The sequence below is a fragment of the Sitophilus oryzae genome, unplaced genomic scaffold (genome assembly GCF_002938485.1).
Source record: "Sitophilus oryzae breed Bouriz unplaced genomic scaffold, Soryzae_2.0 scaffold_1393_pilon_pilon, whole genome shotgun sequence".
Lineage (NCBI taxonomy): Eukaryota > Metazoa > Arthropoda > Insecta > Coleoptera > Curculionidae > Sitophilus > Sitophilus oryzae.
This window is the reverse complement of record NW_022146052.1, coordinates 3,199,360-3,271,448: the sequence shown is the minus strand read 5'-3', so window position 1 is coordinate 3,271,448 and position 72,089 is coordinate 3,199,360. Positions and strand designations below refer to the sequence as shown.

Below are 72,089 nucleotides of genomic sequence, written 5' to 3'. Positions count from 1 at the left end.
AACCACCACGCCTTTATGGACTACCAAAAATTCATAAAGCTAGTGTCCCACTTAGACCGATAGTGAGTGCTCCAGGATCGCCTACTTACAACTTAGCTAAATACTTGACTACGATCCTACAACCGAAAGTCGGCAACACAAACTCTTATGTGAAGGACTCAACGCATTTCGTCCAAAAGCTAAAAGATATAAAACTGGAACCATCTGACATCATGGTAAGCTTCGATGTGGTATCTCTATTCACGAGAGTACCCCTAGGCGAGTCAATGGATCTAATCAAGGAATCATTCCCACCTGACATCGCGGAGCTCTTCCGAGTGTGTCTGACTGGTAGCTATTTCTTATGGAACGGCAATTACTACGAACAAACAGAAGGTGTCGCAATGGGTAGCCCAATCAGCCCAATAATTGCTAATTTCTTTATGGAGAGATTTGAAGAAAAAGCGCTAGAGTCATCCGTTCTGAAGCCCGCTGTATGGTTTCGTTATGTGGACGATACATTTGTGGTTTGGAAACATGGACGTGACAGCCTAGATGACTTCCTTCATCACCTTAATTCGCAGAGCCCGAGCATAAAATTTACCATGGAAACCGAAGTAAACAACCAACTGGCCTTCCTCGATGTGCTTGTCAAGAGAAATGGCGACCTTTTGGATCACACCGTGTATCGAAAACCCACTCATACAGACCGGTACTTACACAAACTATCAAATCACCATCCAAGCCAAAAACAGGGGATTATCGGAACATTAGCAAATAGGGCAAGACGTATCTGTGCTAATGAACACATCCAAGAGGAACTAAGTCATTAAATAAAGCCTTTCTTGCTAATGGGTATAATGAGAAAGAAATAAAGGCGGCGCTAGCACCTAGGCAGAGGAGACTTGACGTCAATGAACAGAATAACACCGTTAATAAGGCCTTCCTTCCATATGTCTCCCAGGTTACCGATAGGATTGGAAAAGTTCTCAGGAAACACAACATCAAAACAATATACAAACCTACCTGGAAAATAAAGGGCTGCTTGAGACCAGCCAAAGATAAAAGGGTACCATTATCCTCTGTAGGGATCTACCGTATACCTTGTTCCTGCGGTAGCGTATACATTGGAACTACCAAACGCTCAGTAGGAACGAGACTTACGGAACACAAGAGAAGCTGCAGGTTAGGGCAAACAGACAAGTCGGCCGTAGCAGAACATGCTCTAAGAGATGGTGACCACAAAATCCAGTTCGAAGTCACCCAAGTCATTGCCACAACATCTGGATATCATCCTCGTCTGGTCAGGGAAGCTGTTGAAATTCACAAACATCCAAATAATTTCAACAGGAAGGAAGAAACTCACTACCTAAACAGAATTTGGCATCCAGCTATATCTAGGACCAAGGTAGCAGTACAGAGAAGTAGACCAGTTCCGGAAGAACCACCACCGGAACAAGCCACGCCCCCTCCGCTTATTGAAGGCGGCATAAAATACGCGCTACGCCGAAACTGCGGAGGTGCGGCATCAGTCTAGTGTGAGCAATCGGAGCAAACACACCTCTGAAGATGCTAGCCACTCGTGCTAGCGAAACGTTAGGAAGCAATTCTAACCGACGACGGCCTAATAACCCGAAAAACCAAAATTCTTCAAACGATGGCCGCGAAAGCCTAAACTACTACTTTAATCTTAATTTTTTTAAACCAGTACCTTTTAACATTATTTTTCTGCAGTACTAAAATCCATTATTTACCTATCGTGTGATGTCGATATTTTACAGCTACTCCAGTTTTTAATATGTGTTTAGTATGGTTCTTCTACCATATTCATGATGCACTTATCTACGACGAGATGGTATACAAACTTTATTGATGGTAACTTTATTGGTGTATAAGACTTTCTGCCTGGGCAGCGAGCATTAACCATAAACTGTGCTCTGGGTCTACAGTTAATTTTCACTCGATTTTTCCTCCACTTGACTTCAAAAGACACAAAACACACGTAATAACACGAATCAAAATGCATCATCTTCCAAAACGCAGGGTATTTGACAAAACTGACAAAAGTTGACACAAAATTATAACCTCTAATTTGGCAAGTCTTTGACAAGCGTCAAAAATCTAAAGGCGAGTTCATACGCATCGGCGTCCGTTTGTCATTCATCGTTCCGTCAAACCAATAAAATTGAAATACGATCTGTCATTTTTTAAATAAACCAATAAAACTGGTTAAAAACAACAAGAGACGACGCATGACGGATTTATATTTAAACCCATCCATAGTTAACTTAAAAATTATTAGAAACTTTTTTTAGTAAAATAAATAAATTGGTATGGGACGTCATCTGCTTTTCTTCTGTCATCGTCTGTCGAAATCTTACCTGAGAAAAAAAAACAGAGTATATTTAAAATTTGAATGATAAGTTATTACTTCAAAATATTATGAAAAAAAACTCCATAAAACTGAAAAAATGTATTGGAGTTATTTTATTAAAAAAAAACGGTACCTACCTGTTAATACAAAACAAACCAGAAAAAAACACCACATACAAAAAAAAATATAGAAAAGAACCACTTCTTACTTTCAAGCTTCAATATTTATGAATATAACTTATATAGAAATACAAATTTGTAATATTCCACAGGAATAAATAAAACAAAATATATAAAACAAACTTTTTATTAATAATAACACTTACTGAATATTATACCTTAAAAGTTGATTAACTAACTTTAATATTATTTTTTTAACCAGTACATTTTGACATTATCTATCTTCAGTACTAAAATCCTATCAATCCTATCGCGCGATGTCGATATTTTACAGCTACTCCAGTAGTACATGTTTAGTACGATCCTTGTACCATATACGAGATCCAGTTATCTACGACGAGATGGTATACAAACTTTATTGATGGTAACTTTATTGGTGTATAAGACTTTCTGCCTGGGCAGCGGGTATTAACCTTAGGTATTAACTATAAACTGTGCTCTGGGTCTACAGTTCTACAGTTAATTTTCCCTAAATTTTTCTTCCACTTTACTTTAAAAGACACAAAACACACGTAATAACATGAATTAGAATGCATCATCTTCCAAAACGCAGATATTTGACATTAAGTTGACACAAAATTATAACCTATAATTTGGCAAGACTTTGACAAACCACAAAAATCTAAAGGCGAGTTCATACGCATCGGCGTCCGTTTGTCGTTCATCGTTCCGTCACACCAATAAAATTAAAATATGATCTGTCACTTTTGAAATAAACCAATAAAACTGGATAAAAACAACAAGAGACGACGCATGACGGATTTATATTTAAACCCATCCATAGTTAACTTAAAAAATATTAGAAACTTTTTTTAGTAAATAAATAGATTAGTATGGGACGTCATCTGCTTTTCTTTTGTCATCGTCTGTCGAAATCTTACCTGAGAAAAAAAACAGAGTATACGTACTTTAGGTTTGCACTTAAACAAAATTCTCAAGTTTTTTTTTTAATCTAGGAGCTACAGAGACCCTGTAGATTTAGTGGACTTACAGAAATGTTAGTAAAAATACAGTTAAAAAAACAATTGAATATTTGCAGAAGCAAATAAATATATCTCATTTTATTTAATCATCTAAGAAATAATTTGGTCCAAAAAATGTTAGTTATCTAAAAAGTACAGAAACGAATAAGTTCTATTTTAACTCCTTAAATTAAAAGTTCCTCGTTAAGCTCCGCGCGCACTGAATAGGTATCGGCTAGAGCGAGCGGTGCGAGCGGTGCGAGAGGCGCGAGAGGCGCGAGCGGCACGACCGGTCGGAAAGTCGATTATAGCCGCTCACTGGAGTCGCACGATCGACGGTCGAGAGTACGTCACCAGCATAAATTTGAGCATAGACGAGGAGAAGTTTATTCAAATTTAGTCAAATTCATTCGGCATTTCAAAAAATTATTATTACTATTTATAGTTTTATGCAACTTTTTTATATTTTATGCTTTATAATGGAAATTGATATTATTTAGATCTTAACCAAACACACATTAATATATTTAGATCTTAACACAACCACATAAAATTAGTGAAATAGAGTGGAAGATGCGGATAAAATATACTACATGACCCTGAGCTTGACCGATTTTACTCAAAAGGACCGGTATAACTCAAAAGGGTTTAATTTGTTCTTTGAAAACAAAGCTAGATATGAAAAATTGTCAAATAAAACTTCTATTTTTATTTTTTTAATCTAAATAAGTGTCATTACAAACATTTATATATAGCTTTTATTTTAAGTTTTTAAAATCTTTGTTTTAAGTCAGTAGTAGATGTCAAATGTTTTTAAAATCTTTGTTTTAAGTCAGTAATAGATAGTCAAACGAAACTTGTGTTTACATTTTGTTTAATGATTGACGTTTCAACCAATTTTAATTCGGTCTTCTTCAGAATCTATAATATACGTATAAATAATTTTCTACGTTTGTGGTAAGAAAAAATTATATATTAAACACATTGTTAGTGATAAAATTGTATTGTATATTATAGATTCTAAAGAAGACCGAATTAAAATTAGTCGTCAATCAGAAGTTTCATTTATTACTACTGACTTAAAACCAAGATTTTAAAAACTTAAAATATAATGAAAAAGTCAAAGAAAATTGAAAAAATAAAAAATATAAATAGTTTTTATAGTATACCGTATTATGGAAAAGGAACGGCATCAGCGATGACCATGAAATGAAGGTCGGTGCCATTTTATATGTAAATTTATATAGGAAATGTCATCAATCGTTATTTCCTATCCAACTGGACGCCGTTTTTTTCTATCATACATTAGATATACATATGTACAAATATTTTATTCAAACATAAATATTATTTTCTCTATTTGTACCTTTTACGGAGCGATCAACATAGTAACATAGGATGACTATTTATCAGCTGTTATTACTAACGTCAAAACAAACCAAAAATTAAATAAAATAAAATAATATAAATTAAAATAATATATGATAAGTTTTTTGACGATATTTAAATTCGATTTTCAAAATAATGTGAGATAATCAAAACGAGATGAGAAATAAATGGGTTTAATCGGAAGGTTTTCTAATTCAGTTATTGAATAAGTGTAGTAAACAATATAGGTTACGTGCTTGTAAGAAATTTTTATCAGAAACCGCATATTAGTATGATATGGTCTCGTACACTTTCGATTAATAATTCATCAGGATATGTTTAATGTAAAACCGCTCCACTAAAACGAAGTCGCTCGGCGTAGACTATTCGCCGCCCAAGATTAACAATAACAAAATAGATAGAGGCAAGTCATTCATAAATTCACAAAATCGAGGTGCCAACATCGTTTTATCGGTTAGTGCCCCCACTACCCTAGTTTATGGACAGCGGGGTAAAGAGGAAAGTGGTAGGGGAATTCGAAGATTCGAAGCAGAAGAGCATCAAAACAGAATTTATCCTTAAGATTTCATTGATGAGTAAAAGCTGGTAAAAGCCAGAGATATAGAAGTAGGTGGTTAGAGGCATAGATAAAATATTTTTTTAATAATAAATTTAAAAAATGTGTTCATGCAATAAAACTAATAAATTATTATAAATACATAATATATGCTATAAAATATTTGACAAACACTATAAAAAATGTGTTTATTAAATATTCAATAATTAAAAGTTAGATATAATTAAAAGATATTATAGGTACGTATTATCGTAATATTGATTGATAAACTAAAATGATAATGGATATATTATATAAGATGTTTTGTTATTTAGATAATATTAATTACAAAAGAAAAGTAGATACATGTGAACAACTAATTTTTATATTGAATATCAGTAGATATACATTAATAATATAATTAATATAATGTATAATGAAAAAGCACAAAATTCATCTTTTCTGTTAGCATGGAGCTTTAAGGCCAGTTATACCATAATAAACAACAATAGGTTTGGTTACCTATGCCGTAAAATATATATTCATTTAATTAGAAACATTAACAAAACAAAAAAAAACAATGTTCTGTAGTTTTAAAATTCATTTTATTTTATATGATTCTGGGCTAAAAACTCATGACCAAAATAAATTCTTGTTGTGACTAATATTTTGACCAAACGAATTCTCAATGTAGGATATGTTACATACCATATAATTTACATTAATTAGGTATTAATCATAACACGATATTAATAAAACAAGTGTTGTATTTTTAAATATATATTTAGGGACTAAGTAAAAAAACAACAATAATATAATATTCTTACTACATTTATAGGTTCATATTAAATAAAATATTGTAGCCTGAAAAAAATATATATTTTGTTAAATGCCATTGTAAGGATCCAAGCAGAAACCAATTTCTCATTGGCTTTTTGTGTTATTAACATATATATATAAGATAATATATAGATATAAACATATTTGCATAACAAATAACATAGTTATAGCAAATAATCTAAAAAAAAACAGCGTGAAAAGACGGCTGGGAATGACGATTGATAATTTTAGGCGAGGTCAATCTTAAACTACACCATTTAAAATCATTTTTTATTTAATATAAAATTAATTACGTACAACAGAGCGCCTTTTAAAAAATGAGTACGAGCCAAGAAAATCGTCTAGGGCTTGACCTCGCTGAAATTATCATATTTTCATTCCCCAGTCACAGCATTTGTTTTTTCGATCGTATGGTTTATTAACTTATTACTATTAATAACTACTAACTTATTACATAATTGTAAATATTACATTAATTAGTATGTATAATAATTAGTATACATCATAAATTTCTAGTTTTATAAAATATGAATAATAAAAGACATAAATACTGTATGATCAAAAAAAACGGCGTCCAGTTGGCTTGGAAATGATGATGATGACATTCCCCCATATAATTTTACATATAAAATAACAACGATCTTCATTTTATAGCCATAACTGACACCGATTTTTAATGTCAGGTATCGAAATATCTGTTGCAAAAGTACAATATTACCAAATATTTTACAAAGTGTAGAGCTTCGAAGCATAATTATCTTAACCAAAAAGTTAATGAAAACATGAAATGAAAGTGATTTTCTTTTTAAATTCTCTGATATATTATTAGATATTTATATTAAGTGTCATTTCTTTGTAGGTATCTGATATTATATCTACCCGATATTAAATATGACTTGAGTCCTGTACTATGCCATGATTAAATATGCAAAACTCAAAAATATATTGATTTTTATACACAAACAAGTAAAAGTCTAGAATATGCGATTCTAATCACTATCATTGTCACTTGTCTCTCAACAAAAGTATTTCTGTAGCTCTCCCTAGGGTTCACATCTCTCACTATTTTGCATAGTAGCATTACGTCGATTTTAAATGTGATGTAAAGGACCAATTTCATATGCACTATGTAATTAAAGTAACAACTTCCACACCATGAATATCTTCACTTCCTAAAACAAAATATAAACATGAAGTTGGTGAATATAAATATCTACATTGAGTATACATTGAGAGCAAAATAAAAATAAAATTGACAATCAATGACATTCACCATATAAATTTACATTTTATAAAATGACATAAATCTTGCTTTCAAAGCCAACCCTAACGCTTTTTTTTTCGATAGTGAGGTCTTATACAACTATTGTGTAATTTTAGTAAAATAATATTAATATAACATATACAAATCTATATATAGGGTGGCGCCTCTCATAGGACGCGAAGGCTTCAAAGGAAATGAAAGTGAATTTTATGACGAAAACAATTGGTGTTTATATATAAAAACCAGCTGATATGTTTTAACCGCATAACGACGTCGTTGCAGCCACGCTTAACTTGATTGACTTTTAAACCCTCCATATGTTCTCAAAATTTTATTTGAATACAAACTTCCAACAACAAAAATCCTTGAAACCTTCGTATCGTATGAAAGGCACCACCCTGTACACTTTGAATCTGTGTATACATATTAATATATAGTAATATTTTATATTAAAAAATTAAACTGTAAATATATATGTACTTACATATTATGACGGAATAGGTATGCTAACAAGATCATACTTCTTATCTAGTTATCTGCAGGATCCTAATATCTTAATGTTAATTTCCTAGGTGATGTTAAAACAGTTGCAACACCATAAATCGCGACATAAATGGCTGTGAAAATTCATCAGTTTTTAAATATTTTCTTCAATTCCTTATACAATAATCAGCTGTTTTTGAGCTCTCTTTTGCTCAACTTTTTAATATCATGCTATGAATAAATCCTAACAGAGAAAACCATTTAATTTTTCTCTCACTATCTTTTAGAAATCTGAAATAAAATATTTATCTTAGTAATACAAACGTAAATAGGCATTATTTTTTATAAATGTAAACATACCAATTATAATTTATGTAAACATACCAATTATTTGTATTCATAATTAAATACAACTATACGATTTTGATTCGGACAATATTGTAACAAAAATATAAACATTACTTCTTATAATATACATAATATATTATATTATAAAACAAATATTAACAAATAGGTAAATAAAAGGAAATGCTGCATTACCACAGAACAGTACTTACTTTTGAAATGACACTTCACGATGTTTAAATTCTTTAATTCTTACATATTTCCCAGTGTAGACCCATTTTAAATGCTAATTTTAGTCCTTTATATAAAATGAAACAATTATACACTAATAGTTTATTAATAGTTAAGAAATATGGAAAAATAAAAGCTGATCTTGCCAATCAGCTGTTTATTAACACTGTTGACCACGTCCAATTGGTCCAATTCCCCTACTATAGAAAATACTATAACAACAGAGCGGCATTGCCAGATTAAAAATTAATCATAACGGTTGATGTAAAAATGACGAAATTTACAAATATTTCTTGTAATCTTTGACTTGAATCTTATTAAGTACTAAATAAAATTATAAATATCGAAATTTTCAAATGTAGTAAGCTCTAATTAATTATTATTTTCTTAAAAAGTTTCCCCATAGTATACGTATACAAATTAAAATAAACAAAGGCTTTGACAAATCTCCGGTAAGACTTGGCAACGCAACAAACAATAACAATAGGATGTTGGCATTCGCATAAAATGTAAACAGTTCCCCTGTGATTCGCCGCCTCCCATGCATTCTCTGATTTCGCCTGATGGCGCGAGTACCGCCGATAGCTCGAAGCGCACCGATCTAATGCGGTGCGCGGGCTTACATTTATTTCAACGTAAACTGATGCATTGTCGCTCGCTCTCGCCGATACCTATTCAGTGCGCGCGGAGCTAAAGTGCACACGCACTGATGGTAATCGGTACCAGTCCGGCGAGAAACGGCGAAGGCGGTGACGTAGTCGACTATCAGCAGATAAGGTAAGAGGAAGGAATCTGGCCTCTGGGCCAAGAAATGTTTTAGTGGACATCGGCCCGTCTACCCTGTTCGATGGTGCAGTCGCTTTTGCTGGTCGGTCCGATCTGATGCAGTGCGCGCCCAGCACACTCCTCGTTTACAATTATTCATCCTGTTAAGCTGATGCTGATCGTCGGTAATTTGGTGCGCCAATGCGTCGATACCATGGGTTTGTACGGTGGATGGGCCAAAAGGCGGTTTTGGGCTAACCTTCAAGAAATACCTCAAACACACAAATTGTGATTTCTAAACGAACTAATCGACAGATCGATCAAGCCGCATCAGCGCATGAGACATAGTTAGTATGGTGCTTAAGTGTATGCTCTAGCTTTAGTATTTTATGTTTTATATTTATTTTTGCGTAAAAGTTCTCATCTTTTATGGCGTTAAGTTCGCCTTCGAATGCACCGTGGATAACGTCTAATTATAAGCGTGTACTAAATAAACTAGCACAGCGACCAAACAATCAAGCTTAAATCTCTTGGTTAACTTTGGCGTTACTACAGATAAAAAAATCGCAATAAAAAGGCCTGCCTTTACGCAAAATAAATACTCAAACACCATGCTAAAAGCTAGAGCATACACTTAAGCTTTCCTTAACTATGTCTCATGCTGATGCGTCGTTTGATTCGTCGATTAGTTCGTTTAGAAATTCATAATTTGTGTTTGAGGTATTTCTTTTGAAGGTTAGCCCAAAAACCGCCTTTTGGCCCATCCGTACAACCGCCAGTATCGACGCTGGCGCACCAAATTGACGTATTGACGATCAGCGTAAGGGCCAAGCCGATGAATAATTGTAAACGAGGTAAAAGCTGGGCGCACTGCATCAGATCGGACCGACCAGCAAAGCGACTGCGACCATCGAACATGGGCGGGGCCGATGTCCTTTATTTCGGCCTGTGAGGCCAGATTCGCCTCACTCTGCCTATCTGCGATAGTCGACTACGTCACCGCCTTCGTTCTCGCCGGACTGGTACCGATTCAGTGCGTGTGCACAGCTCCGCGCGCACTGAATGGAAGTATCGGCGAGGCGAGCGACGTAATTTCAGTTTACGTTGAAATAAATGTAAGCCCGCGCACCGCATTAGATCGGTGCGCTTCGATATCGGTACTCGCGCCATCAGGCATCAGAGAAGAATGCATGGGAGGCGGCGAATCACAGAGGAACTGTTTACATTTGTGCGAATGCCAACATCAGCCATTATTATTTGTTATGTTGCCAAATCTACCAGTTTATCATTTATTTTTAATTTGTATACAAATCTTAAGAAAATAATAATATAATTAGAGCTTACTACATTTGAAAATTTCGATATTTATAATTTTATTTAATTACTTAATAAGATTCCAAGTCAAAGATTACAAAAATATTTGAAATTTCGTCATTTATCCAACCGTTATGATTAATTTTTAATCTGGCAACGCCGCTCTGTTGTTATAGTATTTTCTATAGTAGAGAGTGGACCAATTGGATTTGTGGTCAACAGTGTCAATAAACAGCTGATTGGCAAGATCAGCTTTTATTTTCCTATTTCTTAACTATTAATAAACTATTAATTATAATTGTTTCATTTACATAACAGTTCCAAAATTAGCATTTTAAAATGGGTCTACACTGGGAAATGTGTAGAATTTAAAGAATTTAAACATCGTGAAGTGTCATTTCAAAGTAAGTACTGTTGTGGTAATGCAGCATTTCCTTTTATTTACCTATTTGTTAATATTTGTTTTGCAATACCGTATGATCGAAAAGAAAAAAAATGGCGTCAGTTGGCTGGAAGCCCGAGCGATCGATGACATTTCCCCATATAAATTTACATATAAAATGACAGCGATCTTCATTTCCCAGCCAACTGGACGCCGTTTTTCTCGATCATGCGGTATAATATTATGTATATTATAAGTAATGTTTATATTTTTTGTTACAATATTGTCGAATCAAAATCGTATAGTTGTATTTAATTATGAATACAAATAATTGGTATGTTTATAAATTATAATTGGTACATTTATAAAAAAATAATGCCTATTTACGTTTTGTATTACTAAGATAAATATTTTATTTCAGATTTCTAAAAGATAGTGAGAGAAAAATTAAATGGTTTTCTCTGTTAGGATTTATTCATAGCATGATATTAAAAAGTTGAGCAAAAGAGAGCTCAAAAACAGCTGATTATTGTATAAGGAATTGAAGAAAATATTTAAAAACTGATGAATTTTCACAGCCATTTATGTCGCGATTTATGGTGTTGCAACTGTTTTAACATCACCTAGGAAATTAACATTAAGATATTAGGATCCTGCAGATAACTAGATAAGAAGTATGATCTTGTTAGCATACCTATTCCGTCATAATATGTAAGTACATATATATTTACAGTTTAATTTTTTAATATAAAATATTACTATATATTAATATGTATACACAGATTCAAAGTGTACAGGGTGGTGCCTTTCATACGATACGAAGGTTTCAAGGATTTTTGTTGTTGGAAGTTTGTATTCAAATAAAATTTTGAGAACATATGGAGGGTTTAAAAGTCAATCAAGTTAAGCGTGGCTGCAACGACGTCGTTATGCGGTTAAAACATATCAGCTGGTTTTTATATATAAACACCAATTGTTTTCGTCATAAAATTCACTTTCATTTCCTTTGAAGCCTTCGCGTCCTATGAGAGGCGCCACCCTATATATAGATTTGTATATGTTATATTAATATTATTTTACTAAAATTACACAATAGTTGTATAAGACCTCACTATCGAAAAAAAAAGCGTTAGGGTTGGCTTTGAAAGCAAGATTTATGTCATTTTATAAAATGTAAATTTATATGGTGAATGTCATTGATTGTCAATTTTATTTTTATTTTGCTCTCAATGTATACTCAATGTAGATATTTATATTCACCAACTTCATGTTTATATTTTGTTTTAGGAAGTGAAGATATTCATGGTGTGAGTTACTTTACATAGTGCATGAAGTGGTCCTTTACATCACATTTAAAATCGACGTAATGCTACTATGCAAAATAGTGAGAGATGTGAACCCTAGGGAGAGCTACAGAAATACTTTTGTTGAGAGACAAGTTATGATAGTGATTAGAATCGCATATTCTAGACTTTTACTTGTTTGTGTATAAAAATCAATATATTTTTGAGTTTTGCATATTTAATCATGGCATAGTACAGGACTCAAGTCATATTTAATATCGGGTAGATATAATATCAGATACCTACAAAGAAATGACACTTAATATAAATATCTACTATAATATATCAGAGAATTTAAAAAGAAAATCACTTTCTATTTCATGTTTTCATTATTAACTTTTGGTTAAGATAATTATGCTTCAGCTCTACACTTTGTAAAATATTATAATATTGTACTTTTTGCAACAGATATTTCGATAATTCGACATTATCAAAAAAAATCGGCGTCAGCCATGGCTATAAAATGAAGATCGCTGTTATTTTATATGTAAAATTATATGGGGAATGTCATCGATCATCATTTCCAAGCCAACTGGACGCCGTTTTTTTTTTGATCATACAGTATTTATGTCTTATTATTCATATTTTATAAAACTAGAAATTTATGATGTATACTAATTATTATACATACTAATTAATGTAATATTTAATAATTATGTAATAAGTTAGTAGTTATTAGTAGTAATAAGTTAATAAACCATACGATCGAAAAAAAACGGCGTCAAAGGCGACTGGGGAATGAAAATATGATAATTTCAGCGAGGTCAAGCCCTAGACGACATTTTCTTGGCTCGTACTATTTTTTAAAGGCGCTCTAAGGTAATGTAATTAATTTTTATATTAAATAAAAATGATTTTTAAATGGTGTAGTTTAAGATTGACCTCGCTAAATTATCAATCGTCATTCCCAGCCGTCTTTCACGCCGTTTTTTTTTAGATTATTTGCTATAATTATGTTATTTGTTATGCAAATATGTTAACACAAAAAGCCAATGAGAAATTGGTTTCTGCTTGGATCCTTACAGTGGCATTTAACAAAATATATATTTTTTTCAGGCTACAATATTTTATTTAATATGAACCTGTAAATGTAGTAAGAATATTATACATATATTTTTTACTTAGTCCCTAAATATATATTTAAAATACAACACTTGTTTTTTTTATTAATATCGTGTTATGATTAATACCTAATTAATGTAAAATTATATGGTATGTAAATATCCTTACATTGAGAATTCGTTTGGTCAAATAGTCACAACAAAATTTATTTTGTCATAGGTTTTTAGCCCAGTCATATAAAATAAATGAATTTTAAAACTACAGAACATTGTTTTTTTTTGTTTTTGTGCTAATATTTCCAATTAAAATTACCGAATATATTTTACGGTATAGGTAACCAAACCTATCGTTGTTTATTATGGTCTGAAAGCTCCATGCTAACAGAAAAGATGAATTTTGTGCTTTTTCATTATACATTATATTAATTATATTATTAATGTATATCTACTGATATTCAATATAAAAATTAATTGTTCACATGTATCTACTTTTCTTTTGTAATTAATATTATCTAAATAACAAAACATCTTATATAATAGATCCATTAACATTTTAGTTTATCAATCAATATATATTATACGTACGTATTATGTACCTATAATATATTTTAATTATATCTAACTTTTAATTATTGAATATTTAATAAACACATTTTTTTATAGTGTTTGTCAAATATTTTATAGCATATATTATGTATTTATAATAATTTATTAGTTTTATTGCATGAACACATTTTTAAAATTTATTATTAAAATAATATTTTATCTATGCCTCTAACCACCTACTTCTATATCTCTGGCTTTTACCAGCTTTTACTCATCAATGAAATCTCAAGGATAAATTCTGTTTTGATGCTCTTCTGCTTCGAATCTTCGAATTCCCCTACCACTTTCCTCTTTACCCCGCTGTCCATAAACTAGGGTAGTGGGGGCACTAACCGATAAAACGATGTTGGCACCTCGATTTTGTGAATTTATGAATGACTTGCTCTATCTATTTTTATTGTTAATCTAAGCGGCGAATAGTCTACGCCGAGCGACTGTTTTTAGTGGAGCGGTTTTACATTAAACATATCCGATGAATTATTAATCGAAAGTGTACGAGACCATATCATACTTAATATGCGGTTTTTTATAAAAAAAAATTACAAGCACGTAACCTATATTGTTTACTACACTTATTCAATAACTGAATTAGAAAACCTGCCGATTAAACCTATTTATTTCTCATCTCGTTTTGATTATCTCACATTATTATGGAAATCTAATTTAAATATCGTCAAAAAACTTATCATATTATTTAATTTTTGGTTTGTTTTGACGTTAGTATTAACAGCTGCTAAATAATGTTACTATGTTGATCGCTCCGTTCAAGGTACAAATAGAAAAAATAATATTTATGTTTAAATAAAATATTTGTACATATATCTACCTAGTTGTATCTATCTTTCCTAGTTGGATGGGAAATGACGATTGATGACATTTCCCATATAAATTTACATATAAAATGACACCGATCTTCATTTCATGGCCATCGCTGATGCCGTTTCTTTTGATCATACGGTACTATAAAATAAAAACTATATATTTTTTCTTTTTTTAATTTTCTTTGACTTTTATATTATATTTTAAGGTTTTAAAATCTTGGTTTTAAGTCAGTAGTGAATAAAACGAAACTTTTGTTTACATTTTGTTTAATGATTGACGTTTCGACCAATTTTAATTCGGTCTTCTTCAGAATCTATAATATACAATACAATTTTATCACTAACAATGTGTTTAATATATACTTTTTTCTTACCACAAACGTAGAAAATTATTTATACGTATATTATAGATTCTGAAGAAGACCGAATTAAAATTGGTCGAAACGTCAATCATTAAACAAAATGTAAACACAAGTTTCGTTTTATTTACTACTGACTTAAAACAAAGATTTTAAAAACTTAAAATAAAAGCGATATATAAATGTTTGTAATGACACTTATTTAGATTAAAAAACTAGAAATAAAAGTTTTATTTGACTATTTTTCATATCTAGCTTTGTTTTTAAAGAACAAATTAAACCCTTTTGAGTTATACCAAATTTGTTAAAATCGGTTAAGCTAAGAGTCATGTAGTATATTTTATCCCCATCTTCCACTCTATTTCACTAATTTTATGTGGTTTGTTAAGATCTAAATTTATTAATGTGTGTTTGGTTAAGATCTAAATAATATCAATTTCCATCATAAAGCATAAAATATAAAAAGTTGCATAAAAATATAAATAGTAATAATACTTTATAATTTTTTGAAATGCCGAATGAATTTGACTAAATTTGAATAAACTTCTCCTCGTCTAGCTCAAATTTATGCTGGTGACGTACTCTCGACAATCGATCGTGCGACTCCAGTGAGCGGCTATAATCGACTTTCCGTGCCGCTCGCGCACTCTCGCGCCTCTCGCACCCGCTCGCACCGCTCGCTCTGGCGTACCTATTCAGTGCGCGCGGAGCTTAACGGGAACTTTTAATTTAAGGGTTAAATAGAACTATTCGTTTCTGTGCTTTTTTAGATAACTAACTTTTTGGTTAAGTATTTCTTAGATGATTAAATAAAATGAGATATACATTTAGCTTCTGCAAATATTCAATTGTTTTTTAACTGTGTTTTACTAACATTTCTGTAAGTCCACTAAATCTACAGAATTCTCTGTAGCTCTAGATTAAAAAAAACTTGAGAATTTTGTTTAAGGAGTGCAAACCTAAAGTACGTATACTCTGTTCTCAGGTAAGATTTCGACAGACGATGACAGAAGAAAAGCAGATGACGTCCCATACCAATCTATTTATTTTACTAAAAAAAGTTTCTAATAATTTTTAAGTTAACTATGGATGGGTTTAAATATAAATTCGTCATGCGTCGTCACTTGCTGTTTTTAACCAGTTTTATTGGTTTATTTCAAAAATGACAGATCGTATTTCAATCTTATTGGTTTGACGGAACGATGAACGTCAAACGGACGCCGATGCGTATGAACTCGCCTTTAGATTTTTGACGTTTGTCAAAGTCTTGCCAAATTATAGGTTATAACTTTGTGACAACTTTTGTCAAATACCCTGCGTTTTGCAGGCGTTTTGGAAGATGATGCATTTTGATTCGTGTTATTACGTGTGAAGTCAAGTGGAGGAAAAATCGAGTGGAAATTAACTGTAGAACCCAGAGCACAGTTTATGGTTAATACTCGCTGCCCAGGCAGAAAGTCTTATACAGATACACCAATAAAGTTACTATCAATTAAGTTTGTATACCATCTCGTCGTAGATAAGTGCATCTCGAATATGGTAGAAGGACCATACTAAACACATACTAAAAATTGGAGTAGCTGTAAAATATCGACATACACGATAAGTAAATAATGGATTTTAGTACTGCAGAAAAATAATGTCAAAAGGTGGCTGGTTTAAAAAAAATAAGTTTAAAGTAATTAATCAACCTTTAAGATTTTATTTAATTGTTTTATTTATGTTTTATTTATTCCTGTGGTATATAACAAATTTATATTTGTACATAAGTTATATTGATAAATATTGAAGCTTGAAAGTAAGAAGTGGTTCTTTTTCTATATTTTTTTTTTTGTATGTGGTGTTTTCTGGTTTGTTTTGTATTAACAGGTAGGTACCGTTTTTTTAATAAAATAACTCCAATACATTTTTAGTTTATGGAGTTTTTCATAATATTTTGAAGTAATAACTTTATCATTCAAATTTTAAATATACTCTGTTTTTTTCTCGGTAAGATTTCGACAGACGATGACAGAAGAAAAGCAGATGACGTCCCATACCAATTTATTTATTTTACTAAAGTTTCTAATAATTTTTTAGATTTAAACTATGGATGGGTTTAAATATAAATCCGTCGTAAATCATCTTGTTGTTTTAACCAGTTTTATTGGTTTCTTTCAAAAATGACAGATCGTATTTCAATTTTATTGGTTGAAACCGAGACGATGAACGACAAACGAACGCCGATGCGTATAAACTCGCCTTTAGATTTTGACCTTGTCAAGTCTTGCCGAATTATAGGTTATAATTTGTGTCGCTTTTGTCAAATACGTTTGGAAGATGATGCATTTTGATTCGTGTTATTACAGTGTTTTGTGTCTTTTTGAAGTCAAGTGGAGGAAAAATCAGTGAAAATTAACTGTAGACCCAGAGCACAGTTTATGGTTAATGCTCACTGCTGAGCAGCAAGTCTTACACCAATAAAGTTACCATCAATAAGTTTGGCATACCCATCTCTCAAATCCGAATAGTGCATCATGAATATGAGTAGAAGAACCATACTAAACACATATTAAAAAACTGGAGTAGCTGTAAAATAACCTCGACATCACACGATGGTAAATAATGGTACTGCAGAAGAAATAATGTTAAAAGGTACTGGTTTTAGAAATTAAGATTAAGTAATAGTTTTGGGCTTTTCGCGGCCAATAAGTTTGAAAATTTTTGGTTTTCGGGTTATTAGGCCGTCGTCGGTTAGAATTGCTTCCTAACGTTTCGCTAGAACGAGTGGCTAGCATCTTCAGAGGCATGTTGTTCCGACTGCTAACACTAGACTGATGCCTCCGCGTCGGCGTATTGGGCGTGGCTTGTTCGGGTGGTAGTTCTTCCGGAACTGGTCTACTTCTCTGTGCTGCTACTTTGGTCCTAGATATAGCTGGATGCCAAATTCTGTTAAGGTAGAACGTTTCTTCCTTCCTGTTGAAATTATTTGGATGTTTGTGAATTTCAACAGCTTCTCTGACCAGACGAGGATGATATCCAGATGTTGTGGCAATGACTTTGGGTGTCTTTGAATTGGATTTTGTGGTCACCATCTCTTAGAGCATGTTCTGCTACGGCTGACTTCTCTGTTTACCCTAATCTGCAGTTTCTCTTGTGTTCCGTAAGTCTCGTTTCTACTGAGCGTTTGGTAATTCCAATATATACGCTACCGCAGGAACAAGGTATACGGTAGATCGCTGCAGACGATAATGGTTCTCTTTTGTCTTTGGCTGGTCTTAAGCAGTCCCTTATTTTCCGGGTAGGTTTGTTATGGTTTTGATGTTATGCTTCTTGAGAACTTTACCAATCCTATCGGTGACCTGGGAAACATATGGAAGGAAGGCCTTATTAATGATGTTTTCCTGTTCATTGGCGTCAGGTCTCCTCTGCCTAGGTGCCAGCGCCGCCTTTATTTCTCTGTCATTATAGCCATTGGCAAGAAAGGCTTTATTTAAATGACTTAGTTCCTCTTGGATGTGTTCATTAGCACAGATACGTCTTGCCCTATTTGCTAATGTTCCGATAATCCCCTGTTTTTGGCTTGGATGGTGATTTGATAGTTTGTGTAAGTACCGGTCTGTATGAGTGGGTTTTCGATACACGGTGTGATCCAAAAGGTCGCCATTTCTCTTGACAAGCACATCGAGGAAGGCCAGTTGGTTGTTTACTTCGGTTTCCATGGTAAATTTTATGCTCGGGCTCTGCGAATTAAGGTGATGAAGGAAGTCATCTAGGCTGTCACGTCCATGTTTCCAAACCACAAATGTATCGTCCACATAACGAAACCATACAGCGGGCTTCAGAACGGATGACTCTAGCGCTTTTTCTTCAAATCTCTCCATAAAGAAATTAGCAATTATTGGGCTGATTGGGCTACCCATTGCGACACCTTCTGTTTGTTCGTAGTAATTGCCGTTCCATAAGAAATAGCTACCAGTCAGACACACTCGGAAGAGCTCCGCGATGTCAGGTGGGAATGATTCCTTGATTAGATCCATTGACTCGCCTAGGGGTACTCTCGTGAATAGAGATACCACATCGAAGCTTACCATGATGTCAGATGGTTCCAGTTTTATATCTTTTAGCTTTTGGACGAAATGCGTTGAGTCCTTCACATAAGAGTTTGTGTTGCCGACTTTCGGTTGTAGGATCGTAGTCAAGTATTTAGCTAAGTTGTAAGTAGGCGATCCTGGAGCACTCACTATCGGTCTAAGTGGGACACTAGCTTTATGAATTTTTGGTAGTCCATAAAGGCGTGGTGGTTGAGCTTCCGAGTTAATTAATTTTGATTTCAGATGTTCCGGGAGTGAGGAGGCCTTGATGAGTCTGTTGGTGTTTCTGACAATTAAGGCAGTAGGATCCTTCTTCAGTAACTTATAAGTCTGGGGCTCCAGTAGATCCTCGATTTTGGACCTATAATCCTCAGACTTCATTACTACCGTAGCATTCCCCTTGTCTGCCGGTAAGACCAGAATGTCCTTGTCAGCATTCAGCGATTTTAGAGCCTGATGTTCTTCCCTAGACAGATTACTTTTTGGAGCCTTAGCAGTTCTCAATATGTTGACCGTTTCAAATCGGATTTCGTCTGCGATACTGTTAGGAAGGTTACGTATGGCAGCTTCTGTTCCGGCAATAATGTCTTCCACTGGAACCACTTTCGGTGTTATGGCAAAGTTTCCTCCCTTCGCTAATAATGTTACTTCTGATGTCGTAAGGGTCTTATCTGTGAGATTCACCACGGTTCGAGCAGGTTCAAGAGATATCCTATATTCCGGCTTGGTTTTTGGTTGCAGTTTTTCATATTTGATCTTCTGGCGAGCTGATGTTCTTTCCAATTCATTTTGCATATTTTGGTATGTTATTCCGTCAATCTTGTCCCAGTCTACAGGTTGCATGTTGGCGGTAAGGATATAAAATAGGTCGATCAATTCCCTGTCTACCTTTGCTAAGTCTCGTCTAGATGTATGAATCCTCTCACGAAGAAAATTTTTCTCCATCCTGGTGTAAAGGCGATTTGCCTGAGTAGATGAGAATACCCTCTTCATTTTGAGAAATCCTGGTATTACGTTTTGGTCTCGGCAGCGGCACAGAAAAGCAAGCGATGATAGCAAGTGAGCTTTTCGCTTCCGTGTCTTGTCCAGGCGTTGGTACAATCTGAATAGCTCCTCCCCGTAGAGCCGTTTAATGTAGTAGTTTAGGCTTTCGCGGCCATCGTTTGAAGAATTTTGGTTTTTCGGGTTATTAGGCCGTCGTCGGTTAGAATTGCTTCCTAACGTTTCGCTAGCACGAGTGGCTAGCATCTTCAGAGGTGTGTTTGCTCCGATTGCTCACACTAGACTGATGCCTCCGCGTCGGCGTAGCGCGTATTTATGCGTCGGCGGAGGGGGCGTGGCTTGTTCGGGTGGTAGTTCTTCCGGAACTGGTCTACTTCTCTGTGCTGCACTTTGGTCCTAGATATAGCTGGATGCCAAATTCTGTTAGTGAAAGTTCTTCCTTCCTGTTGAAATTATTTGGATGTTTGTGAATTTCAACAGCTTCCCTGACTCCAGACAATGATATCCAGATGTTGCAATGACTTGGGTGTCTTCGAATTGGTTTGTGATCACCATCTCTTAGAGCATGTTCTGCTACGGCTGACTTTCTCTGTTTGCCCCTAATCTGCGGTTTCCTATTGTGTGTCAAGTCTCGTTCTGGTTTCCAATATATACCTTTACCGCAGAACAGGTATACAGTAGATCCCCTGCAGAGGATAATGGTTCTCTTTGTCTTTTGCTGATTCCAAAAGCAGTCCTTATTTTTCAAGGTAAGGTTTTGTATATGGTTTTGATGTTATGCTTCTTGAGAACTTTACCAATCTATCAGTGACCTGGGAAACTTATATGGAAGGAAGGCCTTATTAATGATGTTTTTCCTGTTCTAGGTGAAAATGGAGTCTCTACTGCCCACCAGGTGCCAGCCTTAGCACATTTCTCTGTTATGGCAAAGAAAGGCTTTATTTAAATGACTTAGTTCCTCTTGGATGTGTTCATTAGCACAGATGCGTCTTGCCCTATTTGCTAATGTTCCGATAATCCCCTGTTTTTGGCTTGGATGGTGATTTGATGGTTTGTGCAAGAGCTATCAAATCACCATCAAGCAAAACGATATCTGTGTCAGAAAAATTAAGTCATTAAACAAAGCTTATAATGGCTGATGAAGCAACAGGCTGAAGGAAGGCTGTTTCAATGTTCAAGGCATCGTGTGGGCCTTCCTTCCATATGTTCAGGTCTGACAGGATGACAAAAGCAAACTTTACCCAGCAGGGACCAGCACCGGCAAGAACAAAACCCATCTGCGAGATCTCTGTTCCTGCGACAGAACAAACGCTCGGCTACAGGCCTGACTAACTGCAGATTAGAGGCAGGCAGGGGATCGGCCGTAACTGCGCTGGCAAAAATGGTGATCGATCGAACACCAGAATCGTGCCGCAACATGCGGATATCATCGGTCGAAACTGTTGAGATGCATTCAACGGGAAGGAAAAACTGCTAACGAGGCGGCATCCAGCTCCTGTCTGGGACAAAGCAACGCAGCAGAAAGCAGACCGGACCGGAAGAACCACCCGAACAACCGCGCTGCGCCGACGCCGTCGTCTGGTGGCTAATCGGGCTGGCCGCTCGTTGAGGCTGTTAACCGACGACGACAACGAAAACAAGGTGCTCAGGCGGCCTGGCGTTAAACGGCGGGCGCAACGCCTGGACAACGCGGAAGCAGCGCTCATCGCTGCTTTACTGTGCCGCTATGACATGACTGAGATTTCTCAAGAGGGGTATTCGCTCTCGGCAAATACATTTCGTGGAAGATTCATACATCGCGAAGAACGCGTGAACGAAAGTCGACCTATTTTATATCATACCGCCAAAAGGCTGACCTGCTGAACAGACAGGTGACGGAACTTTGCTCATGCAAAATGAACATCAGCTGTAAAGCGATAAAATATGAAACTGCAATAAAAACAAGCCGAATAGGACGGTTATCGAACCGTCGGTGGTACACAGACCGTTACGGTATCAAGCGATGACCAGCGAAGGGGCTACCGAAGTTCAGTGGAAAACTACCGGGTTAGCGCCAACAGCCATCGCGGGCGATTGAAGCAGTCAGCGTGAGCAATGCAAATCGGGCGCGGATGTTAGTGATGCTTACCGGCCGGTAGCTGGCGGTCTGAAGGAATTATAGGTCAAATCAGTAGACATAGGGTGAAGAAGCTGATGTCAGAAGCACTGGCAGGCTCATCAGGCACCCTCACTCCCAAGCAGCTGGTAAAGTGTGCTCAGGCTCAGCCACCACGCCTTTATGAACTACCAAAACCGCAAAACTGGTCCCGCCAAACCGACCAGTGTCCAGATCGCCACCCAACAGCGAGCTACAGCCAGCAATGAAAGGAACTCAACGCATTTCGTCTCAAAAAAGTGCAGAAACTGGAACATATCTGTTCAGCATGAACAACTCGATAATGTTATTCACGGGTACTAGGCAGTCGTGGATCTGGCTGGAATCATCCCACCGGCGCGAGCTCTCCGGTATCGACTGGTAACTGTATGGACGGCTGACCTACGAACAAACGATTGTCAGCCCAATAACTGAACTGTGGAAGATTTGAAAAACCTCCGTTCTGTATTAACAATGAACGTGATTTCTTCAATGAACATGTTTAGCTTTCGCTCTCTGGTCCGCAGAACAGCTCGTACCATGAAAACCGAAATGCGCGCAGCTCGTGTGCTGTCAGAAAATGGCGACCTTTCACCGTGTATCGAAACACTCGCCAGGCCGTGCTGCAAACTATCCATCAATGTTTGATAGCAAATAAACAGACGTCAACATGTACATCCAGAAGGTTTAAGTCGACCCAAACAAAGCGCTTTCTTTACCAATAACTAACGGAAAACGGCGCTGGCTGCGCCTGTCTGGAAAGGCATCGTTAACGCTCGCTCGCGGTCACCAGCTAAGTTGACAAAGTACTCAGAAAACATCAAAAACCGCTCTGCTACCAGCAGGGACAACAAGATTTCAACAACGACAAAAGAAACCGTGCGCTCTGCGAGATCTCGCTTGTTGTTCACTGCATTGGAACTATAACGCTCGGCTGAACACAGGCCTGAAAACTTTTTAGTAAGCAACAGAAGTCAGCAATGGCAAGCTGCTAAGTGATCACAAAAATCAGTCGAGGCACAATCGACCTGGCATCTGGATCTGGTCGAGAGGCCCGAAATTCGCAAACAAATATTTCAACGGGAAAAGGCGGCGTCAGCTGGACAGTTCGAAACGCCACGCCTCCCGCCGACATCGCGCTGCGCCAGTATCGTCTGGTAATGGTAATCGAGCAAATACTAGCCACTCGTGTAGCAACTGTTTAATTCTAACCGACGATAACGAAAACCAAAAATTCTTCAGTAGATAAAGTTAATTAAACAACCTTTAGATATAAAATTTATTGTTAAAGTGTTATAATAAATAAAATAGTTTGTTTTATTTATGTTGTTTTATTTATTCCTGCGGAATATTATAATGCTATAAAATGTGCGGATAAATATAATCATAAATGCGGGAAGTTTCATAAAGCTTGAAAGTAAGAAATAGTTTTTTTTATATTTTTTTGGTATGTGGTGTCTTGTTCTTGTTTATTTTGTATTAACCTTTGAGTATTAACACATACCGTTTTTTATTAAATTAAATAACTCGATTACATTTTTTCAGTTTTATACAGTTTTTCTTACAATATTTTGAAGTAATCACATGTCAGTCAAATTTTAAATATAATAATTTCCTGCTATGCGTTCCAGTTGTACCAACTTATTTCTTTGTAAAATAAAATAAACTACTTTGAAATTAAAATGACAGACACATCTATCACTGTCAAGGATCTTCCGTTGAACAGACTATATATTAATTAGTATGTTATTTCATCCATTCAAGGAGAATATTTAACTTCTATGGTGGCTCAAAAAATTGGAAGTGGATCAGGATGATTTTTTATAAATAGAACACCCTTTATATTATTTCAATTTTGGCTTCATTTCTGATCTTTTACATAATCCTAAAATATGAATAAATATATTTGATAATTTTAGAGATATTAATAAATAAATAAAAAATACATTTCTCAACCTTTTTAAAAATTATTACAAATATCCTACAACTGTCCTGATATCAAACTATATTAGGTATTTACTATGGTCTAAAAATTAGTTCGTTATAAATGTCGTAATCTTGAATCATACAGGGTGTTCAAAATTCTACGCCAAACTTTCTAAAATATAAATGTTTTCTTTGTTTTTCTTGGAACACCTTGTATATTATTTTTATTAGATGAAAGTTAAAAATAAGCATTTTTGTAATGTATTTCAAAATTTTTTAATGGTTTACGTGCCTCTTTCAACGGTAAAATACGAGAAAAAATCATTGGGTGGCTTTGATAAAAATTTACTGTGAAAAATGCCATATAAATATAAAACAGCGAATATCTGCGAAACCGTTAATAATTTGAAACTATTCTGAATAAAAAATATGTTCATTTTTAATTCTCCATCTATAAGAAAAAATAATACACAATTTTAATATACATTTAAAAAAAGCGAAAAAAATTATTTGAGATAGTTTGGCGTACAATTTTGAACACCCTGTATGATTTACGATTACCATATTTATAGGAAAGTAAATAAAAACCAGCTAAAGTAAATATCTAATGAAGTTTTGAAGTGATTCATACGTATTTTAATATTTTTTTTTAAGAAAGGCAAAAATATATATTTTTTGATTTATTTATTAGGATCTTTGAAATATCGAAATATATTTACCCATATCATAGGATTAGCAAAAGTGATATGAAAGGAAGCCAAAATTAAAAATAAAAAATTATCCCTCCCACTCTCACTTTATTGAGTCACCCGTAGATATTCAAATATTTTCCTGAAATGCATCCTAATACATACTTTTAAGTTAACACTTAAACGCAATTCTAGGTTTTTTATTTTGCCCGATGCACTATTTTGCCGGACCTTGTAGATAGCACGCGCATTCACCATTTCGTCAAGATATAAGTTAAAAATCGAAAAAAATATTTGTATAGCAGGCGGCTACTAAATTTAATGTACGTCTACCTTTTCATGCTAAATAACATTTTTACGTGTCTTTTGTAATATTTTAAAAATAGATTTTTTTACATTATTATTATTATAAAGACATATTTCTTTCAAAATGTCCCACAGTTATCGCAGAGGATATTAGTATTATATTTATACGTTGATAGATACACAGTTTGTAATACTATGACGCTAGTAAAAGAACTCACCAAACAGGTTTTCGATCTGTTAAAGCGACAAACTATTTATTTAATCGATGAAAAATCACTAATCAGTATTCACGGAACGTCGTTTTGAGATATTACCAGTCTATTGTTTACTAAATTCTGTATGGTAAACACCGAGATAAAAATAATAATAGGTTATCAACATAATACGAAAAATGATAGTTAAAAGTCAGTAGAATTTAAAATGTTATCAAGTAGCTCGTCGATGGGTGCTGGATTTTGATAATTAGGTAAAAAGTGTTAAGATTATTTTTATCAATATTTACCTTGGTAATGGATTATTTTTTCTGCACGTAATGTTTTACATACACCTTGCCCAACGATTGTGTTTAAAAGTGTACAGCAAATTTTACGGTACTATTTTATTTACTAAAATTATTTTATTACTGTCTTAAATCGTGGATTTTATCTTTTATTATTTTATATTCAAATAGAATAATATGTAAATATTTTGATAAATTACTTGATTATGTTTATATATATATTAATTAAATAATAATGTTATATAAATTAAATAATATTTTAAAAAACTATTAAATTTCAAATGAATTTTATTTGCCTAAGCAATCAAAGATACTTAACTACTGAGACTATCAATTGTTGATATAATATTATTTTGAGTTTAAACTTATCTCTTTAAAAAGCAACTTTTCCAAAGCCAACAATGAATTCACTGAGGCGTCGTTTCTTAGTCACTCTCATTAATATCTTAATTATTAGATATTAATACACCTAGTATTATGGTATTCTGGTACATTGTCGATTTTTTGAATAAAATAACCTTTTTTATCGTATTTTTTATCAGAATGGTCATAATCAAGAGGGCTAGTGATATCGTGTTAGAAAAATAAGCTAATTAAGGTCTTATTTTTTTGTATTTATTATAAATTTGCTAATAACTTTTGTTTGAAAAAAGATATCCAAATGCGGTTTTCGCTGACTTTTTAGGCTTTTATTGCTCTTTAGTATCAGCTAAAATTATATATACTATCGTATTTAATATTTTTGAAAAAAACGCGTAATGTTTGTTAAATTGGAAGACAGCGCCCCTAGCGTCTACGTTCAAAAGCTTATTTTTATTGTTTATGTGGTATAATATAGAGTACGAAACGCTCTTTTAAACGAGCTTTCACTTATTGGATTTCGATCAGCCAGTCCGGAGTTATTAACATTTTTTTGGCAAAATAAAATACTAATTCACCACAATACACCCAAAACACTTTTTAAACAAAATAGAAACAGATCTAACCTTTCCCCACCACTTTATTTGGTCCGAATGGCGGAAAATGTGAACAAAAATATGAAAAATTTAGAAGATTATAAATCCATTATTTATAATATCCGTTATCTGGACAAATTGTCCCTTTTTCTTATTTTAATAGCAGTTGCCTCTAGCAGCCGCTCTAAACGAAAATATTTCAGCAATTTATCATGCTCTCTTAGTTATAGATATTTTTCAGCTCTACGACTAATACTTTCAGTTAAAGCAGGAGCTATTCTTAATTAAGACACCCTGTACAGAGTAAGCCAAAATTGGACGCTTTTAAAAGGGAAACACCCTTTTCTAAAAGATGTCTCAGAAATAAGAGCAAGTATTTTTAACTGGCAATTTCGACGCTGAAACATGCCTACGAGGTTTTTGCGAAAAAAAATTGTTGAAAATTTAAATTTTTGACTTCCGGAAAATTTTCAAAACTTTTTAGTGCCACTTGTTTATTTACCTAGAGATTTCTCTACGGTGTATCTAAACCTTGCAGTGTTGCAACCTCCTGTGTTATCCACATTCTACATAGTTTTACATTTATAAATTCATAGACAAATTTCTACTCAAAAAATTAGGAATGTTAAATTTAATCTTTTATCAATGCTCATTATTAATAATTATAGAAAAAAAACACTTTAATTATTACTTTAACCAAACCAAAACCACCGAAAATTAACTAAAACATTACGTTTATGACGTTTACGAAAATCTTTGTTATGCTGCAAAATAACTTTATTTTCGAATAAATTTAATAAAATGATTCTTCATATTATTCACAATCAGGTCACAAAAAAGAAATTCCTAAAATGTTTATCGTAATTTAGAATTCAATATTCAAAACAGGCTCAATCAATAATCGATTAAAATTTTGTTTTGTTTGTTTCCGCTTAGTATTGCTCTCATTTTTATTTTTAAATTTAATACGGATTTGATTGCTTCGAATATTTAATTTAAAATTGATTGAGCACGGTAATCTGGCTTAATATCGTCGCATAACGCAAGCTCAAAGGACCGAAACGAGTTGACACGCCGAACTTTTGGCTGACGGTTGGCTGTCGATGGCATGGTCGAAATATATATTTAAAATTGTTGTGTGAAACGCTTTGTTTTCTTATAATGCAAAGTAGTTGTTAAGTAGTGATAGAGACAGTATAATTCTCAACATTTATTCAGAAATATATTCAGAAATGTGTACGTGTGCGCTTTTCAGGAATGTTTTGTAAATCAGTGGTTCAAATTGTGATGAAGCCTATATGAAAATAATGTGTTAAGTTAAAAATGGGGACTGTTATTTTAGCAGTTTTTATAATAGCATGTACAAGTAAAGCAGCACAATGAAGTGTATTTAGTTAAGTGTGTATCGAAAAAGAGAACTGTCGCAGTTACATCGATCTGTCATAAGTATCTTTTTTAATGTTGGGTAAGATTTTTAATTTAACTTTTTTAACTTTTAAACATTTAACTTTTAATTCATTTTATGTAATAATATCACAATCTTAAAAATGTAATGCATCTCTGCAAACTCCTCAGGTGTTGTGATTTTATGACTTACTTTTAAACATATACTTTCTTGTCCATATGGCAACACAGTGCGTCGAATTAACTGAAATCCGGGCTTGATCCGGGTAATTGGACGTAGTTGGCGATATCTGCCGGCGGTTCTCAAAATGTTGCGATTATTTTTTTAAATTTTCAAAGTTAAATAATTCGGTTATTTTCAATTTATTTTAAAAATGGTAAAGAGAAAATATGTTTATTTTGACCAGATCTACCACCCCTTACTTGCGTTTATTTCTGGGACACCCTGTAGGAAGATAGACGAAAATTAATATCGATTCGGAGCTGAATTTTTCCCATCAAAAACATGATGGTGAAAACCGTCCATCGATATCTGTTAATATTTCAGGTGCAAGGATATTTTTAAAATGTATTTTTTAACAAATCGCTGTCACTTTTTTGCTATGGAAAATTTTGTATTTTTTAAACGAATTTCCAAAGCACACTTTTTACGTAAATTTAGTTTAGGTATATATATTTTTTTTAAGAAATTAAATTTCTATATTAGCAGTTAAGTGGCAAGAATCCTTATATAATTTTATTACATACTATTAATGTGATATAATATACAGGGTGAGCCAGGTGTATTCAGAAAACTTCGTTAGCATACATATACATACATACATACTGTCATTACTCGCTGACAGTATCTGATACGCATCAGAAAGATAGTCGCATAAGGCGTTTTCTTTCATGACTTTTATGTTAAGCAAATTCAGATAAAATTAAGTGAAAAAGTTACATTCATGTCTAAAATGATTTGTTTTGGAGGGTACGGGGTGTAGAACTTCCTGAACTATAGTCAATATTTAGATGAAAATTAGTGTCTGAGTATTTTTGGCATGAGACAGCGATTTTCGATGTCAATATGACTCCAGCGAAGAGCGCCACCTACATGTTTTTAAATGGTTTGAGGTGTAATAACTTTTCATCCGTCTCTGTATAAAATGCTAGGTCGTAAATCTTCGTTTCAGACTACAGCGTGTACCAGTTTCATTTTTATTTATTTTCGATAATTTCTGAACTAGCGTCCATATCTTGAAAAATTGGTGTCTGGGTGTTTTAGATATGAAATCCGACTGATACTCGTATGACTCCCTACTTATAGAGGCGTAGATAAGTTTTCCGTGCTTTTAACTTTTTTTGTCCGTACCTGTGTTACACTTCTTATAAGAAAAAGAATACATTTTTTGTAGGTCTAATAATATCAACAGGTTTAATTTTGGTAATAATGACGTATTAGACCATTTCGGTTACAAATATCTTGATTATACTCGTAGCGATTTTACTAAGAGAACCTTTTTACGTAAAATACCGCGGAAATGTATATTTTCACTTTCACTACGTGTCACCCCGTAGAGTTAATATTCTACATTTTATTATCCAGTTTTAACTTTATATCACTGGCATGGTTATGTCCAGCCAAGGATTCTGGGAATATTTCCTGTTCCTGGAAGAAGCCACTATATTTTAAAGCACCCTAATGAAAGCACTGGCTAACGCAGATGCGATGTCACAATAGTGTCGCCATTTTGGGGAAGTATCAGTCAGAGGGTTCCTGAAGAAATTGTTTTGCTGGATTTTTGAGCACATGCTGGTAAAATATAGTATCCAAAATTGAATTTACACGCCATTTTCTGCAATTACGACATAATACAAAATTTGATATACGAATGTTTTTAAGTAAGTACCGTTTTTGGAATTAAAAAAACGTGCAAAAGATATCACAATAATTTTATTTTACATGAAAGCCTGTACCTTAATCTACTTTTCTACATAATTTCCGTGAATATTGAGGCACTTGTCATAACGTGGCACCAGTTTTTCAATACCCTCCTCATAAAATTCTGCCGCCTGACTGGTTAACCACTGTATCACAACTTTTTTGACTTCGTTATCGTCTTGAAGACGCTGACCGCCCAGGTGTTTCTTCAAGTGCAGGAATAAATGGTAGTCACTGGGCGCCAGATCAGGGCTGTATGGAGGATGATCTAGAGTTTCCCATTTAAAAGATTTGATGAGATCTTTGGTCCAATTTGCCACATGTGGACGGGCATTGTCATGCAGCAAAACAATACCCTTACTCAACTTGCCACGTCTTTTGTTTTGGATTGCACGGCGCAGATTGTTCAATGTCTCACAATAAGATGCTGCATACATACTTGATTGTCTCATTACGAGGCAGAAACTCCACTAGCAATACTCCTTTTCTGTCCCAAAAAACTGTGCACATGATTTTCCGGGCAGAAATTGTTTGCTTAAACTTCACTGTTTTGGGTGATGATGAATGTCGCCATTCCATTCCATTGTCTAAAAAATCTTCACCTTCATTGTGGTACTGCTCAAGGAAAGTCAATGCACTGCCTAAACGTTGGGTTTTGTGCAAATCCGTCAACATTTTCGGAACCCAACGTGAACACAATTTCCGGTAATTCTCGGTCACAATGCGATACAAAACACTACGAGAACATTGAGGAAAGTACAATGATGAAATTGTAAAGCGTCTGTTTTCTTTCACCTTTTCGTCCACTTTCTGCACCAAATCTTCATTAACGACCGAAGGACGCCCACTCCGTTCTTCATCATGCACATTTGTGCTGCCATCTTTAAATGTTCTCACCCATTTCCTTACCATTCCATCACTCATAATGTTTTGTCCGTAAACTTCACAGATCTCACGATGAATATCGATCGGTTTTACGCCTTTAGCACTAAGAAATCGTATGACAGCCCTACTTCACAATCGGCGGGGCTCACGATTGTCGGAAGCATCTTAAACGCGCGTATACAATGAAGAATCAGACTGTACTGGCGTCTGTGCATAGACAAGAGATGTAGGTAACCAGCGCGCATGCGCGGAACGCCGACCGTAGCGCTGCGGCGGCGGAATCGCAAAACGGTACTTACTTAAAAAACATGCCTCGTATGTCCCATTGGACTGATTTTGAATTGTTACCTGTTCAGTTTTAATTTAAAAATAAACTAGTCAAAACGAATTATCGGGATCACTTCGATAAATTTTGTTTAAACACAGAAAATATAGTTATTTAAACCTATATAAACTTAGCAATATGTTCCTTAGGAATTAAGTTTAAATGTAGTGTATGCACACCTTGGCGTTCACGATAAAAAAAAAGCTGTCAAACTGCTGAAAATTGTATTTTTAACATTATGGATGATTACATCTGCCGTACGCTGACGAAGTATTTGATACCTCAGAAGATGGTCAAGCAAGGCGTTTTCTTTCATGAGCTTTTCTGTGACTGAAAAGCCGGATACGTGATGTTATCTGTCTACCGTACTCCAGACATTCAAAAATCTCATTACTCTGTTGCCTCCTCACTTTTTGGTTGTCGCTGTTAACTGAGTTTACAACTCTTCTCCATTCCGTTCTATTGTGAGCTGTTTCTTTCCACTCATTTTGTTTGTTAATCCCCTATAAGTTTTCGTGGAAAATATCCTTGTATCTTTTGAGTTGTCCACCCGGCCTCCACTTACCGTCCACAAGCTCACCGTAAAGCAGAGATTTTGGTATGCGGTTTTCTTGCATTCTGCATATGTGACCAGCCCATCTTAAGCGGCATTTTGTAATCATTACTTCAATACACTCGCAGTTAGCTTTTTCAAGGACCGATACGTTTGAGGCATGATGGAACCATTTGATTCTTAAGAGTTGTCTAAGATGTCTCTGTTGCAACTTGTTTAATGCGTTCATGTGTCGGCGGTTCGGCATCGGCACCCAGGATTCCCTTCCATATAACATGGTGAGAATTATTATAGCTCGGTACACTGCGAGTTTTGTTTTTGTGCTCAAGTTATGATTGTAGAAAATCCTGTCTTTTAATTTCCACAATGCTCTTGAGGCGCTGCTAATCCTGTGCTGAATTTCAGAGTCGATAGTAGCCCTTTCCGAAATCAAACTGCCGAGGTAATTGAATTCCGCAACATATTTCAATAGTTCTTCTCCGATCTTTATAGCATTGTTGTGATCCTCCGGGGGAGTGCACATGATTTTAGTTTTATTGATGTTCAGCTTAAGTCCCAAAGCCTCGTATGCCAGACATGTATATGTGTTCAACATTTCAATTCAAACGTTTGCAATTGCTGTAACGTATTTGCAACTAGAGCACAGTCGCCAGCGTATTGAAGTTCTGTGATGCATTTTGTACGCGTTTTTGCCCTGAGTCTTTTTATGTTGAACAGGCCGCCGCGCCGTTGTATCTGTATCTAATGCCCAAACCTCTCTGCAGTTTGCTGTCCACTATAATGAAGAGCGCTGCAATGAATATATTGAAAAGGAGAGGCGCTAAGACACATCCCTGCCTAACGCCTGTGTTTGTTAGGAAGGGATCACTCAGTGATCCATGATAATGACACTCTTGACTTGTTGTTATAGGGCTTTTACACACTGTAATAAATTTGTTGGGTACTCCGAACTTTTTCATAATTGCCCAAAGTGCATCTCTGCTCACAGAGTGGAAGGCTTTTTTTGTTAGATCGATGAATGCAACATAAAGTTTAGACTGCTGCTCTTTTACTTTTTCCTGTAATTGGCGGATGGGGAATATGGAATCGACGGTATGGATGACTACAATATGTATCGCAAACAATGTTAAACCATTTCTATCTTAATTATTGGCAACGGAAATATTTTTTTCCTAATAATGTGTGTGTCCTCCGCGGTTTCTACGCACTTCTGCACACCGATCTGGCAAAAACTAAATGAGACTCCGAATAATCTCTTGAGGAACAAATTTGTAATCTTCTCTTTAGTGGGATTGATTCAATAGGATTGAGATTAGGTGTATTATTTATATATTATATATATTAGCAGGTCAATCCATAATTGTGATATTGGACTTTTAGGTATCGAGTAACTACTCTTGCAGAATGAGGCCTGTAGAATGTAAGATTAATTTTTGACCATGCTTAGCAGCAAATGGAATAACATATGGTTCAAGAATCTCATCTCTGTATCGTGCAACATTAATTATGGCGTCTAGAAAACATGCAAGTCCGCACTCACTTTTAAAGTTATACCTCCCCATACCATGACGGAACCTTCACCAAAATGAATTGCTTCTCTGACTGTTGTATCCAGATACCCTTCATACGGTCTTCTGTATACTCTCCGAACATCATTATGGCTTCGACCGTAAAAAGAAAGCGCCTCCACTTATTCACACCCCAGTGAAGATGTTCTTGAGCAAATATCCTTCGTGCCCTACAATGATCAACAGCTGCTCGCCTTGATCGAATTTTAACTTCATGCATTCTATTTATTACAGTCTGGGTTGAAATTCGAGTTCTTGTGGCGGTTTTGTAGGTTCCTGTGGCGATTTTGTGTAAGATTTTGTAGGTTTCTTGCGGTAAGTATTCTTTCACGAAGAGCGGCTTGAAAAAGATACCGATCTTCTGGCCTCGTTGTCCGCCTTACTCGTTGAGGATATGGTCTGCGGACCACAAAACCATATTCTCTGCGTCGATTCCATAGTCTGGAAATGAGCGATTGTAACATGAAAAAGCTGTGAGACGTATCGTTGCGACCGACCCTCCTGCAATAAAGTTGTGGCTCTGATTTCTTCTTCAATATTTAAACGCCTTCTAACACACCTTGGTCTTCCCAAAACATCAAAATTTGTCATATTTAATACCAATTTTGACGATCAAGAAGGCAAAATCAAACTAAATAAGAAATAGATTTTATGGAATGTATGGGTCTTCGAGTGCGTTTTTATTGTTATTTTTTTATGACGGGTACATAGTAATACAGATACACATATATCTAATCCCTAATTCGTTTTGATTAGTTTATTTCTTCTTCTTTTATTGTTTCAAATATTTATTATAGTTTTTTCTCTGCATATTTTCCTTATCCCACGAATTGGTGTAACTGGCATTTTAGTGAAGTATTGTTTTACCTGGTACTACCTAGTATTCGTAGTATTTTTACCACTAAGAGTAGAATATAACATACTAGATCAGGTTTGTTTTACATTGCTGTTGATATAATTTGATGTGATCGAAAATTTTATAAATTTACAATTTACTATTTTAGAAAGGAGAAAAGCTGTAAATCTTTTTGAAAGACCATCTATTAATCCATTGTTGGCTATATACATAATGAACAAGATTGGTTTAAAACTAACGGAAAATACGTTTAAACATGAGAATATGCAAAAGTTGATGAATTCTGGGGAGAAATTCGATGCAGTCATCGTGGGACAATTCTTAAACGACGCTCTTAAAGCACTTGCCTATCATTTTGAGGGACACTTAATATTATTTAGTTCTGTTGGCACAAGTACTTGGGTAAGTTTTATATTCCAAAGCATTTCTCTCCAAAGACTATAATATTACTTATGATAGTAATGTTTGTTTTAAACTATTCTAAGAAATTAATCCCAAAGTTAACATGAGAATTTTCTTTCATCTGTAATCATCTAAATTTTTTAAAAAAGTCCTTCCTTATATTGACCATTAAACGTTAAAAATATACACCAAATCACTATACAACTCAATGACTAAAGAATACAGGGACATATAACGTCCATATACGGGCTGCAGCAGAATTTGTTACATTAGACGCCATCATATTGGATCATACGGATGAGTCACCACCTCGTCAACGGCGACAATTTTAGCGATTTTTAATAATTTGTTGTATGTAGTGAACTTTGTATATACTTTATTACAAGGGTGATGGTGTTCAGCTTTCAAGTATAAAAGACGCAATGATAAGAAAGAGCTAGGAGTTGGGTTAAGTAGAGTTAGTTAGCGTTTCTCTTAAGTAAATAAACAGTCCACTCCACATTTTTAGCGTTTTTTTATTGAATTTAATAATTATTTTTCTGATACTATATGTACTTGATATGTGCTAATCTGCACATATCAAGTACATATACCAATACACATTAGCACTGGTGGAAGGCAGCAGTTCCATCAAAATCGGGTTATGGCGTAAAAACGGTATAGCACCGAACACAAGAAGGCGACAAGCAACAGTTTGGCGGACTCGGCTTCTGCACTGCGGTACAGAAAAGGAACGGAACCCTTACTGTACAAATAACTTCCAAAACATCCTAATGGCAGACGAAAACAAAAACACGGCCCTCAGTCCGGGGCACCTCTTAAGTGAGGAGAGGGTGCGAAGAATCCCCCCGTCGTCGACTGTTAGAAACTATAGAAGTGACCAAAAAGTAAAAATAAAAGTATACAATTCTAAAATACGTATTGCGACCTGGAATGTGCGCAGTCTGTACATGGCCGGTAAACTGGCAAATGTCGAGACAGAGATGCGCAGAATGCAAATTGATATATTGGGGATGAGTGAAGTAAGATGGCCTGGATCAGGTAAACAAGCAACTAATAACGGCGTCATTTACTATTCAGGAGGGACAGACACGTTTCATCAATACGGAACTGCCATACTTGTAAGCAAGGACATAGATAGGTCGGTTATGGAGTTCATACCCTTTAATGATCGAGTTATGCTATTGAAGTTACAAACTACACATCGAACACTGAACATAATACAAGTATATGCCCCAACAAACGACAAAAGTGACGCAGAGGTTGAAGATTTCTACTCAACATTAGAGGAGGCGATGAAACTCACAAAGAAGGGTGAAATAAATATGGTCATGGGAGATTTCAACGCGAAAATCGGTTCCGGAAGAGAGAATGATGTCGTAGGAGAGTACGGCCTAGGCACACGAAATGCGAGAGGTGACAAACTTATCCAGTTCTGTATAGAATCGAATTTATTTATTGCTAACACATTCTTCAAACAACATCCTAGAAGACTATACACCTGGAAATCTCCTGCTGATAAAAAAGGCCGTACCATAAGGAATCTGATCGATTTTATACTTGTTGGACAAGAACTGAAGAAATACGTGCAATCAGTAAAAACATATCCTGGCGCAGACGTTAATAGCGACCACAATCCCGTCGTTATGGATTTCCGAATGAGAAGATTCAAAAAGATCGCTAAGACGCAACCAACTCCTAGAATCAACACTAGAAAACTGCGGATACCGGATGTACACACTCAAGTGAGTTCCAGAATCGAATATGAAATGACAAAAATCCAAAATGAAAAACAACTGGATATAATGGAAACCTGGAATAGGATAAAAACCTCCATAACTCTTATTCAGGAAAATGACATTGGCCACCTTGAAACTAATGTGAAAAAAGAATGGATGACTCCTGAAATCCTAGAACTCATGAATGAAAGGAGAACCCATAAGGCAAATCCAGCATTATATGCTGAACTAAACAAAAGGATTAGAAGAAAATGCAGAGATGCAAAGGAACAGTGGATGACCGAGAAGTGTAGTGAAATCGAAAATCTTCAAGAAAAATACGACACATTCAATTTACACAAGAAGGTGAAAGAAATGGTAAACTGTAACAAGAAACGTTCCACAGCTATCTTACGGTACCAAAATAATGACATCATCTTAGGAATAGAGAATAAACTACAACGATGGAAAGAATACGTAGAAGAACTATTTAATGATAGCAGACCGAACCCTCCACCGAAAGCGGATGAAAACATGAACGAAAAAGGACCTGAAATTACCAAAGACGAAGTAATTCACGCAATAAGATCCCAAAAAGACGGAAAAGCAACTGGCCCAGACCATATTCATGCCGAAGTTATAAAACTGATGGCTGAACAGGACGGAAGGGGGTTGCAACTGCTGGTATTCATATTCAATACAATCTACCGTACAGGCACTATCCCAACGGATTGGCTACGCTCGACATTTATTACCCTTCCAAAGAAAACCCACGCTTCGAACTGCGATGAATACCGCATGATAAATCTGATGTCCCATGTCCTCAAAATATTTCTCAGAATAATTCACACCAGAATTTGTAAAAGATGCGAATACCAACTAGACGAAACTCAATTTGGATTTCGCAGTGGCCTAGGTACTCGTGAGGCGTTATTCGGATTAAACGTTATCACTCAGCGTTGCAGAGACATGAATGTCAATGTAATCGCTTGTTTTATAGATTATAGAAAAGCCTTTGACTGCGTTAACCATCAAAAACTTATAGAAGTCCTCAAAACAACCGGAATAGATAGAGAAGAAATTCGATTGATTACAAATCTCTACTGGCAGCAAAACGCAGTGGTTAAAATTGAAGGAACATCGTCAGAAGAAATCACGATTAAACGAGGTGTAAGACCGGGCTGTGTGAGGCTATCTTCAAAGAAGCTCTAGAAGGAATCGAATGTGGAATTAAGATTAACGGGAAAGTGATCAATAATATCAGGTATGCCGACGATACAGTTGTGCTGGCCGAGAATGAACAAGATTTGCAGAGGCTAATGAAAGAATTAGTTCGGCATAGTGAAAACTGCGGTCTCCTCATAAATACCACAAAAACGAAGGTTTTTGCATTCACCAAAACACCTGTGCAGATTCACCTGGATATCAACGGTGACCCAGTAGAGCAAATGTCTTCATACAAGTATTTGGGGTGTATTGTAAATGATCAATGCGACCCGAAGAAAGAAATTAGAAGCCGCATAGAACAGGCTAGAAAAACATTTATAAATATGAGACAATTTTTCACAAGGTCAGATTTGAGTTTGGAGCTACGGGTACGCATGATCAGATGCTACATTTTTTCAGTTCTCCTGTACGGGTGTGAGAGTTGGACTTGACATATCGTTGGAAAAAAACTAGATGCCTTCGAAATGTATATTTACTGCCGTATGTTAAGAATATCATGGGTCCAAAGAGTTTCAAATGTGGAGGTTCTTAATCGAATGAGAAAACAGAAAGAACTCATGCTTACCATCAAAGAAAGAAAAACACGCTACATAGGCCACATAATGAGGGGTAAAAAGTATGAACTTCTCAGATTAATAATTGAAGGCAAAGTCCAGGGCAAAAGATCTATCGGCAGACGCCAGAATTCCTGGCTAAAGGACATTTGTAGATGGTTTGGTTGCTCATCAATCGACATATTTCGTATGGCTGTATCTAGAATGACGTTAGCTATTTGGATCGCCAACCTTCGAAAGGAGATGGCGTCGTAAGAAGAAGATGTGCTAATCGTCGATACTAGTTTTCTACCTTTTGTTAACATTTTAATACGTTTTTTTTTTCGTAATTAATTAGCATGATATCACTGACCGCCTACACCGTAGGCGTAGTCAAAGCATTTATCAAAAATATATATATCCCATTAAGCAGCTAAGTTAAGAAAAACATATGGCCACGGCACTATTTGGAGCCATGGTAACAATTTGGGCTCGGGTGTTATATTACGTCCATATATTCTTTAGTCATTGATAAAACTCTAAAGATAAAAGAAAATAACCACTATAGAACTGAAATTCAGGTAAAATAATAATGTGAAGAAGCGTGGCGACATCTGCCGCAGAATGAACGAAGCGAGTTCTGTATTACCGATGGTGATTCGAATTTCTAGAATCAAAAAGAACGTTACAGATATCCCCGGGACGAAAATTACTAGAACATCAGCTGGAGTATTTAAAGCACTTCCCGCTCTCGAAAAAGTTAGTTTTAAACACGGTTTTTGAAATAAACGAATTAGCGACTAATTGGTGAAGGAGCTAGAAAAAGATATCAGTGTGTTGTATTTAATTTGTATTGTGTTTATAGTTGGAAAATAGTGTTGTTCTGGACCCCCGGAGAGTCCGTAACAATAATATGGCACTGCACAATTTATTTAGTGGAAATATTCTCAACGATATAAAAGTAATATGGGGGGGGGGGTATATTGTGAATTTGATTTAATTTGTATAAGCAATTTTTGTGGAAGAATAGGACAAATCAAAAGCAATTTTATGAAAATACCAGTGTTTGCGATTAAATTAAGTGGACTGTATTATTTTCATAGGTGCGGCTCGTGAAAAAATGCGTTTTGCGATATGATATTTTGCGGTTCGAACACTTCTCTTCGACTCTCTCGTCGTACTACTGCATCCGCGTGAAGCGGGCGAACAAAAAATTACGCGACAAAAAATATATTAAATATAAAAATACCTTATTTTAATCCTAAACAACCAGTTTATTTAAATATTAACTCATTTTTTATGCCCTTTCTTAATAAAATTTACGCTCCTTATATTCCATTGCATGAGAGACCGTAAAAGAATAGAGTGGATACGACAAAAGACCCAGATGATAGATGTCATCCACAGAGTCAAATCCCTCAAATGGCGATGGGCAGAACAACAGATGGACCACAAAAATTACAGCATAGTACCTACTAGGAATTAAGGGACCTAGAGGAAGACCAAACCTGAGATGGGATCATAATATTAGGAAATTAGAAGGGATAACTTGAGCCCGCATAGCTAACAATAATCAACGATGGGCCCAAATACAACAAATACAAAGAGAGTATATAAGGGAGACTACACCATAATTGGAAATGGATGAATAAGCTGAAAATGATGATGTTGATGATATTCCCCTAATTCATCATATATAGACCATTTTACACTGATAATGTATATACATATACTGCCATTACTCGCTGACGAGTATTCGACACGCATCAAAAGATGGTCACGCAAGGTGTTTTCTTTCATGAGCTTTTCTGTGACTAAAAAGCCCGATACGTGATGTTATTTGCCTACCGCACTCCGGACATTCAAATATTTCATTGCTTTGTTGCCTCCTTGCTTTTTGGTTGTCGCTGTTAACTGAGTTTACAATTCTTCTCCATTGAGTTCTATTGTAAACTGCTTCTTCCCAATGATTCTGCATGTTAATCCCCTTTAAGTTTTCGTGGAAAATGTCCTTGTACCTTTTGAGTTGTCCACCCGGCCTTCTCTTACCGTCTACAAGCTCACCGTAAAGCAGAGATTTTGGTATGCGGTTTTCTTGCATTCTGCATACGTGACCAGCCCATCTTGAGCGGGATTTTGTAACAATGACTTCAATACTCTCGCAGTTAGCTTTTTCAAGGATCGATACGTTTGAGACATGGTGTAACCACCGGATCTTAAGAGTTGTCTAAGATGTCTCTGTTGCAACTTGTTCATGTTGCCTTCATGTGTCGGCGGTACGGCACCCAGGTTTCGCTCCCATATAACATGGTGGGGATTATAATTGCTCGGTACACTGCCAGTTTCGTTTTTGTACTCAAGTCATGATTGTAGAAACCCCTGTCTTTTAATTTCCAGAATGCTCTTGAGGTGCTGCTAATCCGGCGCTGAATTTCAGAGTCGATATTTGCCTTTTCCGAAATCAAACTGCCGAGGTAATTAAATTCCGCTACATATTCCAATAGTTCCTCTCCGATTTGTACAGCATTGTTATGATCTTCCGGGGGAGTGCACATGATTTTGGTTTTGTCGATGTTTAGCTTAAGGCCCAAAGCCTCGTACGCCCAGGTATATACGTTCAACATTTCTTGTAATTGTTGTAACGTGTTTGCAACTAGAGCGCAGTCATCAGCGTATTGAAGTTCTGTGATGAATTCTGTACGTGTTTTTGCCCTGAGTCTTTTTATGTTGAACAGACCGCCATCATATCTGTATCTAATGCCCAATTCTCTCTCCTGCAGTCTGCTGTCCACTATAATGGAGAGCGCTGCCATGAATATGTTGAATAGGAGAGGCGCTAAGACACATCCCTGCCTTACACTTCCACAACTACCACACAACATACCACAACTCCTGTATTAGTCAGGAAGGGATCGTTCAGTGATCCATGATGTGACACTCTTGACTGGTTGTTGTTATGGAGGCTTTTACACACTGTAAGAAATTTGTTGGGTACTCCGAACTTTTTCATAATTGCTCAAAGTGCATCTCTGTTCACAGAGTCAAAGGCTTTTGTTAGATCGACGAATGCAACATAAAGTCTAGACTGCTGCTTTTTTACTTTTTCCGGTAGTTGGCGGATGGAAAATATGGAATCGACGGTGCCACGGTTGGTGCGAAAACCCGTTTACGATTCTGGAAAGATTTTTTCTATATGTGGGTGAAGGCGATTTGACATAATTTTTGAAAGAATTTTTCCTCCGATAGCCAATAGTGAAATTCCCCGGTAATTTTCGCAGTCTGATGCACTTGCTGTGTTCTTAAATATATTCACTATATTCGCGTTGCAAAAGTCCTGAGGTACCTCTCCGCTTTCCCATATGACATCGAAGAGAGCCTCAAGATGACCAATAAGTTCTTTACTTGCACACTTATAGATTTCCGCCAGGATCGCGTCAGTGATAATGCAATAAAATAATAAAGGAATATTATTATTTTTTAATTATTAATCCTAATCCGATACTTAAATATTTTTTTGTAGAAGGAATGTCGTCTATGTTCTTTAGTGGGTATCTTGCTTATCTGTAAATCTGTCTTTTGCGAATAATTTTTACAGTTACAGAGAATGTACCTTCTTGTATTCTAGTTCTTTGCTCGAGTATACAATGGAGAACTCCATTCAAAAGATCCCCATTTTGCGACTTCTGCTTATCACGAATTCCCAAAAACAAAATTTACTCGTCATTCTAAATGGTTGAAATGAAGTGGAGAAAATAAAAGTTATCAATTAAATTTTAACACAACGTAATTGAAAACATGTTATTGTGTAGGAAATTATTGTATATATGTATACATTCCATAATTGATGTATAAACATCGATTACTTTCATTTTTTTATGATCTTTCTATTATTGTCCATTTAAGTAATTTTCCGTATTTTAGGTAGTTAATGTATAAGAAATGTATATGTCGCACTCACTTAGTGTAATTGTCCGTTTCATGAAATGGATATACCCACTTCGCGAACTGGTTAGGTTAGGTTAGGTTCGCGAACTGGCTAGGTTTCAGTTCGCGAAGTGGATATCCATTTCATGAAACGGACAATTACGCTAAGTGGGTGTGACATATATAAACACTGCGTATTTAATAAATAATATCGATTACTTTTATCCTTTTATACATAGTTTAATTATCATTTTTCTATAATTGTCAATTTTGAGTAGTTTTCCACATGTAGACTATTTATATATAGTATAAATTTTATTACAGGTAAACCATCTCGTTGGTAATCCATCTTTACCATCATATACGCCAGAAATGCTTATGAGTTTTCCAGCAAGAATGACCTATATTCAGCGATTGAAAAACGTCCTATTCAACACAATTTACAATATAAATCAATTGATTTTGTTTTATCCACAGCAAAATCAACTCTTAAAGAAGTACATTTCAGACGATATCGATTTACACGATGCTTTATTCAATGTTTCTTTGGTACTGTTAAATAGTCACGAAAGTGTTTCATTTCCATCATCTTCCGTACCATGCATGAAGCTTATAGGTAACTTACATAAAATATAATTCTTGTTATAATAATAACTTTTTGGCGTTTGCGTTTCAGGAGGTTTTCACGTTAAACCGCCTAAAAAGCTTCCTACAGATTTACAAGAATTTTTAGATAATTCTACGCAAGGGGTTGTTTATTTCAGCATGGGTTCTAATGTTAATAGTAAAGATATGCCTAAAAATTTGAAATCCAGTATCTTGAAAGCTTTTTCAAATTTAAAAGAAAATGTTTTGTGGAAGTATGAGGACCAAACGTTAACCGATTTGCCAAAAAATGTGAAAATAGGAAAATGGTTTCCACAACAAGACATATTGGGTAAGATTGTAAGCATTTTTCCCATGAATATCTTTTTGAACAGGAATAAGTTTAGTGTTTAAAAAACTGACTTTAATGATTTACTTTTAACTGATTTTAACTTTCCGTGGTGAAAAGGATTTTGTTTAATTTCTACTTAAATGACACCTTTTCTATAATTTATTATTAAAGAGCGTTCATACGAGTCTAGTCAACTGATCACGATCATCAAATCACTTGATTTCATTGCGCACGAATGTAATATGACTGTCTAAACACGTAAAATCATATCAATTGTTTACAATGACTAAAAAATACAAGGACATGTAACGCCCATATTCGGACTGCAGCAAAATTTGCGATGTTAGACGCCATTTTAACGAATGAGTCATGAGCTGGTCATCAGCGACAATCTGGTTAAATTTTTAATAGTTTGTATATAGTGAACTTTGTATAATCCTTATTACAATAGTGATTAGTTGTTCAGTTTTCAAGTGTAAAAGCCGCAGCGATAAGAAAAAGTCAGTTTCCTTTCTTTGCAGACTACATACTATAAAACTCTAATTGGGATTATATTTTTAATTATTTCAAAGTAGGTTTACAAATTGTTTTAGGTCATACTTCTTCTTTGTTTTTTCTTATTTTTATAAAAGTGTTTATTTGTAACTATCTAACATGTATTTATTATCAATCAAAAATGCCTAGTATCTAGACCTACCAAAAATCGCAATCTCGAAAGTAACGTATCGACTGTAACGGGAGCATCAACGACCGATCAAAACGCGACAGATCAAAACTCGACCCTACGAGCACTCCAGCAGTCGCGCAACCACTGGCACTGGAGCGAAACACGTCGAGGTATAGGTCGTTACCAGTTACATCTCTTCGCGACAAATGAACACGCGACTCTAGGAGCGCAGCGGCTGGAACGAAACACGTCGCGATCGAGGCCGTGCGTCGCTACATAGGTACCAGTTACTACTGTTCGTGACCGACGAAATCACTACTTTAGGAGCGCGACAGCTGGAGTAAAACACGTCGCTATGCGGTTACTGCGGTTCGACCCAACTCCAAGAGCGATTATAAATAATTTATTTGCAAATTATAAATAATTCACAATTTCGCCGTTATTATGATCGTCGTTCTTTAGTAACAAGTTCCTGATTCGTTTTGGAACGTGACACGACGGACGTTGCAAAAAATACCACTACAAAATCGCGTTACTCAAATACCGACACATCACTAGTTTGAAGTATAGCTTTACAGAAAATAAAAGAAAATTTTTTACATCAAATGTGTAAACGCTTAAAAGTCCGTTGTACTCCTGTGGAATAATAAAAGCAAAATAAAAGTCTAATTCACTACCATACACCAACACAAACATCTGCGGATGATAATGGATAAACATGGTTAGGCGAAACGTGCGTCCAGTGTTAAAAGTAAATTGTTTTGGTGTATCGCAGTGAATTAGTGTTTTATTTTGTTATTGTAACAGCAAATGTTTCAACCTCCAATCGTAATGAATTCCTGTGACTTGATCAGTTCTCCTGACTCGAGAAAACGCGCCTTTATGGTATGGTATTATTTTATTAAATTTAATTCTTTCAGCACATCCCAATGTCAAATTATTTATTACACACTCGGGATACGCTAGCACCATTGAAACCGTATATCATGGCGTACCAATCGTAGCCATCCCCATATTTGGAGACCAAGCCATGAACGCTGTGCATGCAGAGACTAAAGGTTTCGGAATATATTTGCCCTGGCATAAAATTACAGAACAAAGCTTTATTACAACTATACGTGAAGTGATTGATAATCCTAAGTATAGTATATGATGTAATTTTATTAATAATGTATTAAATACTGTTGTTTCATTTTCAGATTTAAAGAAGTAGCCATGAAAAAATCGGTACTAATGAGAGACAGAGAGACTGCACCTTTAGATAGCGCCATCTACTGGATAGAGTATATTTTAAGACATGATGGAGCTCGTCATTTACGAGTATCTTCGTTAGAACTATCTTGGTATCAGTATTATATGTTAGATATTTATGCGCCATTGGCAGTTTTTATTTACGTCCTCTATTTTGTAGTGAAAAAATTCTTAATGTTACTATTTTTTAGGGTAAAACAAAAAGTAAAAATTTTATAACATATCGTGCAAAAATGCTATTTATTATATAATTGTTATACAGGCAAACTGTAAATATGTATTTTTTGTATTAAAAATTGTGATGTTGATAAGTATGTTCATTTAGTAAACCATTCACGGAATTTTTTTTAACAATATCTTACCACTTGAAATTAGAGATTTTCATGATTTATAAATAGATAAAAAAATTAAGAAAAGAAGTCAGTAACAGGTTGTTCTCACTACTTTTCTTCACTTTTGTTCTGTTACTTCTTTTTAATGCAATTTTTAATTTATTACTTCTTTTTAATGCAATATTATACCATGAGAAATGCTATCCAGATTAAACTGTTTTTTTATCATCTTTCATCTTATGATCATATATACATTGCAATAAAAATATACCCAAATAGAATTGCCGAGTTCGGCTATTTTCGGAGTCCAATTATGCTCTAGTTTAAGCTATGTTTATACAACCGGGCCTCAGCAAAAAAGTAGAAAACGCGGTGGTTAACTAACCTAACCCTTTTAGGGATATTAGTTTGAAAAACATTATTTTAAATAGTTACAGCAGAAGTTGGGTACATCTAGACATCGAGATAGCGGCCTGCATGCAATGGTAGTACTTTCGTACCACCGAGGCACAACTATCGATAGTAAATAAAGGCTTTTTCGGCTAGCCCAAATTATATAATGGAAAATAAATTTATTGCAGTTTTTAGGTATATAATAAAATTATATAAGAGTTGCTTGCCTTGAACTGCTAATATAGAAATTACTTCCACGCTGTGTTCGACATAATGTGGATCAACCTGCTCTCACTACCGGTTTCGGGGCCCTACCCCATCATCAGATGAGCTTGGGTCGTTTCCATAACTCGCGATGCGGGACTTAATATCTTACCGCTACTTTACGACAAGTCGTGTTTATATACTCTGCGCTGTGCTCGACATACTGTGGAATCGACCCTAGCTCACCTGATGATGGGGTAGGGCCTCGAAACCGGTAGTGAAAGCAGGTTGTTCTATATTAACCGTTCAAGGCAAGAAACTCTTATATAATTTTACAATAATTAAATATATATCAAGATGGAAACTATAAAAAGTAAACAACACAAAAGTTAACAATACAAAGTAAATATACACTAAATATAATAAAATTATTAAAAAATATAAACTACAATATATTATTAAAAAAAAACATCGCTAATCAAAGACTAACTACACACGATATACAACACTATATACAATCAAAACTTTTGAACTAAGCCCAGACAATGTACAGTTCAACACGTCAACATTAGCGCCGTTAATCACCCTAAGAGATCATTCTAATGGCGAATGCATACTACAATTCGTAGCGTCACATGGCATATTAAACAGATCAAAGTGTCTCACTCTAATAGACGGTAGATTAAATTAATCCGTGAAAGCAGATCTGGAGTGTCAGTTAGTCTGTTCAGAATCTTATAAACGAAGCAAACATCGTGCATTCGGCGCGTTCCAGCGTATGAGTTCCAGCGTATTTAAATTCAATAAAACCCGCATATCAGAGTTATGATAGTTCTCACCTTAGGTCCTCACGCTTGATATCCATTTTGAAAGCCGAAGAAAGCGATTCTGGATCCCTTCAACGGCATCAGAGTGTTGTTGATATTGGGGTAACCAAACCACTGTAGAATACTCAAGGCAAAAACGGACCAGGGAACAATATAGAATGTTAAATGATACTAAAAGAGAAGTCTAAGCAATTTCTAAGCATATGACCAAGATCCTTCACCTCATCCACCTGAATAAGAATGACTCCATAGAGCGTGTACTGCGTATTGATCTTTCTACGCCCTGTGAGGAAGCTAATATGGCAACACTTTCCAATATTCAAAAAAGGTTATTGTCTTGGCACCACATTCGTACAGCATTCAAATCTGCCTGAACGCTGGGCCACGTCGCTCGAACTCTTAACCTCTCTATAGATTTTTTAATCATCCTCAAAAAGGCAGTCTAACAAATTATTAGATATCATTATAAACAGATAGAACAGGCATACTATTAGTATTTCTACAAAAAAAATACTACAATATCCTGGTTTCACTTCCCTTGTCCAGCTGAATAATAGTTAGCAGCAAACCTTTGAAAATAGTATTACGTTTTACTACACTATTTCACGCCAAGATGCACCAAATATAAATAATAAAAAAGATCATACGGCCGAGGTGCTCACAAAATTCTTTAAGCGAGTGTCTTTTGAAGTAGGTAACATTTTTTTACAATTTTGTTTCTAAATAAAGACGACACTGGAAGATTAGATTCAAATTTTTATTAACCAAATGAAAAGTGTGTTATTAAGTAACAAAGATGTTTACAGAATTAGTTACAGTATTATAAACAGAAGTTAGGTTATAAAGAAGTTAATAAATTAGGGCATTATTTGCTATTAATTATTATGTTAAATGTACAGGGTGGGTCAAATTCGACGCTTTTAAATGGAAACACCCTCTTCTATAGGAGATAGACGAAAACTAATATCGGTGTCTGGAGCTCAATTTTCATCAAAAACATGATGCTGAAAACCGCACATCAATATCTGTTACCGTTTCGGAGTTACTCAAAATTCGGAGTTTTCAAAAATGTGCATTTTTAACAAATCGTTGTAACTTTTTTGCTATGGAAAATTTTGTATTTCTATGAAAACATTTCCAAAGCACCTTTTTACGTAGAATTTAATGGTTTAAGTATAATTTTTTTTAAATTAATAATTTAAGGACACCCTCTATATTTTTAATTAACCGAAAAGAATTTAAAATTACCTTTCCAAAAATATAGCACACTTGATATTTTGTTATAATCCCCTTCGAAATACAGAATTTTTAAAAGTTCGCCACTTTTAACTAGTAGGCTTTGAACCCCTTATTGATGATATGCGCTTAATGGAACTTGAAAACATATTTTCCAGCAAGACGACGTACCGCCTCTGAACGCTGAAGTTTTCAGCAAATTTTTGCAGCTAATTTTAAGAATAATTGAATAGATAACCAAAATCCCAGCCGTTGGCCATCGAGGCCGCCTGACTTAGTGCCAATGGATCTAATCCTATGGATATATTTGCGGAAGAATAAAGGTTCCTTATTCTTCCGCATAGTCTAGACAAGAAATAGTTAGAAATACTTAGCAGTTATGAGAGGGTATCTTTCACCTCCCCTGAGTTAATGAATTCCGCGAGAAATGTTCAAAAACTGTCTGCCCCGTCTGTCCATAACAGAAGACGGTCGATATGTCACAACACCTGTAGCAAAATCTCATGTCTTGGTTTGCTATTTATTTTTTATTGTTATTACATATAGTTTAAATGTGTTGATGTTGGTTAAATATATTTTAAACTGTTATAAAATTCTGCATCTCTCATAGCAAATATTAGTTTCGTTTTAATTGATGCTCACAGCTAGAATTTTTTTGCATTACAGCCGGTGCCGTTCAAAGCCTACTTATTTAAAGTGGGCGAATTTTTATATAGCCTATATCTCGAAGAGGAATCGAGCAAAATATCAAAAGTGTTATATTTTTGGAAAGGTAATTTTAAATTATTTTCAATAAAGTAAAAATATACAGGGTATCCCATATAAAGAAACAAATTTTCTGTTGATAATTCTTAAATTATTAATTTTAAAAAAATTATACTTAAACCATTAAATTCTACGTAAAAAGGTGCTTTGGAAATGTTTTCATAAAAATACAAAAATTTTCATAGCAAAAAAGTTACAGCGATTTGTTAAAAATGCATATTTTTGAAAAACACCCCGTAACTCCGAAACTGTAACAGATATCGATATGCGGTTTTCACCATTATGTTTTTGACAAAAATTGAGCTCCGGACACCGATATTAGTTTTTGTCTATCTCCTATAGAAATGGGCATTTCCATTTAAAAGCGTCGAATTTGACCCACCCTGTACATTTATTGTTTTTTGAAAACATCGTTAACAAACATTTCATTTTCTTGATTTTCAGTAACAATGGCTGGATTTTTCAGGTAATAAATTTGGAGTGGCTGCATTGGCGGTTTCATAAATTTCAGCTGGATTGTCACTATCGCTGTCACTCATATTTTCTTTTTAATTTCTTTATATTACAACCATAGTATAAGGAAAGTAGTAGCTTTACTCTTTGTCAAATCCTTTGTTCTTTTTCTGCCACTTTATATAACCTTGTTCTCGCCTCCCGTGACCACTGACGTAGTTGTATAGTCATGGTCTATTAACTAGGCATAGTCGTGGCACTCGCCATAGTTTCACAGATATGTATTTAGGAAAATATGAGTTCACAATAAAATAAAATAAAAAAAAATTGATCATCGAGTAAAAACTTGCTTGAAAACAGAATATTTTCACATTTCGTGTAGGTAACAATTCTTCTGTATCTGAAAATCTTGTGATGGGAAGAAATGCGGAAAAAATATATATAATGACTTATTTTTATATTATTATCTATTTCAGAGATTTTCTACAACTTTTTTTGATTTAAAACAAGTTTAATTTTCTGTAGATAACTGGATTCGGCATAAAATTCTGCATATAGTACACTGTCTTTATTTAAAGCACACTGCGGTGTTGCCATTCTATTTCTTATTTACAAAAATTTTGGTTAAAAATATTATTTTCGAAAAGTGGTAAAAAACTAGAGTGAATATAACTTTATTAATACTTAGCTATGTTTTCTTAAACATGAAGGATACCAGAATAAATTCATGTAGAAAAATTTACTTTATCGTATACAGGGTATTTTTTATGGCGTCACCAAAATCGTAGTATTTAAAATGTTGTATTTCATTTTTTTTAAATGCAACACCTTGTATATTTTTTTTCAGATGTAGAATTAAAAGGTGAACATTTTTTGTATTTAAAGTGTTCTTAAATTTTTAGCCGCTTTGCAAATATTTTCTGTATTTCATTACATATGGGATTTTCAACGATAAAATATTAGACATAGATCATATTAGATGGCTTTGATAAAAATTTACTGTTGAAAGAGCCATATGTAATATAATACCGGGAATATCTGCGAAACCGTTAAAAATTTAGAAACACTTTAAATAAAAAAATGTTCACTTTTTAATTCTGCATCTGACAGAAAAATAATATACAGAATGTTGCATTTAAAAAAATTGAGATATACCATTTTAAATATTCCTATTTTGGTGACGCCATAAAAAATACCTTGAAAATGATGAAAAATAATTTAAAAAAAATAAAACTAACTTTACCATAACTTTTTTTGTGACACCCTGTATATAACAAAATATTTTAGGATACGCCCCTTTATAAACCTTGAAACATATGAATAAAACTTTTTTCACATCTTCGACAACGACGACGATATTGGACTTCCTCGCACTAATGGGCCACCCTGTATATTTACAGTGGTTTAAAGCTAGGTGTGGCACTTTTCTACCCTCAAATATAAACTCAATATTTTGTCTATACTATTTTGAATATTGTTATATTACGACCACTTATAATAAAAAATAAATAAAATAAAAAATAAACATAAAAAATACACTCCACTAAATTAATAAGAGATTATGCTATTATAAAATTCTTTCAATTAAAAAATATGAATAATTTGCGGAGACTTCAGATGTACAAAATATTTACTCTAAAATTGTTTCAAAAACCAATCTATATAAATTATCTCGTAAATTATTATTGGAATGAAAATTTTATGGCAAATCCCCTGACTAAAAAATATTTTCATGCGCATATTTGAGACAACCTGTATATCTAAAAAACTATTTTTAAAATCTGCCCACATGCTAAAAAAATAATAACATTTAATTAATTACATAACATCTCAGCTTCAAAAATAAACAAATATAATTAAATGTTTATTGATAATTACTATCAGCTTGCCGATTTATGTACCGGTATGTTATTCTCTTTAAACTTATTTCTACATGATTCCCTAATTTTCATGCCTAACATAACGCGTAGGGTTTTTTTCTGAACTAAAAATATTTTGTGAAGTTCATTTGTACTTCCCTATATTACCATTCCATACCTGATGTTACTCTCAAATATGGCGTGGTATACACGTTTTAAAGTTTTAAAATCTAAATATCTTTTTAGTATACGCAGGTTGTAGACCGATCTAGAGATTTTCTGAACAACATGTTTAACATGTAAACTCCATGAAAGATTTTTGTCTAGATATAATCCTAAAAATTTTACGTTGTTTTCTGGTGTTAAATGTGTATCGTCTGTAAGAATAATATCAGATTCTTGTATATTCGTGCGCTTCGTTTGAAAGAAAATAATTTTAGTTTTAGTTTTGTTCAAAATAAGCTGATTTTTGTTAAACCAAATGTTTGCATTGTCTATAATTTCCCTTGATCTATCTAACAACTCTGGCATATGTTTTGCTTTAATGAGGAGATTGGTATCGTCAGCATATGTCACTATGTTACAATAATTAATATTTTCTGTTATTTCTAATATATCATTTATATACAGTAAGAATAAAATTGGACCGATTACACTTCCCTGAGGTATTCCTAGAGTTATATCGTCACTTTCAGATTTGACACCGTTACAGTTTTTTAGGATCACTACTTGCTTTCTATTTGACAGATACGATTCGAACCATTTAAGTGTAAAATCTCGAAATCCATAGTATTGCAATTTTATCAATAAAATATCATAATTCAGAGTGTCATATGCCTTAGACAAATCAAGAAATAAGCCCAAGGGAATAAAATTTTGTTCTAAAGATTTCAATATTTCATTACAGAAATTAAATAAAGCTGTGACGGTGGATTTTTTTTCTAAGTACCCATGCTGTACATTATTTAATTGTCCTGTTCGGAACATAAAATTTAATATTCTGTTGCACATAATTTTTTCAAAAATTTTTGAAAATGACGATAATGTGCTTATTGGGCGATAGTTTTCGATATCAGAGTCATCTCCTTTTTTATATACAGGAATAACTTCAACAAGCTTCAATCGGTCCGGGAATATACCATATCTGAACGAATTATTTATTACGTAACACAAGGGCTGATCTACAACATTAATTACAAATTTTATGAAACATGTAGAAATCTCATCATAACCTGCACTATGCTTATTTTTTAATTGTTTTACATAGTTATTTAATTCTTGTATGCTTACGTTGCTAAATTTAAATTTTTCATGATAATATGGAACATTACAGGTAAAGGGTGTTTGCTTATTTTTTTGTAAGAGTGATAACGCGGAGTTTATAAAAAAGTTATTAAACTTGTTTGCAACTTCTGTAGGACTACCTTCAATGTTTATTTTCTTTTCACTACTTTTTCTACTTGTTAATTCATTAACAATATACCAACTAGTTTTAGATTTGTTTTCAGATTTTTCTAACATTTTGTTAAAACTATTTTGTTTATTTTCCGGTAATAATTTGTTATACTACTTTTTTTTATTGTTATAAATTAGCGAATAACTTTGATTTTTTTCTTTTAACATATATAATAAATATCAAGTTCTTTTTTACATTTTATAGTTGCTTCACTCTTTATAATGTTGTGTTAGGGTGTCATTTTTCTTTTTCCTACTAAAGGAAAACATGTGTTAAAATGTGTTAAAACAATTTCTATAAATAAGTCCCATTGTTTATTTACATGCGAAGGTGGCAGTTTATAAATTGTATTCCATGATATTTCTGTTGAGGATGACTTAAACAATACTTTATTTTTTGACTAAATATTCGAATTTTTTCTCTTTTTTTATCTTTATGTTCCGATATAAATTCAATTTTTTGTGCAATATGATCGGAGATCTTAGTGTGTAATACATAAGTTTTATAATTTTCACTAAAATTGGTAATTATGTTATCGATACAGGTAAAACTGTTTTTGCATATTCTTGTGGGTTCGGTAATAGCATAGTGCAGATTATATGACCGCATGACCGATAATAGAGATTGACAATTTCTATTACTGACTAGAAAATCTACATTAAAATCACCAAGAATAAATATACATGCATTTTCGTTATGTAGTTTTTCACATAAGTCTTCAAATTTGTTCAAAAATAAGTCAAACTCACTATTTGGTGGCCTATATATACATACTATTATAAATCTTCTTTCAGCTAGCATTGTCTCACATCCACAACACTCCAAAATATACTCTTCTCCAAAACGGTAAATGTCCTTTCGTTCTTTACACTGTAAGTTTTTCGCAACAAATATTGCACTACCACCATGAGAATTAGGTATTTTACGACAAAAACTTGATATAAGATTAAAGTCACTTATTTTGTAACAATTTCAACTGATCTTCCGTCTTCCAGTGTTCTGTCACACATAGAACCTTACAAAGTTTTTCATCGTCTAAAAATGCATCAATTAGTTCTATAGAATTTCCTATTGATTGCAGATTTTGATGGATAAAGTTTATTTTTAGCTTGTTCGAGTTTGATTGAGTTGTCTTTCCAGAGTTCTCACATGTACCCTGATTACTTAAAAAAATGACTTATCTTTATAGTTTACTTGGCTTCTGTAATTCATTAGGCGCCTTTGATATACAGGACAATTCATGTCAAGGGCCGAGTGTTGACTATCTTCTGGCTTATATTTCATTTTAATACAATTTGGACAGTTAAAAATAGTTTGTGTGCATTCTTTTCCACAATGATCCGTCGCTCCACATTTGTAGCAAGATTGTGCTTTTTTGCAGTGATTTGAAATGTGGCCAAATACTATGCACAGTTATAACACACAGCCAAATTCAAATGTTCATGTACAAAAACTTTCATTAAATCAAAGTTTACAGTACCTTTTTTTAAAAACCATTTAGCTACCGATGGTTGCGCTTCCAAGATCCAATTTTCTTTTGCTGGATTTCTACATCTTCGCTTAGCTCTGACTTTAATATTTTCTGTCACATTAGTTGTGGGGAGATCGGTTTCAATTTCGCTATTTAATCTAATAAGTTCTTCAATAAATTCAGTATCCGAATACCCCTCTTTCAAAATTCCAGTAATCATAAACATTGGGTTAAGGATTTGTGATTCCTTAATCTTTATATTATTTTTGTTCTCTAATACTTGTCTTAGTTTTTTCTGCTGAGTTTCATTGCAGCTCTCTATTATTATTGCCCCATTTTTCAATTCTTTTATATTTTTAAATCCTCCGTCCTTAATAGTAATTTCCTGTTTGAGCTGTCGAAGTGTTTGTTTTGAATCAATTACTTTATCTATACGAACTATAGTTTCTAGCTTTTTTGATGTTGTTGGCGTCTTCCAAATTTCTTCGTTTTTCTCTACTGATGCTGTAACCGATGATATTTGCGATGGTTGTGCTACTGCGGTGTATGTTTTCTGCCGTGTTAGTATGGTTTGTGAGGTTTCTCCCCTTTTACTTTTTTCAGTAGCATTTTTAGTATATATATCTTGTAGTTGTAACTTATGCTCCAATGAATTTTTCTCTTGTTCTAATTGTCCAATTTTATACGCGATTAGAGATAAGTTTTTGTATATAGTTGTAGTAGCCGGTCTTACTATATCTTGTTTTGCTTTATTTGTTACTTTTTCTATATCATCCAGTGCGTCAAACATTTTTGATAATAACTGATCCATAGTTATGCTGTTTTTCTCTTTATTTTCTTGAAGAGTATTATTTACAAAAGAAAGTTTTTCTGCTTTGTTCAGAACAGTATCATTTAGCCAGTCACACTGCCTTTTATTTTGGTTTTCCACACCTGGCGACATATCAGGCCCCAGTCTCTTACCCGATGTTTTTTCTTCATTACATTGGTTGCCGTAGAGTGTCTGTGACGTCATCGGTGGAGGAGTGCGCGCGACCGCTCTTTGAGGTCTAAAAATTTCATCCGGATTCATTCCACACTCACTTTCAAACTTTCAGACGTCCCCCGGTATGCACGGTCGATTATCTACATTGTCCGTGCATTTCTGCTTATTTCGTTGTTATTTATCTGTATACCTTTTTATATCGAAAGTTTTTTTTGCCCCCGGTCAGTTTATTTATTTCCGCGAATTCTGTAGAACCGACAGAAAAAGACCTAGTTTTTCGCACAATGTTATCGCTAACATCCGCGATTTTGCCACTAGCGGCTTTACTGCCACTACTATTTTCCCCCATGCAAATCTCAACTTTTAAGTTTGTCTATATCCACTAAATAACACACCAGATTTAAGAGCGTAATTTTAAAACGTGTTTTCGGGACCGTACATATACGAAATTTAATAAAAAACTTAGTATTATATTTCGGCCTCGTCTCATAAATAATAGTCTGTAGTACCTTCGGATTAGGCCGAACCGATCACTATTTTAAAGCTGAGAAAGCAAAAACGCCCGCCGCTCGTCCTGCCGCACTGCTCCTCTGCTCCATATTCAGTATTTGTTAGATATTTAGTATTTAGACTATTTATAGTCTGTCCAACGAGAAGATCCTTGACAGTGATAGATGTGTCTGTCATTTTAATTTCAAAGTAGTTTATTTTATTTTACAAAGAAATAAGTTGGTACAACTGGAACGCATAGCAGGAAATTATTATATTTAAAATTTGACTGACAAGTGATTACTTCAAAATATTGTGAAAAAAACTGTATAAAACTGAAAAAATGTAATCGAGTTATTTAATTTAATAAAAAACGGTATATGTTAATACAAAACAAACAAGAACAAGACACCACATACCAAAAAATATAAAAAAGAACTATTTCTTACTTATTTTCGTTCAAGCTTTATGAAACTTCCCGCATTTATGATTATATTTATCAATATAACTTATGTACAAATACAAATTTGTAATATTCCGCAAAAATAAATAAAACAACATAAATAAAACAAACTATTTTATTATTAATAACACTTGTCAAATTTTATAGGTACCTTAAAGGTTGATTAATTAACTTTAATCTTAATTTTTTTAAACCAGTACCTTTGGGATTATTTTTCTTGTGCAGTACTAAAATCCATTATTTACCTATCGTGTGATGTCGATATTTTGCAGCTACTCCAGTTTTCAGTATGTGTTTAGTATGGTCCTTCTACCATATTCGAGATGCACTTATCTACGACGAGATGGTATACGAACTTTAAAGATGGTAACTTTATTGGTGTATAAGACTTTTTGCCTGGGCTGCGAGTATTAACCATAAATTGTGCTCTGGATCTACAGTTAATTTTCACTCGATTTTTCCTCCAATTGACTTCAAAAGACACAAAACACACGTAATAACACGAATCAAAATGCATGATCTTCCAAAACGCAGAGTATTTGACAAAACTGACAAAAGTTGACACAAAATTATAACCTCTAATTTAGCAAGACTTTGACAAGCGTCAAAAATCTAAAGGCAAGTTCATACGCATCGGCGTCCGTTTGTCGTTCATCGTTCCGGCAAACCAATAAAATTGAAATACAATCTGTCATTTTTGAAATAAACCAATAAAACTGGTTAAAAACAACAAGAGACGACGCATGACGGATTTATATTTAAACCCATGCATAGTTAACTTAAAAATTATTAGAAACTTTTTTTAGTAAAATAAATAGATTGGTATGGGACGTCATCTGCTTTTCTTCTGTCATCGTCTGTCGAAATCTTACCTGAGAAAAAAAACAGAGTATACTTCTATTTAGCTATTAAGTATTTCGATGTTAATATGTTTAGTTTTTAAAAGTCTTACTATTATGTAATAGATGGCGCCATGACGCAAAAATGAAAATATGTAACAAAAAAATGTCATCTTGCTTCTTGTTTCTTTTGTAATGTAGATGTGACTTGTAAGAGATAACGAAAATACTAATATAGTTTCTACTTTATTTGTTTATTTACATAGTGGTTTCAATCCAATAAAAACCTCAACAGGTTATGGGCCCAGCACGCTTCCACTGCGCACAGTAAAGTAAATAAAGAAAAAAAGCAGAAAATGAAGAAAAAGTTGGTACGGTCGATAGCGTTCATCATTTAAAAAAATGGCGGTCAGAGAAACACAGAATCTTACAAAATTAGACGGCAAGAACTTCTGTTTGTGGAAGTTTGGCGTGACTTTCTTGCTAGAGTCGCAAGGGTTTGTCGAATTTGTAGATGGCACGACCATTGAGCCCAACAAACAAGAAGATGCATCAGCTTGGAGTAAATGGAAGAAAAACAGCTCAAGAACAGCAGTTATTTTATTAAGTTCTGTCGAGCAGACGTTACATGCTAATTTAATAAACTGCAGAAAACCAGAAGAGATATGGAAGAAGATTCAAAGCATTTATGGTGAAACAAGTGAAGATGCCAAGAACAGTACATGGCAACGTAAAAACGTTCAGTTTAAAGTAAAAGAAGGTAAATCTGTTGCAACGCAGATTGAAGAGTTTGAAGGTATTTGTAAACAGCTAGAAGTAATAGACGAAAAAATAACAGATTCCGCAATAATGGCTAGACTCTTAGAGAGTTTACCTTCTCACTTTTCTACGTTTACAATGGCTTGGGAATGCACAAGCAAGTCAGAGCGAACCAAAGAGAATTTAATTGCAAGAATTCTAAGAGAAGACAGACGCTTGGGAGAAGCAGAAGATAGCACATCCTCATTGGCTTTACAAGTGAAGGCAGTGACATTAAGCGAAGATGTCAAAGTATCCTCTGGCAAGAAGAAAAGTGTGGAAAGTCTGAAAAAGAAGACAAAGTGCCATTATTGTCATACAAAAGGTCACTGGGCTCGAGAGTGTAAGAAGAGACTTGCAGATGAGAAAACCAAGAATAGGAAAGATCAGGGTGAAAGGCACACATAAGACGCAATAGAATCAACATTCATATGCGATACTGAAGCACACTGTTTTCAAAACAAAGATGTCAATGACAGGGATGCCTGGATAGCAGATTCTGGGGCAAGTATGCATATGACTTATAACAGACATTACTGTTTCAGCCTTCAACAAATGTGGATTTTGTCAGAATAGCCAATAACAAACAGTTAGCTATAGCTGGCCAAGGCAAAATCAATGTCAAAATCAGCATAGGAGGGAAAACACATGCCAATCAGCTGACAAATGTCTTATATGTACCTGACTTGAAGAAAAATCTGTTTTCTGTAGGAGCAATAAATAAGAAAAAGTTTTCATTCCACTCGTATGAGAACCATTCCCACACAGCACGTTCAAGTAAAATTACGTTTCTACAAGGGAGACACCGTGTGCACACAGGATTCTAAAGAGTTTTTTGTAACGTAACAAATAATTATTAAAATGATGAAATCTGACGTCGGTATATGAGACATACAATGTATAAGTCATATGTATGTGTGATACTTTGTATCATAGTTGTGCCTATAGTACACACCTTGTAAAAATGTGACGTATACAAATAATATAAATATCTATATAGACACTTTGTAATAGTGTACTGTTGTGTCTACATTCTAGCATAAAATGAAGGTGTGCGCACGCGCGGATAGCCTCAGCGTAGATACACCGACCAAGTGTATCTTATGTGTCCTCTCTCCTTTCTCCTTTCTAGCAGTGGTATGTGTTAGCAGCCATTATTGTTTTATCATTCGGAAGCTCTATATAAATGTTCTGTTTGTGTGTAGTTTAAAAGAGATTTAAAGGTAAGCACAAGTTTTTAATTACCTTGTTACACCTTCCTAAGTGTATTATTAATATTATAGTAGCGACTCTTCCCGTACTCGATACCCAATTTACCAAATTTTGACTCCAATGAATGAAAACTCCAAATATTCTCGTATAATGATAAAGAGGTTAGCTCTGCAATATAATTTTTTTAATTTGGAAATAATAAAAATCTAAATGGACCAGAGAAAGAAAGATATAAACACTTCAAAGAACTTCTTACACTGACATTCGGTAAGTTATTGATGGATCAATATACAGATATGTTTAATATTCAATAATCAGTTTCATATAAAATTTAAGGGTGAGATTGTTAATCTGGAAATAAAATACAACAAAGTCCAACAGAGTACTCGATGAATGAGTGTGCTAACAAACCAACTGCTTGAAGGAAAAGAGGAGAAAAATGACTAAACGAGGTCCACCAAATCGTGGCGATATACCAGTGTTTACCATTTTAGCATGTTGTTATACTAGGTATTTATATTTTTAATAAATTTTGATACAAATTCTGTTCTTTTACAGTGTTTTCTTTTGGAAAATACAAAGTTTTGCCTTCCTAATTTTCGTTCTAAAAAAATATAATTGGGATCATTAAATAAATAATTCTTAAAAAGAACGAAAAGTTAGGCATCAAAACTTGTATTATTTCCTAAATTCGTTCATAAGAAGTAGTTTTATCTAGCACAGGATGTATATACGAAGCAAAATACATACGTATACACGCGGTAGTCACAACTGCAATGTGTGAACAGAGTTTAAACGTAATACACAAGCACTGTGTATCCTACGGCACACTGTGAATCCCTTACTTTGTGTATACGTAAATGCTATACTGTTGCTACATTGTGAGGCGGACGTTTAACTTTTGTGCATGCGTGTTGTACTACAATGTGTAAACGTAGCATATTTACATCGGGGGAATTGTGTCACCCTGTGTCTGCATCTAGTAATGTATACACATCGTAAATGTGATTTGATGTGCTGTATGGGTTGTGAGGTAAGAGAAAGTAAAAATAAAATTTCAGCCATAGGTGACAGAGTGGCTCATTGTATTGCATGAGAATGACAGAAAGTTGCCTGAATGTAACATAGCACAAACAAATTCACTGAAAATATGGCACGAGCGCCTCGGTCATATAAATATACAGTCTATCAAGGACACTGTATGTCACTCTGCAGCAAGTGGAATAAATATGGATGACAGAGAGATTCTTTTGCGAAACGTGTGTTCTTGCAAAACAAACAAGCAAACCTCACACTTCAAAAGCACAGTTGAGAGATTTCAAGGCTGGTGAAATGATACACACAGATGTATGTGGCCTCATCAATGTAGAATCACCAAGCGGATCAAGGTATTTTCTAATATTTAAAGATCAGTACAGTGGTTTTGTTGTAGTTTGTTTTTTGAAACATAAGTCGGAGGTATTTCAAAAATTTAAAGAATTTGAATCATCAGTAGCACGGCAAACTGGTAACAAAATAAAAGTTCTCAGATCAGACAATGGAACAGAATACACGTCAGGTGAGTTCCAACAATTTTTGAAAGAAAAGGGCATAATTCATGAAACGTCAGCACCATATATTCATCAGCAGAATGGCAAGGCCGAGAGAGATATAAGAACAATAGTAAATTGTGCTCGATCTATGCTGATTGGAAAGAATGTACCGTCTTCACTCTGGACTGAAGCTGTGAACACAGCATGTTACCTGTTAAATCGAACAGTCATAAAACTATCCAACAACAAGACAGCTTATGAAAGATGGTATGGGAAAGTGCCAGAGCTAAATCATTTGAGAATTTTTGGAAGCAGCGCCTACATGCATATTCCAAAGGAAAAGCAAACTTCAAAGTTTAATCCTAGGAGTGAGAAGCTGATTTTTGTAGGATATCAGAATGAATCAAAGAACTATCGTTTATTCAACAAAATTACACAGAAAATCCATGTGAGTAGTGATGTTGTGTTTTGTGAAGCTGGTGATAAAGACGAAGAAGAAGTAACATCAGAGAGAGAGAGAGAGAGAGAGAGAGAGAGAGAGAGATTCAGCACAACAGAATTAATATTTGGCAATTTAGATGAAGAATCGGATAATGAGGAAGAAGAGACAAAAACCGAAGAAGCTCCAGTCACAAACAGAAATATAAGGTTAAGAGACAGGAGTCAGTTAAGAATACCTTCTCACCTAAAGCCTTTTGTTTTATTGACTCAAGTTGTCGACATGTCGTACGAAACCGCATTATCTGGTGCAGAGTCCCACAAATGGAAAAAGGCATAGATTTAGTAAGAACAGATATCAGATTAGACATTTTAACCCGATCAAACAATCGGAGGTTGACTACGTACTGTAAAAACCAACTGAAATAGAGAAGGCGACATTGCCACATTTCAAATTTGCGCCTATCTACTCAGTTTCATTTGCAGAAAAGATGACTTTAAAACCTTTACCGGATATCAATAAATCTCAATTTCTTAATTAAATTAATAGTTTATTTATAAAGAAGCATGCGTAATAATATGTTATTAACCAGAGGATATATGCGTTACTATTAAAGGACATGTTTACTGTTTAATGTGCTGAAACGTCTAGAACTATTGGCAACGTCGCTGCTAGTGTTCCAGAATGAAATGAGCCGTCCGCCTGTGCGTCCGTCCCACCACCCCTCGCGACGGCCATTGGTCCGTTATAGCCATAGATTTAGTAAGAACAAATGGTAATAGTGTGGATCCGGTGGCTGACCTTGAAACGAGTTTTTGCTGCATATAGTCACAGACACTACGCATGCGCACATCTTCGATGTTGCTAGATTGCAAGTTATTTTGGAATTATTTTCAGTAGAAAACAAATATGTGCTTTTCAGTGTTTTTTTGTCAATATATACCGTATGATCGAAATAACGGCATCCAGTTGGCTGGGAAATGACGATTGATGACATTTCCCATATAAAATGACAGCTATCTTCATTTAATAGTCGTCGCTGACGCTATTTTTTTTCAATCATAGTACGCGGTATATTGTTTATATTAAAAGTATTATTATTTTAATATTTCGCACAACACGTGAACGCTTTTATTATGTATTTTCATTGTCAATAAAATTAAATATAAATAATAAAACTCTAGATTTCTATAATAATTAATCTAATTGCTCTAGATTATTATGCTACGTTTAAAAAGTGCTTTATGAAAAATTCGGAAAATTAAAAGGGATATGTCCAAGTTTTTTCTTTTTTTTAAATTTTTAAATGCCGTAGCTTCATGTCATGTTCATAATAGATTTTTTTTAACATTCCATCAAATCTACGGAGGCCTTAAAAGTCCTTTTAGCCTCCGTGAATTAAAACCAAAATAGAATTCAGCTTCAGCATTAACAGTTACCTTGTTTAATTCTGCTTATACATATATTGCATTAATTTTTCTGCTACCTTAAGATTTCTCTATTCTTACAACTAATTTATGTGATTTCTTAGCATATATGATTTATAAACTATATTTTTCCTAATGGAAGGATGGAATAGGATATGCAAAATTAAGATATTTTAAAATTTATTTTCCAGACAAAGCATAATATAGTATTAAGATTAAGACATAACAAATATTATAAGAAAGATCTTAATATTAATCACAAACTAAGTTTTAATTTGGTCTTGTATAAACACAGGTATAAAACTAATAAGATCAAAACTCAACCTTCACCATATTGTTAAGATTTGGCATTATAGGAAACAAGAAATTACAGTAAATAGTAAATTAAGAAAAGAATATCAAAGTACATGATATTAAATACTGTAACGTAAGAGAAAAAGAGAAAACATAAAGCTTATTTTAGTCTTATCAACACACTCTTCGATAAAATATATTTCTAAAATTGCTATTAATCCACTAACTTGATATTTTTAAGAAATTATGATACAAACATTATAATCAAAGTACCGTATGATCAAAAAAAAACGGCGTCCAGTTGGCTGGGAAATGAACATCGATGACATTTCCCGTATAAATTTACATATGAAATGACAGCGATCTTCATTCCATAGCCATCGCTGACGCCGTCCATCGCTAACGCCGTTTTTTCTCGATCATACGGTATATTATATTAGTAACATTATAAGTAAAATGTTACCTCTATCTCCCATGACGTGTATTGTTCTATAAGACTCGTCATGGTAGTACTTCAATACATCAATACATATAATCAAAACTATTTGGCCTGTAAATAACTAGAAATTAAATAACTTGAAAGAAATAAAATAATTCTAATAAGTTTAAAACCATTAAGAAAAAATCCTAAATGATAATTTTTAATTCTAATGTAAATATATAAATAAATGTTATTATTATTACAATTTTATATATTCATAATACTTTCATTTCACAATCTTCATTATCCTTCTTACCTTAATTTTTGATATCAAGATAAATCTGAAATTATAAAATTAATTATAGATTTCGTAAACATTTGTTTTTAACTAAAAATAATTCGAAAATAAACTGCAATTTGGCAACATCGACGATGTGCGCTTGCGTAGTATCGATGATCAAATGCAGCAAATATGGGCTTCAAGGTCAGCCACCGGATCCACACCTTTACCGAACAGATATCACATTGTGCATTTTAACCCGATCAAACAATCGGAGGTTGACTACGTACTGTAAAAACCAACTGAGATAGAAAAGGCGACATTGCCACATCTCAAATTTACTTAGTTTGATTTGCAGAAAAGGTGACTTTAAAACCTTCACCGGATATCAATAAATCTCAATTTCTTAATAAAATTAATAGTTTATTTTTAAAGAAGCATGCGTAATAATATGGTTATTAACCAGAGGATATATGCGTTACTATTAAAGGACGTGTTTACTGTTTAATGTGCTGAAACGTCTAGAACTATTGGCAACGTCGCTGCTAGTCTTCCAGAATGAAATGAGCCGTCCGTCCCACCACCCCTCGCGACGGCCCCTGGTCCGATTATAGCGTACTACGTTTTAGCTTACGGTGTGTTTGAAGTCGGAATCAAGTCCAGAAGTGAACTTTTCAGTAGTTTTTGATTTTGTTTAACATACTTTTGAATCTGCGAATTTTTTATATATGGTAGGACAGTGTCAAATGTGTGGAAAAATAAGCTCAAATTACCCAATTTGTCTTTTTCACGGGTAGGTATTGTTTCCGCCATGTAATCGTACATAGGCGTCCCACAAGGGAGCTCTCACAGATAAAATAATTTCTAATTATATTTGTTGAATTTTAATCTGTTAAAACAAGAACGTAGTAGCCGGTAATTGAATTATAATTCGTCTCAATTACTACCTAACTGTTGTAGATCATAACAAATTTGAATATAAACGTTGCATATATTTGAAACTTTATTATATGCCAGAAAGTGACATTTTTTTTTAAATTGCGTCATATTTTGGTCATTATATACGATATTCTAAAGGATTTTGCTCAACAAATAAACAAAGGTGTTTACCCGTCCTTTTTTACATTTTATTGCTTTATTATATCTTATATCTGCCCCTTCGGTCTTGTTTAGACAAGTTTTTACCACCGTACAATACAAATACCACTTCCTAGAGTTATTTGTACGGTGTGTTACCTTTTTTAGAATGGGACGAACTGCAAATAATTCTTAGGCTACTAGTTTTATACATACCCTATTTACCAGAATAACCCAGGCCTCCAAAAATATTTTACCTATTACGTTTTGGTTTGTGATTTTTTATTTCAATCTTTACATACAAGATCGGGGCCATTGTAACGCACATTTTTCAAAATATTTTTTTGTCAACATACAGGGTGATTCAAACCGCAATATATATGCTTAATACAGTTCATAAAGATTGGGACGTTTAACTAAAATTTGATTGTCTGATTAACCTACCTAAGTAATGGATTCCTAAATAAACGTAATATTTATTATTATGCGACAGAAATCCCATACTGCACACAGATTTGATACTTTAATTGATAAATGCCCTCTATTGAGAGACTGAAAGGTAATTGCCTCGTATCAGAGCCTTCATAATACGAGAAGAAGGCCGAAAGTCAAATCTTGTCTTATATTTTCAGAAAAATACAATTTTCTCATTAAAATAAATATTGATTTTAGGTATAGGAAGTTATTAATAATACAAGATTAAACAACTATTACACAGTACTTCACAGGAAGCTATCAATTGCGAACTAACTAAATCGTTACTAATTACTAATTTTGAAAAGTTCTTTTTAAGATAAAAAAATGGAAAACTAAAACCTAAACTATCATTTCAGATTAAACGGGAAGTTCTAAATAATGTTGCCTATTCTAAACAAGAAAAATTTATTTACAAGTTTTATAACATCTCTAATTAAATTTGGACGAAAAGAATATTTCTGTTTGCTGTAGGTAATTTTCTCAGGGAAAATAAGAAAATAAAAATAACTTTTTAAGTAAAAAAAAAGTCAAAAAGACAAGTTATTCTAAAAAAGGACTGTCCTTTTCAAAAAAGGACAGGTGGCAACCCTAGGTATTTCTGGAATGGAAATTTAATGGCAAATCTACAACTTTAGTTTGAAAATATGTTCCGGCCACCTATGTTAACAAAAATGTCTAAAATGTGCTTTACCATTGCCTCCATATTCTGAAAAAAAATTGAAAGAAAAGTCACCAACCACACACCTAATATAGAACTGTTTCGGAAGCCTGAGTCACCCTGTAAATATTCAAAAGTAACTGAAAGTTTATATAGAAGTAACTGAAAGTTTAAATTGAAAATCGACGTAGGAGCGATTTTCGAAAAGCACCTACTAACGTTTCAACATAAGTATATGTGGAATATTAATTATATTATTATATTAGACCTTATAACAAAACTCATCTAATGAAAAAGTGTTAATGTAGTATATTAATATGGAGTAAAAATTTTACTAATTGCTTTACTTTTACTTTACTAATTAAATTCGTTCCAAATAACGATACGCCACTGGCCATTAGAACAATCCAAATGCGCCTAGTTGCCGGGGTTGGAAATTTTAGACTTCTCTGTCTCTTCTGTCTTTGTTTGACACATTGGAATGTTTGATACACTACCAACGAGTATTTATGAATGAGATGTTCGGTCTATCTTTATAATGTCTTTGGTTATAGCGTACTACGTTTAGCTTGCGGTGTGTTTGAAGTCGGAATCAAGACGAACTTTTGAACTTTTCAGTGTTTTTCGGTGGTTTTTGTTTTTGTTTAACGTACTTTTGAATCTGCGAATTCAATATGGTACGACAGTGTCAAGTGTGTGGAAAAATAAGCTCAAATTACCCGAATTTGTCTTTTCACAGGTGGGTATTGTTTTGACATTTTATATTTCCGTCATCATTGTACATAGGCGTCCCACAAGGGAGCCTTTCACAATCAAAATAATTTCTAATTATATTTGTAATTAATCTATTAAAACAAGAACGTAGTAGCCGGTAATTGAAATAATTCGTCTCAATTACTACCTAACTGTTGTAGATCATAACAAATTTGAATATAAACGTTGCATACTTGAAATTTAATTATAAGCCAGAAAGTGACATTTTTTTCTTAAAATTGTGCCATTTTTGGTCATTATATACGATATTCTAAAGCAATTTTGCTCAATAAATAAACAAAGGTGTTACCAGACCTTTTTTACATTTTATTGATTTATTATATCTGCCCCTTCGATCTTGTTTAGACAATTTTTTACCACTGTACAAATACCTCTTCCTAGAATTATTTGTACGGTGTGTTTACCTTTTTTTAGAATGGGACGAACTGTAAATAATTCTTAGGCTACTAGTTTTATACAGAGTGACCCAGGCCTCCAAAAAGCTTTTTACCTATTACTACTAGCTGCTCTCGCCATCTAGCACTCGCCATAGTAGTACGTTTTGTACTCAAATGCTATTTTCTGCTTTTCGTTTGTCGGATTGAGGATTACAGCAAAGTCGGCTTGACGATGGAGATAAATCTCCGAAACCGGCCGTCGAATGGCTGTTCCCTTCAGTCTGATGAACTTAATGCGGAGAATAAGCATATATGTAGGGGTTAGGCACCATCTACGGTAAATTAGATGAAGGAAACGTAATATTCATTATTATGCGACAGAAATTCCATACTGTAGCACACAGATTTCATACTTTTAATGATAAATGCCTTCTATTGAGAGACTAAAAGGTAATTGCCTCGTATCAGAGCCATCATAATACAAGAAGAATACCGAAAGTCAAATCTTGTCCTATATTTGCAAAAAAAAAACAATTTTCTTATTAAATATTGATTTTAGGTATAGGAAGTTATTAATAATACAAGATTAAACAACCATTACACAGTACTTCACAGGAAGCTATCGATTGCGAACTAACTAAATAGTTACTAATTACTAATTTTAAAAAGTTCTTTTTAAGATCAAAAAAGGTAAAACTGAAACCTAAATTATCATTTGAGATTAAACGGGAAGTTCTAAATAATGTTGCCTATTCTAAACAAGAAAAATTTATTTATAAGTTTTATAACATCTCTAATTAAATTTGGACGAAAATAATATTTCTGTTTACTGTAGGTAATTTTCTCAGGGAAAATACGTAAATAAAAATGACTTTTTAAGTCAAAAAAAGTCAAAAGGACAAGTTGTTCCAAAAAAGGACTGTCCTTTTCAAAAAAGGACAGGTGGCAACCCTAGGTATTTCTGGAATGGAAATTTAATGGCAAATCTACAACTTTAGTTTGAAAATATGTTCCGGCCACCTATGTTTACAAAAATGTCTAAAATGTGCTTCACCATTGCCTCCATATTCTGAAAAAAAATTGAAAGAAAAGTCACCAACCACAAACCTAATATAGAATTGTTTCGGAAGCCTGAGTCACCCTGTAAATATTCAAAGGTAACTGAAAGTTTATATAGAATTAACTGAAAGTTTAAATTAAAAATCGACGTTGGAGCGAAAACCACCTACTAACGTTTCAACATAGGTATATGTGGGATATTAATTATATTATTATATTAGACCTTATAACAAAACTCATCTGACGAAAAAGTGTTAATGTAGTATATTAATATGGAGTATAAATTTTACTAATTAATTTACTTTTACTTTACTAATTAAATTCGTTCCAAAAAACGACACGCCACTGGCCATTAGGACAGTCCAAATACGCCTAGTTGCCGGGGTCGGAAATTTTAGACTTCTCTGTCTCTTCTGTCCTTGTTTGACACATTGGAATGTTTGATACACTACCAACGAGTATTTATGAATGAGATGTTCGGTCTATTTTTATAATGTCTTTGGAAAAAGGCCATGAATGAAGAAATGGCAGCGCTAGAGGAAAATCAAACATGGACATTAGAAGAACTTCCAAAAGGAAGAAAGGCAGTAGGATGTAAATGGATATATTCACTAAAAACTGATCCAAATGGCAGCATTAAAAGGTACAAGGCACGATTGGTGGCAAGAGGCTTCTCTCAGAGAGAAGGCATTGACTACAAAGAAACTTTTGCACCAGTTATAAGATATGAGTCAATCAGAGTTCTTCTTTCAATTGCTGCAACAGAGAATCTAGAAATTTCCAAATGTGTGAAAACTGCCTTTCTTAATGGAGAACTACAAGAAGAAATATTCATGGATAGACCACCAGGTTATGAGGAGACACAACCAGATAATATGAAATGCAAATTGCAAAGAAGCCTGTATGGTCTTCAGCAATCACCCCGATGCTGGAATACAAAATTTGTAGGTTTTCTAAAGAACTTTAATTTCAAGGCCATCAACAGTGATAATTGTGTTTTCTACGGAAAGTTCAATAAAGCAAAAGTGTATCTGGCCCTTTATGTGGATGATGGATTGATCCTGTCAAACTCCATTGATGCAATCAAGAAGGTGCTGGACTATTTGAAGCAGATGTTTCAAATCACAATTGAACCAGGGACAAAGAGTAGATAAGACAAGAGACGACAGTGAACAAAGAAGTTGAATTTCGCGAGAGAGACGCAGATATATTAAAATTTAAAGGTCCCATCAAGTCTCATTTTGTCTGTTGCCAAGTATATTTCTTTGAAAAATAAACAAGATTTTCTGAAAAAATAAATTAATAATATAAGAAGGATATATGTAAGTAACGTATGTTAATACGGAAATGTAAATTTTTAGTTTAGGTTGGTTTAGGTTCTTTTTTCGCAATGTACTGATAATATCAAAAAAACAGAATGACTAAGTTGATCGATTTCAAAGATAAACAGATAAAATCTGAAAATCTGACAACGGCGTATTTTATTAATTCTAACCTATGATTTTGGGACGCTAATCAGCTGTGCTAATCAGGCTTAAACGTAAACAAATCTGATTAGTTGTTTTCTTGCATTTTTGCCTTTTTAAAGTGTGTTTTCAGAGTTTTTCGAGATATTCTCGTTTTGAGAGTTTTTAAGGTTTAATTTTAGTATCGTTTTTGTTGCGTACTAATTTGTAATTACTGTTAAATATGAATACTGAACAGGATACGAGTAGCAGGAAAAGACGAGATGGTGGCAATGTTTGTGCTTATAAAGACTGCAAAAATAGGTCTTATTCTTCGACAAACATAATATTTCACTCTTTTCCAAAGGATCCTGAAAAGTATTTTTATAGAAATATACTATATAATTATGTTATTAAACTAAATATAATCCGTAGATCGAAGACATGGTTAGGAGCTTGTAATATATTTTTACAAAAAAAAATTGAGCAACAATTTTTTTGTACATAAACTTGTGATATTACACTTGTTCAAGTCCATATGTAAAAAAATACACGTAAATAAAGCATTTCTTACAAATTGATTTGGTCACTTTATCTTGTTTACCAACGATATACAAAATATTGATTTTATTATCTTTATTCCCCGACAAATATGTTTCTAATTATTATTTGTTTGTAAATTTAAAAGCTCATTTTCGTTTCTATTTATTTCTTTACCCATACAATAACTAATTTATAAATATACAGGCAAGTTTGAATAATAGTCTATTTCAAATTTCCCGCGAAAAAATTACGAAAATTTAAAGGGACAAGCGAGACGAGGTCACTCTCCCCACCACTCAAACATGAAAGGTACCGCGCGAACTGTCGTCTCTTGTCTTATCTACTCTTTGCCAGGGACGCAGTTTGTTGGTGTAGAAATTGAACGCAATAGAGAGAAGAGACAAATTAAAATTACTCAAACTGCTTTGATTAATAAAATAATAAAAAAAATTGGTATGTCAACAGCTAAAACAGTAGCAATTCCAGCAGAACCAGGATCTCATCTCTCTAAGCCACCAGACTGCAACCAATTAGAAATTCAATCAACAGTGCCTTATCGCGAAGCGGTTGGATCGTTACTCTTTGTAGCTCAGGGTGTGTCGCGACCGGATATCGAGTACTCCGTGAATCGAGCAAGTCAGTTTCTAACCAATTACAGAGAAGAACATAGGCAAGCAGTGAAGAGGATTATTCGATACCTGGAAGGAACTATTAATTTCGGTATAGTGTACGGACATAGTGGGAGTGACGAATTGATCGGGTATACAGATGCTGATTATACCGGGTGTATACAAACGCGTCGATCAACGAGTGGCTTCACGTTTTTATTTGCAGGAGGTCCAGTCAGAAGCAGAGTGCAGTTTCCCTTTCCACAACAGAATCTGAGTACATCGCCCTAGCTCATGCCCAAGTAGCATTTTCACGACTTGCGACCACATGTTTACTAAACACAACGTTGGATTAGTTACAAAAAATAGTTAGCTTCCTACCTTGGGTATTAAAATAAATTTAAACGTTTTTATAACGTTTTGCCGACGTTGGACTAATACTACAGCAAAGTAGAAGCTTCTGCGACGTCGAATAAACGTTGTCTTGTAACCTTTTTTGCTGAAGTGATTTTTAGGTGATTCGGACAACGTAGTTACAACGTTGGACAATATAGTGTTTTCCGACGTCAGTTTCAGGACCTATTCCAACGTATGCAAACGTCGTCTGTTTTACTAATTCAACGTTGTTTAGATTTCCTAATTTATCTTACGTTGGTGGGACGTCGAGTCACTACCTTTTTGCAACTGTATTGAACCATAACCTTAAATCTTAAATTTTCACTTCATTGTTCTGTTCAGTCAGACATTTCAGTGCTGTTTTTGTTTTTATAAAAAAAAACTTGGTAAATGGGACATAAGAAATGTACATATAAAACTAAATTTAAATATACATCGATATATATTACCAATAGTTTATCCACTCCCTCATTTATTTGGAATATAGCTAACACAAGCTAGTTTCTAGGATGACTAAATTAGGCAATCTTGCGACTAGTATACTACCTACCTGTTAAGGCCGAACTGCGACTTTATTAGTCCAGTATGCGACTACTCGAACTACTCCATCTTAATCTCCAAAACAACAAAGTGAAAAGCCGCCATGTTGTTAAATAAGAAATGTTTCGTTCCTAAAATAGCAATTCCTGCTTTTTGAATACATTAACTTAAAATATTTGACCTAAAAAACACGCGGAAACAGTTTTTTCGACTGCGAATAAATTAGTCTCATTTTACTAAAAAAAATTCAAGAAAATTTAAAATTTCTTTATTTTAAGGTCATTAGTATTTTTCAAAGTAGAAACAACACGTTTATCAATAAAGTTGTTTGCGTTTAACTTTTTTGCCTTGGGTAATGAGTTACAGAGAGTCGGTTAAAGTGTTTCAATAATTATGATCTTCAAACATCCTCCACACTTAAATACTTTTGTTTTGTTTCCTTCACTGCCATCTGACATGTCTCTAACTAAATCATAAAAATAATATTTTACTATAATTATCCCAATTTAGGATAAAACGACTTAGACGCCATATTAGTTTTGTATTTCTGTGAATTAGGATTTTAAACAACGTTGCAGTTTGTACTAAATTGGGCTTCTAGCCAACGTCGGTATCCAACGTCGTTTCGACCCAAAAATTATTCTCCAAACTAGTGCAGACTAGGGTTGGCACCAGGTTGTGCCGACGTTGCGCCCCGACGTTTGGTCGCGTGACACAACGTTGTCCCGACGTCCAAATGCTTCTTGGGTGGTGTCAAAGAAGCCCTATGGTTAAAAGAAATGTACAACGAAATCGGAGTGTATACAGACAGAGTGCCCATATTTGTAGACAACCAATCAGCAATCAAGTTAGCTTGCCAGTGGCGGACTAAGCCTGTCGGGGGCCCGGGGCGGCGAAGCTAAATGTGGCCCCCTGTCTGTTTAGATAATGATATACTTCTAAAGCACATTTTGTAAAAATTGAATAACGTAT

The 72,089-nt window shown here is 34.1% G+C and overlaps 4 protein-coding genes and 1 long non-coding RNA gene across 5 annotated transcripts in view; 3 read left to right on the top strand and 2 right to left on the bottom strand.

Annotated features, from left to right (window-relative positions):
- LOC115875682 overlaps positions 1–1,516 on the top strand; it is a 2,297-nt gene extending 781 nt beyond the window's left edge. The window contains exons 1-2 of the mRNA XM_030891214.1: positions 1–768; positions 819–1,516. The exon at positions 1–768 is cut by the window's left edge and continues 781 nt beyond it. Of these exons, the coding sequence (XP_030747074.1) occupies positions 1–768; positions 819–1,516 (1,466 nt within the window). The remainder of the gene's footprint in view (positions 769–818) is intronic.
- A 6,695-nt stretch (positions 1,517–8,211) lies between these two features.
- LOC115875616 lies at positions 8,212–8,555 on the bottom strand. Its single transcript, XR_004049034.1, has 2 exons — positions 8,366–8,555; positions 8,212–8,296 (listed from the first exon to the last, which is right to left on the bottom strand). It is a non-coding gene; the product is annotated as an uncharacterized LOC115875616 (long non-coding RNA).
- A 9,946-nt stretch (positions 8,556–18,501) lies between these two features.
- Positions 18,502–20,298, bottom strand: LOC115875681. The gene has a single exon (XM_030891213.1). The coding sequence runs from the start codon at positions 20,296–20,298 to the stop codon at positions 18,502–18,504; it is 1,797 nt and encodes a 598-aa protein (XP_030747073.1).
- Positions 20,299–22,667: 2,369 nt separating this feature from the next.
- On the top strand, positions 22,668–45,352 carry LOC115875680 (UDP-glucuronosyltransferase 2B31-like). Its single transcript, XM_030891212.1, has 8 exons — positions 22,668–22,822; positions 29,616–29,725; positions 30,008–30,016; positions 34,478–34,731; positions 42,458–42,749; positions 42,810–43,070; positions 44,658–44,877; positions 44,937–45,352. The coding sequence occupies exons 1-8, from the start codon at positions 22,668–22,670 to the stop codon at positions 45,205–45,207; spliced, it is 1,572 nt and encodes a 523-aa protein (XP_030747072.1). The 3' UTR covers positions 45,208–45,352.
- A 24,676-nt stretch (positions 45,353–70,028) lies between these two features.
- Positions 70,029–70,472, top strand: LOC115875679 (uncharacterized mitochondrial protein AtMg00240-like). Its single transcript, XM_030891210.1, has one exon. It carries the CDS (start codon positions 70,029–70,031, stop codon positions 70,470–70,472), a length of 444 nt encoding a protein of 147 aa, XP_030747070.1.
- Positions 70,473–72,089: the final 1,617 nt, after the last annotated feature.

Excerpts from the sequence above, each read along its gene's own strand:
- LOC115875681 (XM_030891213.1), bottom strand. The coding sequence starts at position 20,298 with ATGAAGAGGGTATTCTCATCTACTCAGGCAAATCGCCTTTACACCAGG.
- LOC115875680 (XM_030891212.1), top strand. The coding sequence starts at position 22,668 with ATGAAAGGAACTCAACGCATTTCGTCTCAAAAAAGTGCAGAAACTGGA. Across the intron at positions 42,750-42,809 it reads ACCATGCATGAAGCTTATAG|GAGGTTTTCACGTTAAACCG; the intron begins GTAACTTACATA and ends TTTGCGTTTCAG. Across the intron at positions 44,878-44,936 it reads GAAGTGATTGATAATCCTAA|ATTTAAAGAAGTAGCCATGA; the intron begins GTATAGTATATG and ends TTTCATTTTCAG.
- LOC115875679 (XM_030891210.1), top strand. The coding sequence starts at position 70,029 with ATGTCAACAGCTAAAACAGTAGCAATTCCAGCAGAACCAGGATCTCAT.